Below are 71824 nucleotides of genomic sequence, written 5' to 3'. Positions count from 1 at the left end.
TGTTCTGTCATGCTCAGGCCTTTCAGTTGGTTGGAGGTAGGGCTGCAGACCTCAGTCTGAGGTAGCAGGACCAATGTACCCTCAGCAAGTTTGCTGATGACACTAAGCTGGGAGGAGTGGCTGACACACCAGAAGGCTGTGCTGCCATTCAGAGAGACTTAGACAGGCTGGAGAGTTGGGCAGAGAGAAACATGATGAAATTCAACAAGGGGAAGTGTAGAGTTTTGCATTTGGGGAAGAACAACACAATGTCCCAGTATAGGTTGGGGGCTGACCTGCTGGAGAGCAGTGTAGGTGAAAGAGACCTGGGGGTCCTGGTAGACAAGAGGATGACCATGAGCCAGCAATGTGCCCTTGTGGCCAAGAAGGCCAATGGCATCCTGGGGTGCATTAGAAAGGGTGTGGTTAGTAGGTCAAGAGAGGTTCTCCTCCCCCTCTATTCTGCATTGGTGAGGCCGCACCTGGAGTATTGTGTCCAGTTCTAGTTCAAGAAGGACAGGGAAGTGCTTGAAAGAGTCCAGCGCAGAGCTACTAAGATGATTAAGGGAGTGGAACATCTCCCTTATGAGGAAAGGCTGAGGGAGCTGGGTCTCTTTAGTTTGGAGAAAAGGAGAATGAGGGGTGACCTCATCAATGTTTTCAAATATGTAAGGGGTGAGTGTCAGGGAGATGGAGTTAGGCTTTTCTCAGTGGTGACCAGTGATAGGACAAGGGGTAATGGGTGTAAATTGGAGCATAGGAGTTCAAGTTGAATATTCGAAAAAATTTTTTTACTGTAAGGGTGACAGAGCCCTGGAACAGGCTGCCCAGGGGGGTCGTGGAGTCTCCTTCACTGGAGACATTCAAAACCCGCCTGGACACGTTCCTATGCGAAGTGCTCTAGGTGGCCCTGCTCTGGCAGGGGGGGTTGGACTAGATGATCTTTCAAGGTCCCTTCTAACCCCAAGGATTCTATGATGATTCTATGATGATTCTATGATGATGATTTAAAGGCAATCAGTAAAATGCATACAACTCAGAAGAAACACACTATTTTCTCTTCTTTGTTTTGAGTTAACTGTACAAAAAAGCTTCTAGAAACAGAAGTTGTGCAGTGAAAAATAACTATACCAGGACGTTTTTGAAAGACACTTTTTCTGATAACTGTTATGCTGATGTGTTTCCTGAAAAGCAATTCCATGCTGCAACCTGAAAGGTTTTGGAAGGCACTAGCTTTTTAGTTTCTGAAGAAAATGCAGCATGTGCAATCACCCTATCTATTCCTTTGTCCATCCACCCCTCTTACAATGATGCTGGATCTCACTGCCCAACTTATAGTGGTTTCTGCCTGACTGGAGGAGGCTGAGCTCAGATTTAATTCGTGGTGTTCAGCTGCCACTGGTCACCCATCAGTGCAGACAGCTCTGGGCTGACAGGAGCTGGGGGGGAGAGGAAGAGTGAGTGTGGCAGCTCTACAGAGGGGGAAGATGTGAAGAGGAGGTGGTGGAGGAAAGCTGTGGGAGGACCCTTGGAAGGAGAAAGCTGTGTGTGATGAAGAGGTACTGTGTGGACTCTGGTGCACTGGAGGACTCAAGGCCTGTGTTACACCATGGGTGCTCAATGTAAGGTATAATTCCATAGGAAACCAGGCTCTGTAGTGAAATGAGGCAACCAGGTGCCACTAGTTACCAGGTACTGGGCATGAGCTTGTGCCAAGCCCACCTGTGCCTAATTAGGGTGGGCCCCCACTGCGCATGAGCAGGACCAGGGGACCAATAAAAGGTGAGGCTCAAACTCACAGGCTTAGTTCAGTCCTGAGCATGTCTGCAGAGAGGTCAGTTGCTCTTGGAGCACTATATTACCCTCACCGTTTGTCCCACTGCTCCCAGAGTGACTTACAGAACGGTAAATCTGCTTCTAAATAAGGTTGCATTCTTAGGATGTGAACGAAACTACCATGAGTGATTGCTTTGTTTTGTTCCGAAGATACATTTTTGTTTCCACAGAAAATGGAACTATTGAGGTTCTGCTGTGGATAGAGAGCCTGTAATTTATTGGGGAGCTGCACTTATAGGCCTATCTGAGCTGCCTAATCCATTGGTATTAGCACTGAATAGACAAAGTTGAAAGCATACCTAAGCCTGTTGGTGACACAGAAGTGTCTGCAGCTAAACAGATTTTTTTGTTTGTTTCTTGGGATGTAAAGAAAACCTATGCAAGCTATACAGCAAACTAAATTCAACTGAATAATGTTATTGTAACTTTGTTGAAGCTTTCTTTTGTCAATATAAATAATGAGGGCAGACATATATTGTTTCATGTGTCTCTAGAATACTGATATAAAATATAGCTTCCTGTGTTCATATTTCTTCACAGTAGTTTAAGTGAAAGCACAGGCAGTAGTTTTACTGAAAGGGAACTTTAAAATCAAGACTGGTATGCAGTTGCATTGAAAGAGTATTTAAAGATCAAGCCTGGTATGAAACTGTCAAGAGCCACAGACTCTGAGGAGATGGAGATTGGTCCTTGTAGGCAGCTCTTCTGCTGGTTCTGCTGGTTCACAAAATTAATTCAAAAGGATACTTTTCTCTAGCATTCACAAATGTAGTTGCTGAACAACATTATACTGCACATTGTAATATCGAGAGAGAAAGAAAGGAAGCAAAAAAAATGCAGAAAGAGGGCTGAATGAGGCTTAGTGAGCAAGCTACAATCAGTCTTATAAAAAACAAAGATAGTTTGGTGCACTCTTTGGTGCTCTGGATCTCAAATGCATTATCCCACAAGTTAGCTGTTGGAAACATTCCCTCCTTCAGCAATGTCTATCTGATTTCAGTTAACAAAAATCCTCATGAACCTGTTTAGGGGAGTCTGAAGAGATAATGTGTTAAACCCTGTGATAGCTGGTCCCAATTGCCTATTTTTTCAGTCATTATACCCCTTTTACACAGCAGTGTGTTTTTTTTCAGTCTCCTAATGCCAGACACTATCCAGTTATCACAGCAGCTTTTAATTTGAACTTGCTCTTTAGTGTTTTCTGGTTCTTTACTGTGGTAGTTCTAGCTAGGTAGTCTCCTATTTTATTGACTATTCACCTTTTAAGTTAAGGTAAATATTAAATATAAACAGTGTTTTAAAGTATTCAATATTTATTTTGTTCTTGAAGATCCACTTAATAACTGGCTGGAGCTGGTTTTCATGCTAGCATGTTTAGTTAGCACGTTGCTCAGCAGATTTATGAAAGAGATGGTATACAGGAGACAAAGGCTCTTACAGATTTATGTTGCATGTGATGTTAGGACAAATAATGCAGTTGTGTGATCACAGTACATAGTGTATGTACTTGACTGAAGGTTGCCTAACACTCAAAATGTTTATAATGTACAATGTGTAACCCTTTAGACTTTCAGGCCACACCTTGCTGTCTGCTGTTGCTAGTTTGCCTGTAGTTTTATCTGACATGGGGCAGTTTTCCTGTGAGGATGACTATAAATTTAGGACAGCTTAGAAAAGGCTGGAAAGCTGCATGTAGCACAAAAGGACTGATCCAGGCTTCTGGTAGTGGGTGCCAGATGGTGGGAAGAAACAGGGAAAAAAATATCTAAAGAACAGAATAGTCCTTACAGTTGGGGCTGGCCAGGAAACAGATAATTGTTCTTGCTTGGAAAGAGGAGTTGGAAATGGAGGACAACACTTCTCAAAGGCAAAAAGCTTTCCCAGAATCAGAAAGCATGGTGAGGCAATGCTGATGTGCTGAGCTTCTGGGGAGCAGAGTAGCATCCTGTGCACGTTGGGTTTCAGTTCCTCTGCCAGGAAGTGTTGAGAATCTGCTGCTTGACTGAAGGCAGGCTTGATAAAGGCAGTGCTTGTGGTGATAAAATGTCTCAAATGGACTTCCAAAAGGAGAAACCTGTCTTGATGTAGAGAGGGTAGCTGATACCCTGCTGATTGTAATAGCAGGGTTTGGGACTTTGTTTCTGAGGAAAGGTGGAGCCCTGTGTGACTCTGGAAGGGGCTGAGTCAGGGGGTTGGTAATCCCCTTGCCTGGCCTATGCCAGCCCCAGGGACAGACGGACAGACGGAAGCTTTCTAGAGCCTGGTTTCTGCATTTACAGAAGCTGATCCACATAGAGCTGTTCTTCCAGAATGGCTCATGAAGTAAAGCTTGATTTCATGGCATTTAAACACTGCTCTTTGGTAGCACCTAAATAAGAGTGAATCCCTCCTAGCATATAGTTTCTTCATACAATTTTTCAGGATAGTTACTGCAGCTCCAGTTACATATGTTGTGGAAAGCTCCCCTCAGTTGTGAGTATCAGTAAAATGTCTTATTTTTTTAAGGTGGCTCACATTGTGGAGGAAGGCTACATACACATCAAAATACAAACCCCACCAGAAACACCTCCACAGGTGTGGACAATGTCTGTGTCTCAGTTAAGCAATTGGAGCACCCTAGTGATTACTAAAACAGAGTCTTCACAGCCCTATCTGAAACAGTGAGAATTTTTGAGGGGTAGAGGACAAGTGGGGAAGTGGCTGGTGGCTGAACTGTGAAAAGGTGAGAAGGGGTGAAAAAATGTTGCTCCAGAAATTGTTTTATGTTATTCCATGCAGGAGCCATCAGCTTTGTGGTGAAATAAGGTGACTGAAAAACACTGGAGATGAACTGATGCTGAAGTATTTCATGGGGCTCTTGGGCTTGGAAAAGTATTCTGACGAGTTCATAAAATCTGCTTAAAAAAAGCTTTTTTTTTTTTTTTAAAAAAAATTAGGTTATTTTTATTTTAAGTGACAAAATGAGCAGTTCTGGAAATGGTGAAAGCAAATGTGTGGTTTTGGTTGCTAGTGTTTCTCAGACATTAAGTGTTACCATCAACCACCTTGTGGTGTTGGCTGTGGCTGTTCAGCTGTGGCTGTTCCTCCGCTGCCCTGCAGCCACAGCTGGGAGAATTGCTGCTTCTTCTCCTACTTTTCAGGTCCTCCACAACTCCTTGCTTCTCCCTTGTCTTCAGGCAACAATGTCAGCCTTGATCATGTTGTTATGATCTTTTATGTGACCCCTTCTATAAAAAAAAAAAATAAATTCTTGCCTTATTATTCATAAGGGAAGCATCTTTTCCTTCAGCTTCTTCACTTCCTCTGTGCCTTCTATGTGTGGTTATCCAGTGGTGATGACTAGTTAATATTGGCCAAGAATTGCAGTTATTTATTTTCCTGATGAGTACGAAAAGAGACTGAAGAAGTGTTTACTGTTCTGAATCATTTAATTGTGTACAAAGGCATCTTGTATCTTTTTCCAGTCATGCTTTTCCTGCCTTTTCTTGTTTCATAACTCTTCCTTGTTGATTCTGATTGCAGCTCAGGCTATGAGCTGTTTCTGACAGCACAGGTTACTGCCTGTTTTGGTAACAATTGGCAGAGGGACCCTACTTTGGACCCTAGGGTACAAAAACCCCCATTAAGATAAAATGTAATGATACCAGGCTACTTACTTAATTTACCTTATTGTCTCACAAAATACAGTCACTCATCATTGCTTGCATTTTAATAGTAGAAACATTAGCAATTAGGAATTGTCAAGTAGGTGTTACTTAAAAGAGATACCTTCTGATATTCCTATTAATTAATGACACACATAAAAATAGGATGGTCATGCATATTGCATTTCCAGTCAGACAGGAACTCAGGTGTATATACTAACAGGAAAACACATTTCACAAAGAAATCCTGTAAGGTAAAAACTGAGATCAAACACACAGGAGTGTGGTATATATTTCTACCAATACAAAAATTCATTAACTACTACCATAAGCACAGTGAAATATTTCAGACTTTGCTGAGTAATTGAAATAACTATTCTGAAAAAAAGGTGAAAAGATGTAGATTTTAAAAATAGATTTAGCCAGGTTTCACTCTGGTAGTGCAGGGATGACCAGTCAAGAGGTTTTAGGAACTGCCTGCCAAAGTCATTGTGTGGCATATCTTGAAGAGTCAAAGGGAAGAAGGTGTGAAGATAGAAGGAAGAACTCCAGGAGAGATTCAGAAATGAGAGGTATCTGTGGCCCCTCATGATCCCATGGCTTCTCTGCAGGCATTTAGTACTGGTTTTGTATTAACATCTAGTATTAGAATCATAGAATTGGCTGGGTTGGAAGGGATCTCAGAGATCATGAAGTCCAACCCTTGATCCACTACCGCTGCAGTTCCCAGACCATGGCACTGAGTGCCACATCCAGTCTCTTTTTAAATATCTCCAGGGATGGAGATACTTCCCACTACTTCCCTGGGCAGCCCATTCCAATGCCAGATCACCCTCTCCATAAAGAAATTCTTTCTAATATCCAACCTAAACCTCCCCTGGCACAACCTGAGACCATGCCCTCTTGTCTTGCTGAGAGTTGCCTGGGAAAAGAGACCAACCACCCCCTGCCTACCCCCTCCTTTCAGGGAGTTGTAGAGAGTGATGAGGTCTCCCCTGAGCCTCCTCTTCTCCAGACTGAACACCCCCAGCTCCCTCAGCCCTTCCTCACAGGACTTGTGCTGCAGTCCCTTCACCAGCCTGGTTGCCCTCCTTTGGACCTGCTCCAGGACCTCAATCTCCTTCCTGAACTGAAGGGCCCAGAACTGGACACAGTACTTGAGGTGTGGCCTCACCAGGGCCGAGTACAAGGGCAGAAGCACTTAAGAGTGTGTATGGCATTTATTTTACCAATCTTCTTTAGCTAAGGCAAGATTGAAATAAACCACAAGTAGACACTTGGTTTATTTAAAAGATCAGTTGTATTATCTTCCAAACAAATATAATCCAGTTCATCAGGTCACTGATGCTTACTGGAAAGTTTTTTGTTGCGACTGTCTTTTCATTCCATTAACTCACTTCAGTTTTCTGTGTTGGACATTTATGCTTTTCTGCTTTGCACTTGAATTCATCTAGCCTAGAAATGCAGGGGAATTTACACTATGTAACAAAGTACACAAGACACCTGGAGCACAAGAGAATAAGTTTTTCCATTTTTTGTAGTGTTACAGGTAATAAAATTAGTGCACTTTTCCAAGGTCATGTGCCATTTGTAGCAAAGCCTAGAATAAAATCAACTATTTAATCAGTGCTGCAGGAGGTGGAATGCCTATTGCAGAAGTCCTGAAGTTGGTTCCCCTTGGACAAAACCAGATCATCAACTGAAATCTTATCTCCTTTGCTTTTTACTGGGGAAGGAGAAATATAACCACAAAATGTAGGCATTGTATATAGTCACAAGTCTGAAGAGTACCCTATAGAGTCTACTGACTTATACTGTGTTTTTGTGAAATCATCAGTCTAATCTTTAAAGGTTTGGGCTGAGTTAAGTCTTCTACTTGACCTAATTTCCTAGGGAAACAGAGCTCATGGGTTACACTGTTAGTCTGATGGTAGACTTGACAACTTTTTGAGTCATTGCTGTAAAAAGGTAGGCACTGCTCCACTTTTGTACATTTTCTTGTAGCATCCAGTCAGAAAAGTCACATCATATATGAAGCTTACAAATCAGCATGTATGGGGGTCGTTGCAAGTCATATCTTGCATTACCCCTCATCCAAGGCCCCATTGTAAGTGCTATCAGGGAGCTGAGGTCTATTGTTTTAGTAGTGTTAAGGCACACAAATCCTTTATAACCACACTTCATTAATTTTGCTGCTCACCTGTTTGTTTGCAGACAAATTAGAAGCATAAAATCTACCTAATTAACAAATCTTCACTCCTGAGAAAAACTGTAATTTATAATACATCCTGGATTAGTTTACAATGCCTTTCTTCTTGGCCTTTTTAAGCAACATGCTTGGAGACACTTGTACAATATTCAAACCCCTCACTATTTTAAAACAATCAGAGTTTTGTAATATTCCCATAGAATTTCCAATAGAAAAATAAAATTGTTTGGCAGCTGATGGTAAAGAGACAGCAGAGATCTTGGTCATCAGTTTGGGGATACTGTAAAGTAAGAGAATCTTAAACATTGACACAATGCCAGTAACACACTTTGGGTGGTCTGAACAGAATGATGGATGGGCCTCTTGGCCCAGTTAGAATTTAAACTCAAAATGTCATGGCACATGCAGTGCTAATTGTTTTTGCTATCACTAAATGACAAAAGATTAATTGCATGCTTGGTGCCAGTTGAGGGATGCTTCTGTGTTTCCTGGATAGGCAATCAAAGAGTTAAAGCTGATACTTGGACTTTTTTCTTCACCATCACTATCTCCATTCATGCCTTTTTCAGCTTTGTTTAATGGAAATTAACTGCATCAGGACATCTCATTTCCTGTAAAACACTAATTTTCTTTTTTCTTCCTACATGTTTTTCAGTTCCCTTCTCTCCCTCCTAATCCTATTATCAACAGAAGAAGTTACACAAAAGATCCACTGTTGCCTTTATGTAAAATATTGCACCAAAATAGTGAGTCACCAGAAAAAGATTTCCCATCTTCAACACCCATGAAAATACCCACTCAGGTCACAAAACTAAAAATGTTATCAAAAAGACAGAGGATGTTGTTATTTTAGTTCTTAAATAGTTTAGATTCATGCTTCCTGTCCTTTTGCTTGGAGGGAGAGAAATCACTGTCCTTAAAAAAACACACCACTGCCAGAAACTACAGATCCTTAAACCAATATGATCAGGAATAAACCCATAGTGGAAATAACCTATCTTCTTCTGCTTTCCAAGTTGTTTTCAAGTACAGAATTTCTGTGCTACATATCACATCATGATCTGTTATTTTTTTTAATCCAAAGACAAATGAAGATTCTGTGGCATGTTGTGACGATCACTACATTTCAAATGGTTCTCAGGTGGAACTTCTTGATTCTTACCAAATTGTACCAGATAATTTCTGTGGGATTTGCTCAGTAGGAAGCAGTGTATTTGTTCCAGTTCCACCATCCCAGAGAGGTGCTTCCTGCAGCTTTCACAGCTGAAGCCTGTGGTAACTTGCTGCCTGGGATACCCAGAGGCTGGTGAGGCATTTATGATCAGTAGCAGGGATTTTGGAGATGCTACATGTCTGGAGTCTACCACTGAGTTTGCTCTGTGAAGCTACTGGAAAACAGTGCTTGTCAGCTTTTTGGTTGTGTTGTCCCAAAAGCCATGAAATCATAGAAGGATAAAAGGTTATTTTTAAGAGCTTGTCTTAGAAAGAAAAAATACCCAATTAGCAAAGTTTGTTAAATGGAAGTATCTTTTTTTTTTTTCTTTTTTTTTAATGTTTTTCATGCAATTTTAGACTCTGTGTGTATGATTCCTCCTTGCTTACATTTGTCTTTTTTTTCAGTATGTCAAATGTACTCAATGCATGAAACAAAAGCAGGAAGGGATGGGAGAGAGTTACGGCTCAGCCTTTTTATGCTTTTCATTTTGGATTCAAGGGAGTCAAAAACTTTCCCTGCCTTTGGCCCCTGTTTCTCCTAATTTCATGTTCTCTCATACCTCCTTGGCAGACTTAAGATCCTGGAACTTCCTTACTGTCTCTATCCCACGGATGGGGGCTGACCTTAACAAATTTCTCATAAGGGAAGTGAAAGAGGTGTCAGGATTCTTTACACAGAAGTGGACCAGTTGATTCTACTCTTACCTAGAGCTTCACAGCATCTCCACACCCTGTGATTCTGGGAAATTGTTTTTTCCCTTGGTTTGCAAAATGTAATCATGTAAATTATTATAAGTACAATGTAAAGAGAAATTTAGTTATTCACTAGTAGTCAGAGTTCACTGACCATGTTTTTTTCACCTTGAATTCCTATACCCTGACCACAGAAAGGCAGAACTCACTGAATCTGTACAGATTCAGAGTTCATATTTCAAAGCTTTTGTTAAAAATCTTTGTTCAGTGGCTCAATGTCCAAATGTAGACCAGTGATTAGTGGCATTCCTCAAAGGTTGGTACTGGCACCAGTACTGTTTAACATCTGTGTGGGAGACAGGGACAGTGGAATTGTGTGCAGCCTCAGCAAATTTGCTTCTGACCCCAAGCTGTGTGGTGTGGTCAACACGCTGGAGGGAAGGGATGCCATCCAGAGGGACCTTGACAGGCTTGAGAAGTGGGCCCATACTGCCTCAAGTTCAACTAAGCCAAGTGCAAGGTCCTACATCTGGGTCAGGGCAATCCCAAGCACAATTACAGCCTGGGCAGAGAATGGATAGAGAACAGCCCAGAAAAGGGCTGTATCCCAGAAAGCCAACTGTATCCCAGGCTGCATCAAAAGAAGTGTGGCCAGCAGGTCAAGGGACTTGACCTCTCTTCTCCCCTTCTACTCTGCTCTTGTGAGATCCCACTTCCAGTTCTGTAGCCCCTCAACACAAAAAGGACGCAGAGCTGTTGGTACAGGAGGGCCATGAGGATTATCAGAGGGCTGGAGCACCTCTGGTATGAAGGCAGGCTGAGAGAGCTGGGGTTGTTCAGCCTGGAGAAGAGACCCTGTAGTGGCTTTCCAGTATCTGAAGCCTACAGGAAAGCTGGGGAGGGCCTTTTCACAGGGGCATGTAATGACAGAAGGGGTAATGGCTTTAAACTGGAAGGGGGTAGATTTACATTAAATATTAGGAAGAAATTCTTCACTATAAGGGTGGTGAGATGCTGGAACAGGATGCCGAGGGAAGTTGTGGCTGCCACCTTCCTGGAAGTGTTCCAGGCCAGGTTGGATGGGGCTTTGAACAACCTGGTCTGGTGGGAGATGTCCCTGCCCATGGCAGGGGAGTTGGAACTGGATGATCTTTAAGGTGCCTTCCAACCCAAACCATTCTATGATGCTGTGATACCATACAATGCAAAGTGATTCTCTGTGGGAACAGAGTTATTACTAAATTTTGCCCCTGACTAGTTTGTTTTGTCATACCCCAGGAAATATTTATTTATGTATTAAATGAAAAGTTGAAGGACATACCTAAATCTATTTCAATTTCTTCCTGAGAAGTATAGGAGAGTTAAGCATCCCCAGTGGATTTTCACAGATGAAGTCAGGCTTTAAAAAAGATGAGTTCACTTGTCATTTCTTCAATGACTGCAGACAGCAGTGAAGCAGAAAACACTATTTACTTTGATTTTAGCAGTGTTTGTAAAAGCAAAGGTTTTGGTATGCCTCTTGCCCTTCTGCTCCTGGTCAGTATTGTAAAACTCATGTTTCTTTTCCTATAGATTTTGTCTGTCCAAATGCATGTGCGTTGCTCTATAAGAAACTTAAAAAAAAATCACTAGGTAAAAAGCACATATTTTAAATAAGCTTACCTGGCACTTAATTGCAGCAGATATAAAAATAGCATTCTTTCAGTGCAACTAAACCAATCCATAAGTCATTTGTACCAAGCAAGCAACCTGCTTATTTTTGAGTTCCCACTATGCTAATTTTGAGGTTGTTGAATTTAACAGCTGCATGCTACATTAAAGATGTCCTTTCCAGGAGTTTATTCTACTTGTAGTCTTCTCTGTTCTGAGCAGAAGAGGGGAAAAATGTTTTACCATTATCCTAACGAAAGGACCTGAATGTGGAGCAATCCTTGATTGTGTAACTACAGCTGTGATATGATAACTGCCAGGGAACAATTGTGTGTTTTCTAAAGAAGTTGCTGCTTCTTATCTGGGAAGTGAGGTGTCCCTGTTGGATGCTGCCATGGCAAAGGAGACCAGAACCAAAAAGCTGGCTTAAACAGCCCTACTTTGGCTCACTGAGAAGCTGAAATCCTAAAAAACTCTATTAGTTGAGATTACACCAAAAGACAATTGAATTTCATAGGGAGAAAAGTGGATCTGGACAAACCTTTTGACATTTGTTCTTACCATAAATGGATGAGAAGTAAACTAGGGTAGGAAACTATAAAGATGGCAGAGACAGTGTGGAAAAACTTCCCTAGAAGTCAAGTATGGGGAAGGATTCTGGGAGACAGGGAGAAGTTCTTGATTTTCCCATAAGCATTTCCATGCATAACCAGGCTATTGGAGTAAGTCCTCTCAACTTGAAAACCAGTTCTCACCCTAAATTATCTGAATTATCAAAAGGTAGGTCTGTGTCACACCTAAATACCAGAGAAAAAGCATGAATCAAAGGTATGCTTTCTCTCTACGCCTTGGTCCTGCTTATTGGATGTCTGTGGAAACCTTGTCACTGGCTTTAATACACAAAGAAGTAGGTGCCTAAGCTCTTATCTCTGACCTGCCCATCCCTGTCTCAGAAAGGTATAATTAAAACAACAAGGTCTGTGATGAAATGTATTATTAAGTGCCCCTCACCCCATTCTATCCATCTCTTAAGTCTGTAGATAGAGCATCACATAGAGCATCACCCAGGAGATTGGCTTGGGTTGGAAGGAATAAAGTTGTCTCAATATTTCCAAAAAAGGGCAGTTAAGAGCTTGAGACAAGACAGAAGAAGTAGTAGAAATGGAGAAGTGAAAACAATGTGCACATTTTTTTCTCATGACAAAGACAGGTTGGTGACCTCCTCTGTTACAGAGGAAGCTTCCTGTGTTGGCTGCCAGGATGGTTTTGCCCTCCCATCCTTTAAACTGATGGTGATGCCAATGTCTGGAATCACTGCAGTTCTAGGTACATTATCAAAACACTTGGATGAAAATCAACAGATTGTGTAACTTTGGGCAAGCAGTCAAAAGGAAACAAAGAACTGTGTATAACTGGAAGTCTGTGCCATACTCTGAAGCTAGCTGTGAGCATAATTCATAGAAAATTAATTTAATCAAGCCTTAATTTTTTTCTATGCAGTCTTCAAATGCTCTTGTGAAAATGTTTGGTTATTTTAGGAGAGAGCAGGAGAAGAGAGCAACTTCAGTGTTTTCTCTTTTGCACAAATGTAATAGGATCCTTTTGATGCTACTTCATAAACCACTTTTCACAGCTCGAAATTCTCGCCTTTCTCACCTTATCCTCAGAAAAACTGAGCAGCTCCATATTTGTATGTCTTATACATGAATGTGAAAGCTAGGCAAGCTGTGTAAGCTTTTTTTTTATTATTATTTTTTTTTTTTAATTTTTTTTCTGTGTTTTTCTGGTTTTGGTTTTGTTTTTTAATTTTTGTTTCAAGCAGTTCTTGAAGCAACACTGGTTTGGGGGAAGCTACACATACTGTCCATCTAGAGAACTGGACCTGCTTGCCCAGGATGGCATCTGAGCCCAGATGGTGTCTTGTGTCTTCTGCTGCCGTGCCACTAGAAGTGCCGTCGTGTCACCCATGTGCCAGCTCTTTTTGCCATCCGGATGGTTTCCATCTGCACTTACTGTATGCACAGGGGGGGACACGAGTGCTTTGCGAGTGGATGACTGACATGTCTCGTTACAGAAGAAGGTCAAGGGAAAGAGTGACAGTCACCTGCCTCTTCCCTGCCTGTGAGTGCAAAGAGGTGGCTGAGGACCAGCCCTGGGCTGAGGGTGTTGCATTGGATGCCCCTGGGATGGGCATCTGCTGCTCGGTGTTGGTTCATCAGCATTTTATTTATGGCAGACTCATCCACTCAGCTTGTTTTCTTCTCATAGGCACACTTAATGAACAGGCAGAAGTTAGCAGATGAGAAAAGTATGTTCACTTGCTGGTGGCAAAGTGCCTGCTCCTGGTGGCAAATGCACTTGATGCTTCCAAGCCCTGAAATGACAACTTGCACTGGAACTTCAGTAATGTACTGTCAAAGCAATCAGCTTTCATCTTTCAGTGGGAGTTTCTAAGCACCCCAAACCCAGTTACTCCACTAGGGCAGCAGGCTGCCTTCTCACTGTTTTCTGGTGAGATTGTGCTTTTTTTTTTTCCATCTGACACTGCTCTGTACGGATCAAACACCAGCAACTAGTTTTCAGTTGTAGTGAAATGAGGCAACCAGGTGCCACTAATTACCAGGCAGTGGGCATGAGCTTGTGTTAAGCCCACCTGTGCCTGATTAGGGTGGGCCCCCACTGCACATGAGCAGGATTAGGGGGCCAAGAAAAGGTGAGGCCTGAGACACAGGCTTGGCTCACTTCTGAGCACACCTGCAGAGAGATTAGCTTCTCTCAGCACTGCACTACCTTCGTTGTGCCACTAGAGCTCATCACCATTAAGGTGAGGCTCTGAGTCTCAAATCCACGACCTCAGCATTGCTTGGGGTTGTCTGTATAACTGCATGATAACCAGCTGCGCCACTCAAGCCTAAGAAGAAGCTAATCTCTCTGCTGGCTTGCTCAGGACTGAGCTGTGCTTCAAGCCTCACCTTTTATTGGCCCCCTAATCCTGCTCATGCACAGTGGGGGCCCACCCTAATCAGGCACAGGTGGGCTTGACACAAGCTCATGCCCACTGCCTGGTAATTAGTGGCACCTGGTTGCCTCGTTTCACTACATTCAGTGTTTCAGGAAGTATGTCAAAGCATAAACACAGGAAAAGATACCTATAGAGAAGAAGTACAGAGCTTTATGGAAGCCATATACTTCATGTTTTATTTGGAGATGGTCTGCTGTGCCAACAAAATTTAAGCAATATTGCATTTCACCTTGTACATAGAGGAGGAGGAGTATTAAGTCACTTCGCACTTTTCTTTGTGTCTGAGGTAAAGCCATGTGTTTGGAAATCATAGTGATTATAAATGTTCAGTAGAGAGTGTGCCATCCCACTAGCTTTTTAACTGTAAAATAAAAACCTCTCTCTTTACATTTTTACCTGCTATTCTTTCAAAATAATTTAACTGTACGTGTTTCACTCCAATATAAAACACCATAGAAACAGAGCTTTACTATGTTTTAGCTAAAGAGAATAATTAGGATTTCAAGACTGGTTTGTCACTAAGTGATTTGGATACCAAGTCAGAGTTGTGGAGCATTAGGGATATTTAAACAGAAAAGATGTAATTCTGATTTTCTTGTAGCTATTCTGAGTTAAGCTTGTCTGCATGCAAATATTACATAGCTCTGTATTTTTGCACTGACATCTGATTTACCAGCATTGTATGATTACATACAGACATATATTAGAGATGCCTTTTTAAAACCATTAGGTTTATGAAGGTACCACAAATTACTTTTGGTGATGTAATTCCCTGTTAAAGTAGTTCCTGTGTGAAAAAACTATTCTTAGCCCATGACATCAGGGGTGTCACACTTGCGACTTCAGATAATAAATGTACACTTATTGCAAAAAACATTCCTGTTTTGTTTTCAGTGTTGATTATATTACACATTAGTATCTATTTTTCTTGTGGAATTGTCTCTCTTGCCTATACAAACACTTCTTTTGTATGCATAGGAAAATGGACAGTTTCAACATACAGTAAGTAAGGTGGATAAAGAAACATTTTTCTTACTTAGGCTCTGGTTTAAAAAAGCTTGTTATGAAACCTGGTTTGATTTTGGAGCTATGGATAACATTTTTTCAGGATTTTTGCTTTTTATTAGTTGGAAACTAAATAAGGGTAGTGAAAACTGCTTTATGCAGAATTGTAATGAAAATTTCTGTTAGTTATACACTAACTCATTATTTTCACTTGCTCTTAATAGTGTTCTGCTTGTGGGATGTGAAAGATATTTTTGGTGGTTGTGCTATTACTTTTTTACCCACCTTAGTAAAAAAATTAATTAGTAATTTTAGTTAATGCCAGAGTAGCTTAGTAATTTTGTAAGTATTTAAAGAATCTGCAAGGATGACACAGCAAGGTTAGTAATTAACTATGCTAACCTTTATTCTTGCTAGTAACTCAACTAAAAATTCACGGTGACGTCGCATTTTGGCATTTGTCCACTCAGAGGTGCAGCAATTCCTCCAGCCCGGAGTTATAAAAGTATCAGCTAAGAGTGTCCAAAAAAATTAATCAGACCCTCTCAGCTTTATGCTTCACATCACTGTTATCAAAGAAGAAAGCAAATGAAAAGGGCTCAGCTTGTGCCTTGGCCAGCACTGTATGATGTTCTGAACTTGTATATTTTTTATTTATTTGTTGGCTCAGAAATGAGGAAATCAATCAGTCGGTGTTAAGAGATTCAGGGGTTTGAGCTGGGTAGCAATTTTAGCATGACTCATAACACTTCACAAAATTAGCTTGCCAAAAAGATGTGCTTCTCTGAAACTGTGAAGTACCTGGGCTCGAGGTAGAGCTGGAGGAGAAATCATTTTGACAGAAGAGCTCGTAACAGTTCAGCTTCCACCTTTTGGTGATGGCAAAGGAAAGAATCATCAGTATTGATCATCTCCAGTCTGTTTAGACTTAGCTCTTGCACAGTGCCACGTCACCTTCTCTTCCTCTTTGCTGCAGAGATCCTGGAGCAGTACAGAAGTAGGAGCAAACGCAGAAGTGAAGACACAAGCAGGGGAATAGCCAGCTGGACAGAGAGCATCAGTAAGTGGTTTGTCCTGTGCATAAATCTGGGGTCACTGTTTAGGATTTGATATTCTAGAAGTGGAGTGCTTGGAATGAGCACATCTTAATATTTTCCAGAAAATTAAGTGTCTTGAGAAGCATTCATGATGTTTCTTGCCAATTTTGTGATTTTTTTGGAATGTTGCTGTAAGCAGTTTTGCACATTTGTGCAGTCACATTATAACTTCTATGCATAAAGAGTAGGAAACTGCATAAAAAAATATTATGTGATTTTTGCAGCTAAGTTTCTAAAATTTATCTGTATTTTAATGGAATAATCTAGGTTTTTTAAATTCTAAAGAACAGCCTCTTCTCCTCTGAGATACAACGCAGCCTCACCATTTCTCTGAAGGGAAGATGATTAACCTTTATTTGCATTTGTTTCTCTTGACTGGTGGCTGCTACTGCAGTGAAGCTTGGTTTTGTTTTATTATGCCAGCAAGGAATAAGTACCAAACCAGAAGCTACTCCTGCTATTTTGCTATTGACAGCTGCCCTTCTCTACTTCTGGACCTACACCCCTGCCATTTTCCCTAGACCTACATGAATGAGGTTCCTGCTGAGAGCAGGAAGCTTTTTCTTGCTAAGATATGGCTTAACAAGTAGTTGTGTAATGGAGGCACAGTAGCAAAGGTAACTGAAGAATATATAGGAAGTGGGAAGTATATGTAGGAGGTGGAACAGAGGGGGGAAGAAGAGTTGGTAAAAAGACTGTGGTAGAGACTTAAGATATTTCATACAACAACAAAAGATGGAGGATAAAAATGTAACCACTGCAAGTGACTATATTTCTAGTTGTGAAGTATGACACAGAATTCCACATTTTCACTATTGCTTTGTAGCCTGAAAAATAGCTCTGAGCCCCAGGTGTTTCTTGAGTACTGTCTCAGATTGGTCACTATTGAGGGTAAAAGCCTGTTGCTGCTGGGAAATGCTTTACTTGCTCAAGTGGCAGTATCTGTGACCTGGCTCTAGGTTGCCCAATCCTACTGTAATACCTATGAATTAATACTGTAGGGATCAACATGATTCCACATGTTGGATCAGCTATGTTTTTTTCTGGTGACTATTCCCTCCCTCCCCAGATACAAAGTTGTATGTAATATCCAATGTCAAATAGATTGCTAAAGTTTGTACTTATTCCAAGGGCAAAAGAATATGTCATGGTAATTCAAGCAAAGCTGCAAAGCATAGGTGCAAGCATTTGAAGTTGCATGAGCTTTCTTCCTTCTCTTAAATTAATCTGATGCAGCATAATTGCCTGAATGTAACTAAAGACTCAGATGTGAGCTTCTGAACACTCCATGAGAAATGCCTATACATCTGTCTTCACAGCGAATTCCTGAAGGCAAAATGTCAGCAATAATTGCATGAAGTACAAAGTAAACTTATTTCATCATAAAAAGAAAATTATAGATTAGCCTCTGTACTTGTTTCTCCCTCTGTTTTTCCACACCCCCTGCACTTTGATGAATCTGTACTTCTTATCTGTGGGCGTGGTACGTTTCCTACAGCAAGAAAAGTTCTTCAGGGGTTGATGTCAGGTGCCACAATGCCTTCTCCTGTTGCTTGGCTAGCGTGAATCTCAGCCCTAGGTCTGGAGTGCAGAACTGCAGGATTTCCAGCCCCTCCTGCCCTCAAGCCCATCTTGAAAGGTCAAAATCTCATATGGGCAGAATGAGCTGAGCACTATCATCAGGAAGCAGTCAGGTCTGAAATGACAGTGATACTTGTGAGTTTAGATTTTTTGCTCCCTCGCCCTCCAGCGTGAAGAAACCTCTTTTCTTTCAGATGACATTTTTTTTTACACGTGGAGTTAGGCAGAAGCCAGCAGTGTTTCAGACATCAGTGGGGCAGCTGCTATACAAACTGCTATCCTGAAGCAGGTTAAGTGGCAACTGGGAGGCTTTTTATGAGTGTCACATTTAATGCCTTGCCTCGTTCATCTTCTCAGAGCTCAGATTAAAAGCAGCACAGATACCCAAATAATCAGAACGTGGGTTATGCATTGGCTGGAAGCTGACGGGGTTGAAGTAATCACCTGCAGTTGAACTGAGGCTCGGATGGGAAGTAGGAAGTGCTGTACTCAAGCTTCCTGTATAAATAAATGCAGCTTTCCCACAGCTACTGCATACAAGCTGTGACGTGCTGTTAAGATATAATGGCAGCGTGCTCTTAATAGCAGGGAGGGGATGGTTTAGCAGAGTGGCAAAGGGGCTGGGAGACAAGTCCTGCTGCAGTCCTCAAAAAGTGTACAGCTGTCAGATACCTGGAGAAGAGGAAGGGCGTGCGAGAGCAAGCTGCCTCTGCTCCTGGTTGCCAGCTTCAGGGGTTTGTGACATCGTGGCTCTTCAGAACGCCGGAGTCTGAGTGCAGCTACTGAAAAGTCACCCAGCTGTCTGTCTGGCAGGGAACGCTCGTCTCCTTTCAAGGTATGTCAGAATATAGCTTTCTCTTTATTTTTTTTTCTTTAAAAAACCAAAGGCTACTCTGGAAACAACAGAAAGCCAGCGTTTGGTTGGAATGAAAATAAGTAGAAAAGCTTTAGTTTAAAAAAAAAAAAAAAAAAAAAAGGTAAGAACTAGCATGATTAAGGGGCTGAAATAAATGTTATTTGTGGTTTGGGTAAAATCAAACTGTGTGGCTCTCAGACCTGAGGCATTCTTGGAGTTCTGACTATTAAAGGCACAGAAAATTAAATAGGCATCAAGTACTTCCCAAATGGGTGAAATTACTGTTGCCAGTGTAACTTTGAAATAAATATCTGTGTGAACTGTTTGAAAATGCTGCAGTCTTATAACGTATCTGTGTGGAGAGCAGTTGCTAAGATGGCATACTGTCAGTCACATATCTGGTTTAGTTTAAATACAAGAACTCCCTTCATGCTGAAAACACATCTGATTAAGCTGGAAGGAGCCTGAGTTTAAAATGCAGAGATTTCCTTCTGGTTTAAAGGCATCTCCTCTGCCAGAGACTTGTACAGCTGGTATCAGGAAGTAAAAATAAACCAATCTGCATTATAACTGTTAATGTACACTTCTAGTCTGTTTAGGGTTATGTGGTTTATATGTATGGTTATGTGGTGTGTCTGTAAACATACATTTGTTTTCTAGTTTGCATTTAAAAAAAATTTACAGCATGAGAAGGAAATTGCATTTACTCTTACGTTTGCCCTGCTTTCTTATAACAAGGGCTTTCTCAGCAGAAAGCTGCTTCAGTAATGAAGATGTTTCAATCTAGTTTATTATAAAGCTCTGAATTTTCTGTAATACAAAGGCACCCTGCTTCCTAATTGTATGCAGCAATATAAAATATCTTCATTCAGAGAGCACTGAAAGTAGTAAAATATTTAGGATGACTATGGTTAAGGAAGAATTGCAAGGGGACTTCTCATCCTCCAGGAGGAGTCACTGAAGTGAAGTAAATTTTAGCAGAGATTCAGGCTGTGACTAAAAACCCCCATACAACTTTGCAACTGACTGTGAGCAGGAAGAGCAAGATAAGATCTTTGAGTACCCTCAGCCTGAAGGGCAAGTGCTCTTGGATAAGGGCAAGCACTGGGTTTGGATATCAATATTTCTGGAAACAGAAGTTTCAAATCCTGTCCTTATATATTTTCCAAAACAAATATATTGACCTGATTTCTTGTCCTGTGTAGGTCTTGTCTGTGCCTGAATGTGAGTGGGTGTATGGGTGGCTGTCATAGCATGCCAGGGGCAGAAACCCTTCTCTCAATGAAACATAAGCTATGTTGGCAAAAATACAGTACATTGATAAGGGGATGGCTGCAGTTATGTTGCCAAAATGAATGCTTTATATTATGGATTGAGAATTGTGTGTTTGCAGAGTATCTTAAGGTATGGTAAAGTGGGAGGTATTCCTTCAGAAGAAACAAGAGCAGTTTCAGAGCCAAGCCAATATGATGAGAATCAGACTCCTTTTCTCCCATGTATCTTACTGTCCTATGGGGAGCTTTACATGAAGTGTAGAACCCTTTCAACATAAAGTGCTGCCTGCTTATGCAAGGACACAGAAACATCCCTATGCTGCATGTGGGAATAGCATTTGGCAACCTGTTATAATGTCTGTTTCCTCTGTGGAGCTATATCCTGCATGCCCCTTGCTGCTAGTCGTGGTCTTCTTTCCCACAGATGGTGACATTTTGGTGATTTTGTTTGTATGATTGTGTACTTTAGAGCAAGAGTTAATAATATAAATAGCAAACAACATGGAGTTGTTTCTCTCTAGCTAGGTTCTTGGATTACGCTACATTCTCTAAATGCTTCATAAGAAAGCTTTGTGGAAAAGAATGCTCTGTGGAAATTAATTATCAGCGTGGAAGTGGGTATCTGGCCTTTCCCTTCTAGTGGAGGAAGAAAGTATGTCCTTGTCCTTATTATCATCTTAAATTTAAAGTGCAGCTGTGAAAAGCAGCAAGTCACTTCACAGGAAAACAAGCAGTGCTAAAACTTAATCCAGTTCCCAGTTCATTAGTATACCTCTGACAGTGTCTATGGTAGGAGCCTGAGCCCTGTGCCTGCAATCCACCCTGTCCAGACATTTCAGTCACTTTTAGTGGTGAGACCCAGTGGAGGGTTTTATTTCAATATGTAGCTCAAAAAAACTTCCAGAGACCTTCTGTCCCTCTTCTTTAGCGAGATGGGTTTCTTGAATGTGCCTGAAACTACACAGTGTTTATAGATTGTACGTATCAGATCCACAAATATCTCCTGGACTGGTAGTACTGTGACATCTGAGACCATAATTACAGCACTGGGCCTATGGGTGTCACAAGCACATGTGAACAAAATACTGTGGCAGGCTGCCAGCATTGCTCTGAACTCAGTCTGTGGGACCACCTTGCACATGCCAAAACAAACATTGCCTTCAGCTTCATGAGGCTGAAAATGGTTCTGAATCTCTCCTCTTCCTGTGCATATTCACCAGGAGGTGGGTGCTGTTCCCTCTTCTCTTTCCAGCTTCTGCATGCCAAAGCCCAGACCCTTGCGATGCCCTTCACCAATTCTCTCTGTTTCCCAACAGCCAGAAATAACCTTACATTCATTCCATCTCTGAATTAATCTTCTTTTTGTTTGTAAAGGGGAACACTGAATGAAACAAAAAAGAACAAATGCAAAGAGAAAGGCAGCAATGATACTAAGTTCAGCCTCCAGCATTTTGTATTTCTGCTGAAGCACAGCTGAGCCCCAGTGCTACACTATGAGCCTTCTCATTTGATAGAGAGAAGTACAGGTCTGAGGGCAGTTGCACACTGCAAATTTACCCAGTCTTGGTCAAATATTTACGGGGAGGTTTGTGCTGGATAAATTTTTGCTGATCAGTAAGAAAAATAGGGTTTGGTAATCTGTGTGTTGGATAAATGGTTCAAGCTTAGTGGGAACTGAGTGGGCATTACATTCATAAAGTAGGTAATTGCTAGCAGATACTAAAACACTTATAAAAAAAAGATAATATCACAGATTACACAGGACCTTATCTTCCTACTGGAGCAGGGCTTTTCCAACTCCTAGTCTTCCAGGGTGGAGCAGAGGTGCTGATTGGGAGCTGCTAGGTGTGAGCACAACTAGGTTTAACTGCATTACAAACACATTTTCAAATAAAGAAATGGCTGTAGAAAGTATATTTTTGATTCAGTTACCTAAATCTCTTTGTATGTATTGACACTTGCAATGCAATTATATGTGTTCACTATTTATGATTCCTATTATTAAGATAGAATATTGCAGGTTGCTCAAGACCTGGATGTATTTTTACAGTATTTCTAGGGGAGTCTGCTCAGCCTCCAAGGGAAAGTCCATAATCCACAATTATAAATGTCATTAGTTTACTTGATTCTTTGAATATACTTGGTGAAGTACAGTTTTGACTTCAGTGGAGTTTGGACTACTCAACTTTGGAACTTACAAGCATCCTTGTGTTTTGTGTTTCCAAGAGAGTCAGTATCTCTGGAGTCCCAAAGCCAGCCAGCATCAGGTACAGTGATCTGGGACATTTGCATCTACCTTCTGCTACAGAATGGTTACCTCTGAAAAAAGGCAGTCCTAGATGTGCTGTAGTGAAGGGACTGTTTGTTTAGATTATGTTTATATAAATCATAATGAGACATTCTGTACTTGTCTGACAGATTTCAAAGACTGTAAATAAGGGCAATTGGGTGAGTCAGAGTGGGACTTCTGTATGGCTGCAGAGCTTGGGCTTGATAAGATGTAATTTTTGGTGTTGATCTGAAGCTGTTAACAGTCATGATGATGAAGTGCAGTTGTGCTGTTTGTGAAAAACATATCCAGCGTGTTACTGTAGAAGAGTCCAGTGTTTGTGCACATTAAACACCCCCCAACCCCCTTGTGTTTTAAAACACCCAGAAGAAGCTGAATGGAGGCTCTTCTGTGTGGCAGAGCTTGTTGTAGACACAAATGTCATGCGGAGTTGTTCTACATGCTTCTTGTCTGAGGGAGAGATAAGAGATGCTGATTGGGAGACAGTACAGAATTACTTTTTAATAGAAGGGAAAAAACCAAACCATTTTACTGACATGCTCCTGTTTCTCCCCTTTAATTGAGAATGAATTGTGTCTGTTGCAGGTTCTTCTGCTTTACATTTTACGGTAATAATGAGGAGAGAAGGGAAAGTGTAAGATATGAGTCATTATGCAAAGAGTGGACACTGGATGTCTGACAGAAGTTTTGATATTCATATTTGGTTATAAAAATATTGTATCTTCAGACTGCCAAGGAGTACATGCATATCACTGGAAACCTTTACGCACTCCATATGTTTGCAAAGAGGAAAAATTGCAACAGAAGAGTTGTAGGTATCTCTGTGTTCAAGGGCTGAAATGGCTCCTTCAAGGCTGCCTCTCCTGACACTTCAATGTAATTTATGCTGCTGTGGCTTAGGGGTGAATTCCTTGCTCATTTATATAGAGCCACAAATCATTCAAAAATGCATGGTCTAAACCCCTATCTACATAGAAGTTAAAACATAAGTCCTAACAGCTAGGATATAGGCTAATCATTCACATACATAGAAAATTCCAGGATTAAGTAGCTGTGATGCTCAGGCTGACACTGGTTATTTGTGAGCAGTAGATGGGAAAGTTCATTCGTTCTGCCTGTGCTTAATTTTGGAAGCATTCTGGTGGGTACAGCGGGGGAGATGATGGAGGGAAGCAGTCTGGTCTTCGCAACCTTTTTTTGAAGGGGAAAAGATGTAGTCAGTGGGGAAAACTGGCTGATTGTGTGGCCTATTTAGCATTACACTCACATGAAGATTTTTCACAGCAGCGGACCCTCAGCTAACCACTGATCCTGGAACCCTTCCCACAGGGCTAAGATAACATCCATGGGGCCAGCAATAACTTACTTGATGAAGTTCTGCATAAAGGAGAAGATGCAGTCTTGCACCCTTCTGACCTCCTCACAGCTGCACTGATGGTTCAGTCATGGAGAATCTCCATCACAGTCTCTGGGGAGGATTTTTAGGAACAGCTATTTACCCTTTGCCTGGAGTGGAGTGAAAGCCATGTATGTATAATTCAGCTGATACTACTTCAAGGACATGTGTTTTTTGAATTGGTCAATGTTTTTATTGCAAATACCCAAACAGTGTACATGCCTTGGCCAGTTTCAAACCCCTTGTTGATTTAGCTTTCCACATTTTGGTAGGATGGGCCAATAAATGAAGGAAACATGCATGAATTCTTGCTGTAGCTCCTTTTCACAATTTCTTAACAGTGAGGACAAAATGCCTATTAGATGGGCATTAGTTGAATTGGTCATAACTGAAAAAACAGCTAGCAGAAAGATATCCTTAAAAGGTTTCTGTAAGATTGTCCCCTATAACATATTAAATCTGAGTTCCTTCAGTGCTGTGTTCTAGATATTAATTTTTCTGCGTGTTTGGGAGGTTGGGCAGCTTCCTTCAGCTGCTTGGAGTTAAATTTGTCAGCAGGTCCATTGGAGGCAGTGGGAGCAGGGCAGTGCATGGCTAAGATTCACTTGTTAAGCTGGCTGTTAACAGACTAAGGCTCCTGAGGCTGATGACTTCTGTAACAAAAGTTGATATTTGGAATTGGAGTGAAGGAATGATGACTACAAACCTGCAGCTGCATTTGATGCACTCTTCTGCTTTATCATGCGTCTTGTAATAGACTCTGGATTTCTAAGTAATTGGATACAGCCCCCGAGAAACTGAGTTCCCTGTGCATATACTAGTGATAGTGACTTCCCCAAGGTCTGGCTTCAGATTTAACTCCAAGTCTTTGATTCAGTGAATGTCAATGTAGCTAAGAATTGAAAGTTACTAGTGGGTAGTGCCCCTTAGCTTTCTAAGTCATCGAGACATACTCAGATCAAGGGCAGTATTCAGTGTTTTACCTGTTTTATCTTGGTTACCTTCAACAGTGTGTTTCCTCTATAATAATGGCCAGCATATTTGACTGTAAGGTTAGACAGGGGCAAATAAAAACATTATACTTGTTAATTTTATTAACTGAGCAGTCACACAGATTTTTTACAAAATGAAAATTAATTTGTACTTTGATACATAAACATTTGTTTATGTAATTCAAATGTGTGAAAGTGCTTTCTGATGCTTGTAGTAGACAAGACTATAGGACCTTATTCTTGCAAGTTGACAGTTTTCTTGGACTGACAGAATGACATCGCAGACATGTCAAGCATATAATTTTATTGTAAATGCTGGGAAAAATGTTCCTCAGATCATCACACCAAAAAAGAAATAGCTAAATATGTGTTATATTTTTCAACACATGGTATTCATTATTATTAGTAGTCTTAGTATTATATGGTTATTTTTTCAAAACTCAGTAGTGGATCAATTTTTTTGTCCACTGAGTTGTTGTTTGGTTTCTGGCAAACTCTGCATGCTTCCCTTGGCTCTAAGAAGTTTCTTGTTGTCACTTTCAAGGCCTGGCACTGGGTTATGTCTCCACTTGCCTTGACCTGCTTGCCTTGCAGTCAGGACACTGCTTGCTCCAGACACAGCTTTGGCTGCTCTGAAAAAGGAGCCAGAGGACCCCGACAGCTGTGTCAGTTGTTTCTTAGAAGAAGAGTACATGCTATGAACAAATAAAGTTGGTCTCCCTCTTAGATAAAGTTCCATAGCTTTCACTTTAATAATGTGTGTTTACCAATATCTTGTAAAGATCCTTGATGTTAGAACAGGTCAATGTCACAAATATCTTCTGAAAATGCCCTGTTTAGACTGTAAACATTCCAGCTGAAGGAGCTAACCTATCCCAAGGTTTTGTTATGTGATTAATGAAAATAAACATTTTTTTTTATGTGTCAAAGGCAAATTGTTACGTCTGACTTCCTATTCCTGTTTCTTCAGCTGAGGCAGTTAGCCAAGTTATCAACTATTCGACCTCCCAAGTGAATGGAAGTAAAATTCCATTTTACTTAGCAAATGCTACAGTTACCAAAAGCCTTCATGTGGCAGAAAGGAAGACCTATCCTTTGCTTTTGTCATTAACTTCATGAAGACCATGTTTTTGTTTAATAATGGTATGTATATTACCTCTTGTCAACAGGAAGTTAAAAGTAAAGTGGACCAAACTAGTTTGGATGGAAATTCCTTGTAGCTTCATAGGTGTTGCATAGTGTTATTATTAAGCGTAGTGGGTGTTATTTAGATAAGCTTGGGAGTCTAATCTTAGGCCTGGTAACCAATCCTTGGAATCTCACTTGCTATAATTTTGATTTTTCAACGTGTTTTGGAAATACTTGGAAATGTTTGATGCCAAAACATACATGTTCTGTTGTCTGGCTGCAGTTCGTCTGTTTCACTGCATTTTGTGCTGGTCGACTTTGTTTAGCCCTGTGACTGTCAGGGTGAACATAAAACTTTCAGGGAATACTGCTTCTGGCTGCTTGGCCCAGATGTATCTCCATAGGCTGCTGCCTGTTGCTGGCACTGTCATCCTGCTCAGTCACAGTAGGTTTGATGCCTCTGTGCCATCCCAGACTTGATGCCTGTCCATGGGCCTGCCTAGGACTCGTATCCAGTAGGTCTGGTGCAGGAGCTGTGGCTTTCCAGCCTGGCAGTGTTGACAGATGATCTGTATTCTGAACTTTGGTGTGTCCTAGTTCAAGCACAGCTCCAGAAAAACTGCATGAAGGTGGTAGCTTCATGATCTGACCTCAGTCCACACAGGAGGGCTTATTTCTGTCCTCGAGGGTTCAAGTAATGTTGCCTTTGTGTTGGTCCCCTCAGTACTGAGAAGGTGTGAAGACCATGTTCTGATTATGCATTTCAGTTTGCTACCAGGCTGTGATATTTCTTTTTTGCTCGTTTCTAAGTGATTAAAAAGTGCTTTTCCTAGCTGCCTGTCAGGTGGTAGTAGCATAATTAATTTTACAATTAGCTTTTAGATTCCCTTAGTTTGGATTCCCCAGATTTTAAGATCAGAAGAGGGAAAAGTCCACTTTTTTCTTGTTCCTTATTCCAAAGCAGTATTGCAAGGAAACTTATAGGATTCCCACAGGTCCAAGGAGTTGCATCTATTTGGGGAAAAAAAAAAAAAAAGTGTTTTGCTGTAGTCTGTTAATATCCATGGTCTTCTTGCAAAAAAATCTCCCTGAGGACATATTGACATAGGCTTGCTAGAAGTTACCTTAAAGAGCTGGTGTTTTAAAATCTGAAAGTTATTCATACCTCACAGTATTACAGTACAGTAGAGCTGTTACCCAACAATTGTAATCTTAGAGACTTGTGGAGACTAATGTACATGTGCTTTAATGACATTCTGATTAATTAGAATGATTTGAAATTATGGGGTGCTTGTGAGCTTTGGGAAGTTGTTCAGTGTGTGCTGGAGGCATCCTGAAGTGCTGGTAAAAATGCCTGGCAGGAAGCTGGTTGATATTCTTAATTGGTGCAAGAGACTTCCCACTCACTACATTCCTTTCAGACTATTTGATATATTTATTTTTTGATGGCTAGCATGATATCAAAATACAGCCAGTGCTTCTTGAACAGCAGCTCAAGGGCTCTTTTTTTTTTCCAGGCATTCCAAGGAAAACAAGTGAGAAAAATTGCCTCTGGTGTGTTCTCATGTACCAGACAGCATGTTTACTTAGGCTACTTGTTCTTTAAACAAGTTTTATTAAGATAAAAATTTTACAGTGCAGAAATTTGTCATGAAATATTATACATCTGACTTTTCTCAAGCCCAGCTCAATGAGAACAGATAGGGCAATACTTTCATTCTCTCTAATACTTTGATTTGGTAGCACATTACGGAAATCTAGAAACAGATTTTCCTTGTACATGCTTGCAATCAAGTGCTTGCTCTATAGGAGCACATATGTAATGCAGCAATTCTGAATAGACTGAAAACATATTTAAAATCAGACCTCCTATTTGTAAACCTGGGTGCTTGTTGTCGACGCAGCAGTTTCACAAATCTAAGTACTTGTTTAACTTGTTAGTGATCCTTTTGCAATAAAACAAAATATTCAGACTGTGATACACAGGAGCACTTAAACATATGATTAAATGTCCTTCTTGAAGATAAAGGCATTCCTGAATTGGAGCTTCAGTCATATGTTTTACAGCCTTACTAAACTGCTGTTTGGCAAGTAATGCTGCATGGACTAGACAGGTAGCTCTGTGCAGGCAGAGTATATCAAAAGAAGGATAAATTAATGCATTGTGGTTTATTGGTCAGTCTATTACACCACAGCATTTGGATGCTTGATTCAGACTAATGGTTTGTGTAGAGTTGTTTGGTTTAAAAAAAGCTGCCTTAGAAGTGAATTTTGAGTAATGTTGTCTTGAGAGGGTTGGTTATGCATGTGGACTTGTAACTGAAACTGGTAATGATGAGGGTTTGCTGAACTTCATAGAAATGTGGTTTTCTAGCAGCTGTCATCATATGTCCTACTTTGATAGCTCAGCTTATATCTTCTGTGATCTAAGTCTGTTATTTTAATATTACTCTATTTAAAAAAAATATGTAATTATCCATTTCCCCCAAAAGCCTGATTTTAGCATTGGTTTTGTATTTTTCAGGTAATTTTCTTTTTCTGCTTTATTTCTGTGGTGAGAGCCTTAGTTACAGGAAACAACAGAATACTGAGCAGAACAATGTCAAAATAGGTCTTTGTATGGCATTGATGGAATTTTGTAATGAATAGAGTTAAAAAAAAAAAATCTCTAGGGTAGGAGAAACAATTACAGTGCTTGCAAGTCTTTCTTCAAGAAAGTTCAACAAATACCTGGTGCACTAAAAAGGAGCTTAGCACAGGTGCTGTGAGTACTTTTGTTTTGATACTACAGTGCTCTTTGTAAAACGTGGAAGGGCTATGTTATGTGTTAGACCTTAAACTGAAGGACAACCTCTTTAAGATCCCACTATGCAAGTCCATGCCTGAGTGCTGGTTTATGGCAAGCCTGAGGGGATCCTGGGCTAGAGGGCACCATCAGGGCTCACCATGCCCCACAGATGGGCTCAGGCACATGCCAGCCCCCAGGGAAAAACATGTAAAGGACCCTTTTTATTCCATAAATGTTTCCCGAAGCAACTTGTGTTTGTACATTTCTTGACTTCCTTTAAACTCAGAATTGGGAAAAAAGGCATGCAGCTCTGCTAACTTCAGCAGAATTGTTTGTAAATGCAAGGCTTTTAAGTAGCTTCTTCGAGACCTCTGTTGTTGCTATTGGATGCAGCATATGGAAAATGAAAGGATGACTTATGGTGCTGATTATAATCCATTCGTTCTTCTCCAGCTTTAGTGCAGAAGGCTTTCATGATTTTATGTGGTGTTTCTAAATGGTGAAAGTCACATTCAGACACATTTTTAAGCTAAAAGCAGTGACTTGATTGCAAGCACACAGACAAGGTCCTTCTTATGTTGCAGCTTAGGGGACTGCCCGGCTTGTTTGCTGTATTGCATATAGAGAGTAATTTTTGTCCTTTGAGCCTGGTGATCCTGCTTTGGGACACTTAGGCAGACTCAAGTGAGTTCTGTCTTAGCTTAAGAAGGATGTTACCTTACAGTGCATCGTCACAGAGAAAGTTTCAGCCCTAGGCTGCAGCAGTTTTTAACATGTCCCTGAAGCTGTGTTGGTTTGACCATGGCTGGCTGCCAGGCAACCCACCCAGCTGCTCTCTCACTCCCACTTAAGAGAGTTGATAGTTTCTGCTTCAGGATGCTGATACCAATATTTGCAAAGGGTACCTGTATAGAGGCAGGCAGGAACAGCAGGTATTTGCTGTTAGGAAGTCTTTTTCAGATGCCAGACATCAGACACTGCAGTGTCAGGGGGCCCTGAGGGCAGACAAGTTCTGTACTCCTTCTTCCAGTGCTTTTGTTGTGTTTTTCATATTTTGCTCAAAATCTCCACTGCTTTCATGTTATTGTTTCTGCTTGTACTTATTTCCCTCTCCCCTCTGAACCCATTCTCTTTCTGCTTTAAGCATGTTCTAATGTTTTCTTGCTTATGGATGGTGTTGAGACATTTCAGTGGCGCATGAAAGCACAAAGCTTTGTCACCTCCTGGAGACAAAGGCAAATTGTCCACAGGCAGATGGATGCAACACAGATGTTGACAGGGCTGAGTGCTCAGCAAGCTATGGTCCTGGTGACTGTGCAGTTTATGGCCTCTTAGGACTGACCCCATGTAGCTCTCTCACATTTATTCAGGCAGCTTGGTCATGCCTTACCCTACAGCATTGACGCTGTTAAGTGTCAGAGCCAGGAAGGGATGAGTCCTCCCAACAGTTCTTTTTCCTTACAAGCTGAGCAGCATACAATTTGAGGAAATACTTGCAATTTCCTGGCAATTCTGAGCAATGTAAAAGGAGTATGATGCATGTCTGTCTTCTGCATGTATGTAGCTGATAGAAGTACATAAAAAACACTTGGATTTTACAGTTCATGAGTGTTTACGCACACTGGGGCCAGTTTAACCCTTCTTGGTCACCAGTTTACACTGGTGCACAATTTAATTTCTGTGGGTTACAGTGTCCCTGAGATGTGTTTGTCCTTATTCCACAGCATCTTATGGAACCTTTGTTACTGTTCAGAGGAGGTTTTTGTGAGGAGTTACTTGCTGTATTCCATTTTCAGAGGTACATTTCTTGCTTTATTTGGGATTCTATCCTAAGTGGATCATTTGTGTTTGTGAGCATGAAAGGAAAGATCTTAGTGCTTAGAAATGTATTTTATTTATAAGAGGATCCATTTTTTCCAGGGACTTGCCCTTTCCAGGTCACTTTTATTAATACAGGCAAGTATGTAGTGGTCTTTTCCTCGTTGTCCCAAACTCATTCTTCAGTGGCTACCTCTTCCCTTGCACCACACTTACGTCCTAGGTGTTTTCTTTTCAACCTAAGGTGTTGGCTATTCACTTGTAATTACAGTAGGAATTTTAAGCCTCTGTAAAGACAGCTGATGGATGTATAATTAACTAATGACAATCTGAGGAACTAAGCCTAGCAAAGTGAAAGCCATAAAAATTCAGAGCAACTGAGGTGGAATTTTGTGTCTTTTCTGCAGTGTATGAAAAAGTCAGTTATACCACGGTAGTAAAGTTGGGGAGCTGGTCTGAGAACTTGAGAGAGAACATTGCATCTTTGAATGCTGGGAAGGAATAAGAGAAGAAGCAAAGAGTGAGAGCAGGAGGAAGACATGTCTTTCTCTCCCCATCATTACCACCAGCTCATCTGATAATGTACATGAACCTCCTCCATAGGCCTGATTCCTCTTCAGAGCCCACTGGACGGAACTACCCTTTTGCATAACCATTATCTTCTCCACCTGCATGCTTTGCTTGGCAGCAGTAGCAGAAGTCACAGTTCTGACGAGCTGATTGGGTTGCTCTGGGAAAAGGAATAAGCCTTGTAGTCCATCCATCCATTCTCTCTTTGCTGGGCAGGTTTTCATGTGCTAACATGATGGCTTTGGCTGTGCTAGACTGACCTGGAAGACCACTTATGGACAGGCTGGCCACTTGGGGACCATGGAAGGAGTGCTGCTGGTAGCCACTGTGCCTCCTCTGGGTGTTTTGCAGGCAGGACCCTTTGTTGGCTGGATGCTGCTGGGGTGAATGAGGCTGAGGTGGGATGAACCAAACTGAGCTGTGTGTGGCCTGGATCCTCTGGTCCACCAGGTTTGCTTGCTGTTGACTGCTGGAGATTTCCACAGGTTGCTCTGCTTGGTTTAGGGAGAACCTCAGTCCCACTCTGGTATCCTGGTGTGATGAGGGATGGAGGAGTGCAGGGGTCAGGGCACAATAAGGAGCAGAATTAAACTTACCTATGAGAAGTCTTCAGGGACAGGGGTGCCCGGGGTATCATAAGGAGCCCACAGGGGTCACTGAGTGGCACCTGTTTGCTAGCGAGGCAGAGCAGTGCATCAGGAGCCTTCTCTCCATTGTGGCAAACTCTCCTGCTGTCACACCGAGTGCCAGAGTTAGGCCATCTAAAGTTACCCCATAGCCCTAAACCTCAGTCATGCACCTGAATCTTTCTACTGCTGCGTTAATAAAAGCATGCAGGGTTATAACCGTTTTGGTTAAAAAAAGAATACTGACTTCAAAACCAGCTGTATTTGGTTTATATCTGTTCCTACATCCTGAAATGTTACTATCTGCTCTTTTGTACATTCCTGCCCAACACATTACTATGTTTTTCCCTGTAAATGAAGAGATGTCAGATCTGAGCAGCATGCAGGTGAGTAGGTTACCTGTACAGATGCAGCTGCTGTTGAAAAGCATTTGTGAGTAAATGTATTACAGTCCTCCTAAATAATGAGATAAGGTTTAGCATGTGATTTAAGTAACAGGTAGTTCTTGATCTGCAGTAGTGTTTCCAGTGATTCACTGTACTGCCCCCCTCACCCCCCCTCCCCTCCATTGCAGTAATTAGAGAAAAGTATTGCAATTCCTGACTCAGAGGGAGGTTTCCTTCCCAGGCTCTGGCCACGCTGGAGCTCCAACTCTGTGGCTGTATGGAGCAAATTGCAGGGAGCATCACGGTAGTGGGCAGGGACTGCACCAATAATACTGTGGGCATGTCCTATGTTTTGAACTAGTGATAGCAAGGCACTGAAAAGAGGAGGGAGTGTTTGCTTTGGATTTGTGGCCAGGAATTTGGTTGTCAGGATCTTGGCTGTGACTCTTATCTCACTGGAACTGGGTTCTTACAGGAAGGACATCCCAAGGGACTCTTCTCATCTCATCTCATCTCATCTCATCTCATCTCATCTCATCTCATCTCATCTCATCTCATCTCATCTCTGTCAGGCTAGACTAGGAAACTGTAACGTGTAAAAAAATTAAAAGGGCTAGATGTCCTCCCACACAGATTTGTTGTGGTTTTGTGGCTTTTGACAAGACAGTGTCTTCCAGCAAGCCTGTGGGAGCCACAGGGCAGGTGGCTCACAGGGCAGGCGTGGGGATGGGGCTTGGCTGGGCATTAAGTTGTGAGGTGGGAGCTGTGGGCTGAGGTTTCGCTTGCATTGACCCCTCGAGATCCACCAGCACCACTGTTGCTCCCTCTGGGGAGGAATTCAGGAGGTTCAGCAAGCCAGCACACAGAGTACACACTGTCTTAAGCTGTCCTGGCTGCTCTGGGAGCCACAGAATGGCGGCAGTGAGGTGCTGCCAAATGTGACCTGACAGCCCTGCCACCAGGATGCTTGGGACTGCGGGGGAGGCAAGCAGGAGCAGACCAAAGGGCTTGAGTCTCCTGTTTGCCTCATGAGATGTCAGACCTGACAGGCACACAGACGGATCTTGGTCCTCTGCTGTTTTCATGTTAATGCAGCCTCCATTCGTGATGCAAATTTTTAGACTCGGTAGAGTCGTGCTCTTACTTGGCAGTGCTGCAAGCAGCTGTGTGCAGCCAGACACCAGGTCTCTGCTTGTTAGAAATGTGCTTGGAGGTCATCTTGCCATCAGCTCAATGTATTCAGAAGCAAGTCTGTGGAAGTTGAGCCAGGTTTATTGAAGATGGGAATAGATCTTCCTGTGCCTCAAAGGCTGCACTGAACCCCATCATCTATTTTGAGGCTAATAAAATCTCCGAATTTACTTTTGGTTGTTTCAGCTTAAGCATGAGGATATTCTCTTTAATGTCTCTTTCAGTATCACTGCCTCAGAATTAGGATATTGAAATTTTTTGTTTATGGTGTAGTGATTTCAAGTGCTGAGGTCAGAAGACATTGCAGGTGAATGTGATGTTTTCATTTGTTGCTTCTCAAAGGATAGAAATTTCTTCCCCAAGCACTGCTGTGACATAATGTGTGCTGGAAACATGGCTGCACTGAGAATCTCCCTGTCAAAGCGCTACTGGATCTAGTTCATGGTTCACAAACCTCAGTTAGATGACTAAGAGCCCTATAAAATAGAAGAGCTGGATGCCAGGGGGTGGGAAGCACAGCAGCTACAGATCTGAGCAGGCAGTTGTCTGTCATAGTTAAGGGAACTCAGCAAAGAGGACAGTACGTGAAATGCTCTTACTTGCTTGCAAAAAGCTTCAGCCTTTTGTGAAGTAGGACATGTAATACCTTCTCCAGCCCTCCTGAGATAGACTGCCAGCTCCTCTGTATCAGTGATAGCTCACAGAGAAAGTGGACTTCATGGTACCCACTCCTTACAGGCTAAAGGTTTGAAGTGCTTGTCTAGGAAGGGGAAATCTGTGCTTGCAGTTGCCTTTGCTTTTCCCAGGCCAGCTCCCGAGAGACCAGCCGGAATGGAAAATGGGAGTGGAGATACCCATTGAAATGCTGTGACTGAAATGAAGGCTGAAAGATTTGTAGGAATGGGAGGGCTATTACTGAAACTCATTTGAAAGGGTAGAGTTATATATGTGTGTATATATAAATGCAGCTTATTTTTCTAATTAAGAATTTATTGTTCCAAGTCACATCCCTGCTCCTAGAACTTCAGACACTATTGTTGCATATTATATATGTAATGCCTCGTCTGTGTGGGTATTGGATTATTTTTTTTAATATGATTGGAACTGGCCTAACTGATGTACTTTTTGGGGAGGTGGGCTCCCAGGCACCTTCTTGGTAAATGGAGAATGTCTTGAAGTGTGAGACTGGCAGAAAGAGACCAAAATAGTGCGTTTGGGCATGCAGGTGGTTTTATGGATCTGAGTTGAAAATTCTCAGTTACTACATGGCCTGTGGGATGTTTCAGCTGTTGATTTCTTTTTTCAGGCTGAGTAGACCATTAATGAGTGAATGGGATCTGCTGGGAAGGCTTGTCCTCACACCATGACAACTGACGAGTCAGAAGCTGGAGAGTTAGCTCTGGAGCCCCTGCTCACTTGTAAGCTATGTCTCTGTGAATATTCCCTGGATAAGATGACAACTCTTCAGGAATGCAGCTGCATCTTTTGTACATCGGTAAGACATAGCAGCAGACCTTTATATTACAGGAGCAGGGTAAAGGGAGATAGACAGAACTGTGAGATGGAGTTACTTGTCCTATCCAAGAAGCACGTGTTACCCACACAAAGAGAAGATGCTTTTGTAAAAAATGTTTTATGTTAGTCTTGCCATATTTAAAATACTTCTTTTGATAATTTGTAATTCTGACAGACAAATAATAATGAATGCTAGTAGTAAATGGGGGAAAAGGGTGCATTTTAGACTGTCAGAGAAGATAAACCGTTTATATGCAATCTCACTGTTTATTTTTTCTGAAGCAAGATCTTGAAGCATTATAGTATAACTGTGAAATTTTGTTTCCCTGTTATCATTTTCTGGGTACTCAGAGGCCTTTTAAGTCTTGTACGTAATTTTTAAGGGCAATCAGAAAACCTAAACAAAAATGAACCTTGGCCTATTGAACCTTTGCATCTGCAGTCTACGCTGCAGGGATATTGGCCAAGGTCACACATTGTCTGTGGTTGTCAGTGGTGAATTTCTGTCCTGTAAATTCAGATCAAATAAAGCTGGTGGAAGTGATAAAGGCGTAGGTTGAGTGGGCTGATAAAAGCCCTACAGATATTAGTATTCTTCTGGTCTCTTTGTCAGCATGGGAGAATGGACTGAGTTTCTCTGTTGATAGTGATTTTGATGTACGTGACTAATGGATTTTGGAAATGGGTCAGAAGCAATTGGAGGGATTTTATTTTTTTCTTTAACTCCATTTAAACACAGTAAATGGTTTTATTTTTTAACAACAAATTCTGAATAAGCATCAAGCAAGTATGTTTAAGTTTTGCTCTTGATTTTTTTGAACTCATGGAAGAAACTTGCTACTTTTGAAGCCAGGTTGAGAGTATCTTACTATAAATTCAGAATATCTTAAATGGGATTAAGACTCTGGTTGCGTGTTTCAAGAAACTGGGATAAGATTGATTAATCTGCATTTTACAGCCTGAACTTGTTTTCCATACCAACTTCTACAAAAGGTTTTCTTATTCTAGTTTGCAATAAAATGGTTCAGAGGCCATACCTAACAGGTAGGTATGAAGATATTGCGAAGATACTGCATTAAATTAAAAATAAATGAGAAGTTGATAACTTTACAGTAGTCCCACTCTTCTCCAAGAATTCAGTGACTATTATTTAGTATATTTAGTGCCTTAACTTCAGTGTTAGTGGGCAGTGTTAGCTGGGCTCCTTTTGCCCTGGGGAAGGGAGGACTGCTGAGGTCTGTGCCAGGCAGAGCTGGACTCTCTGCTCCCCTGGGGCACTGGCTAAAGGGAGAGCTTAGTGATCATAGAATCATAGAATTGGCTGGGTTGGAAGGGACCTCAGAGATCATGGAGTCCAACCCTTGATCCACTCCCTCTGCAGTTACCAGACCATGGCACTGAGTGCCACATCCAGTCTCTTTTTAAATATCTCCAGGGAAGGAGAATCCACCACTTCCCTGGGCAGCCCATTCCAATGCCTGATCACCCTCTCCACAAAGAAATTCTTTCTAATGTCCAACCTAAACCTCCCCTGGCACAACTTGAGACCATGCCCTCTTGTCTTGCTGAGAGTTGCCTGGGAAAAGAGACCAACCCCCCCCTGGCTACACCCTCCTTTCAGGGAGTTGTAGAGAGTGATGAGGTTTCCCCTGAGCCTCCTCTTCTCCAGGAAGTGATGGTTGGGGATGTTGCTGTCCGCACCTCTCCCCCCCTTGGTGCTGCAGCTCTGGCCCCATACATATGCCCCTTACCTCAGAGCACCTACTCTAAGCTTGGCTCTCCAGTGCCATGGCAGTGAAGTGGAAAGTACAGTCACAGTTGTTTGGCATCTGTGCAAACTTTGCTGACTTTGTCTAAACCAAGAACTAGCCATGAGTGAATGCTGAGTGCAGCTGGGAGAAGCCTTTAGACATGCTCTATTTATTTCAGTGGGCGTAATATGTCTCGATTGTGCTTATGCTCCATGTCTACCCTTTGTCTGGCTCTTGTTGTTTGTCTCTGAACATTCTTCCAATGGACATGTCTGGGCTGACACAACAGAGACATGCAGATATTGCATCCTATAACAAAGGGGACTCTGGAAGATTTTAACCTACCTGTGTGACCTTCTGTCTGGAATCCAGAGCAGTTTGAGTTGCTCCTTTGGGAAGCCTCTAAGGAGCAGTGTAGGAAGCATCTTGCCACAGAGTGCCTTGGTACCAGGGCTTGCATGGGGGATAAATTTCCTGCCACCCATGCCAGGGCTTCTAGATACCTTAACACTGCTCTTTAGAGGAATATTGGGTAAGAATGTCGACTGTGAGCTATGGGATTGAGCCCATATCAGTTTTTTTGGTGAGCAACACTTTCATCATATATAGTTTATTCTTATTTTCTATCACTAAGCTTAATTGTATAGATTCAAGAGTAGTATTAAATTTGAAATAGAGCAGAGTTTGACAAGGACATAATAAGTTCTGCTCTACTAAGGTGAAACCATTAGTTTTGTTATTTTTTTTGTTCTATTAAACATGTGAGGTTGGGTTTTTTTGCTAACTAATGATGATTCTGCATCTATGATTGTTTTTCCTTACAGCATTTTTGACTGTGGAAATAACAGGGAGTTGTTACTATTTAGGCATCCATGGGGGAGAGCTTGACTGATTTTTCACTTGTGGTCTGTAAAACCAAATAATTTAAATGAGTTAGAATTGTGTAAAGCTATCCTTCCAGCTTAGAAACTCTTGTAAAAACAATTACATTTTGTAAAAGCTGTGTTCTAGCCAAAGTAAGTAAGCTGTGTTTAAGAAAGTGTATGTTTGCATTTTGGTAGAATGTTGCTAGTAAGGCATGAATTTTTCAAATAGCTAAAAACATTTTTACTCCCTGTTTGGTGAAGAAAAAGCAGATGGCTTGCAGAATGCACTTGCCACCTTCCTTGGTAGCTCGGTCATGTCTGAAGAGGTGTTAGCCTTGTATTTCTCAAAGTTTGCTGCAGTTGGCATAAGACTCCAGTGAAATGTGAGCTGAAGCACACATTTACGAATCCCAAGAATTTGGAGATGTCTATAGTGTACCTCATGGCTTGGTTTTGTTGTGCATGGGCTACATTTGTTTGAATGAAAGATGGATCTCTGAAGAGGGTTGGGCAGGGATGTGAGGTGTATTTTACCTGGAAAATTTTTAGAGGACTGGACTTTACATTATTCAGGTCATTTCCTATACCTCTAAAACCTTTGCGGAGTGCCATGCATGTTTTTACATATATATTCAGCATTATATGTATTGCTCAAGCTGCATGGTTGTGCAATTACACATGGTTTTGGCCCTGTGGTGATCACATCACTCACATATGTCTGGCTGTACCATCACAGTTTTACAAAATATAGTATTTTTGTGCACTTGTACCTGGGTCCAAAGCAAACTAATATTAATTACCTCCTGACCGATACACTTACATGATTGTATTTTGAATATTGCACTTATTTTTAGTTAGTTTTCTTACATGTTAGTATCCTTTGCTTTCCTCCTTTGTCCCTCAGATAGCTCTGGTGGTGCCTCACTCAGGCAAGACTCAGGAGTGCTGTGGCAGGGTAGTGCCAGGAATAGACAGGCTGACCTCCTTGCTTTGTCTTTGGAGGGGGCTCTGGCTTTGGCTTTGGCTCATTAAGAAGTATACATCTAGCAGACTCCTGCCTTTTCAAAACTTGTCTAAAGCTGAGAAAGTGTCAGTGAGTGGTAATGGGTGGTATGAGCACATGCACTTCTCTTCCTCTTGCTAGAAATGCCCTAGTAACTGGCACAGCAAAAATTACCCTTTGGAAACAGTCTTGAGGAGTGCAGGACTAGAAGTATCCTGCAAATATTAAGAGCCCTATGGAAGACTTGGTGCCAGTCTGCAGTCTGAGAGCAGTCACAGAGTTTTACCAGGTGTGGAAAGATTTCCCTGGTGGCAATGATGGAAAAGGAAGTGGTGGCAGAAGCACCGGTGGTGGTGCTGTTACAGGAAACAGGGTTTTGGGGGGTCAGTAAAAAAGGCTTCTCCCCCTCAACACCATTTCTGTTTGTCTTTTCTCCTCTTTTCTCCCTCCTCCTATGCATTTCAGAGTCCTGACAAGAGCCTGATGAGCAACAGAATCATAGAATGGTTTGGGTTGGAAGGGACCTTAAGGATCGTCCAGTTCCAACCCCCCTTCTCTGGGCAGGGACACCTCCCACCAGACCAGGTTGCTCCAAGCCCCATCCAACCTGGCCTTGAGCACTTCTGGGGATGGGGTATCAATAGCTTTTCTGGTCAACCTGTGCCAGTGTCTCACCACCTTCTCACTAAAGAATTTTTTCCTAATATCCAAAATGGCATTGCTGCTATTCAAATCAAGCAGCATCTTATATCTTATTTGTATGTTATTTACTGGAACTGTCTTCAAGATGCCTAAGACAACAAGTAATAAACTCTGAAAACAGAAAGTACCTTCCTGTGTTGCTTGTGTGTTGTCAGCACATGTTTATGCAGAACTGGCATGATTCACCCTTCTTTTTTTCCAAGCAAATTCTTTGTTGGGTCTTGTACTTCTGAGACGTGTCTGAGGTAACTGAGTTACAAAACGTGCAAAACAAACATCACGATGATCCACCTGTTTGTTATTCTAGTGCACACAATGTGGTCTAAATGAGATTAGTCTTCATGCAGCCTTAAAAGGAGACACCAGTTTGCAATGTTGAATAGAAGCACAGCTAGCTTCTCTGCAGTCTTGGCTATTGTACAAGTAGAAGATGATCCAAAGGCATTTGAGAGGACAAAATTTTCCACTGTAGCTACATGTGACAGTGAGGCTAGGGCTAGACATGGGTGAAAAGGGCTCTTTTGCTGCTGTTGACAGTCTGGCACCCTGGGCAGCTCCCTGCCTGGCAAGTTAGGGTCTTGGGAGGCTGCAGCCTCCAAAAAGAGGGGCTTACATACTGCCAGACACTGTTCTTAGAGGGGAACAAAAGAACCTTCCATAAATAGGAATTTATTGCATTCACCAGCAGGACACTTTAAGGCCCCTCTGCTTCCTTTCATCTTTTTAAGAGCCTTGCCCTGCCTCTTTCACATGGCTAGACACTGATATCTTGTCCTTAGTGCTGTGAAGCTTCAGGCTGCATGTATTGGGGAGCACTGGAGAACTGGAGGCAAGCTGATGGGAAGGATCAGCCTCATCAGCAAAAAGCAAGGGCAGAAAAGCCTGGGAGCAGAGAAGAACGAGTAGATCAAAGACAAGGAGGAGGCAGATGACAAAGTGCGTGGGATGCCTGCTAAATGGAGCAAACCTACATGAATACACCAGTGAAAGACTACTTAGTAATACTTATGAGTAAGGGAAAATTCAGATTTACCTTCATCTAGTCAGCACTGGGTTTTAGTATCTCTTCTTTCTTTGTGACAATTTTCAAGGTCTTTGGTTGCCTTTTCTTCCTCCTCTTTCTCCCACCCTAGGAAACACCTGCATTTGCTTACAACTGCACTAACTTGTAACTTCTCCTCTAACTAAACAGACCTTGTTCTGTGGTGCCCCACTTACTTTATGTACAGCCAACCTCAGGTTGTTTTGCACTTCCACCCACAGGTAGCAAGCCTGTCAAGTTTTGACATTTTGGATCCTTTTCTCCCATGTCAACGTTTGAAATGCTTCAGAACAGCTTTGTTTGGAAGTTGCCAAATTTTCCCCACCTGCTAACACAGGCACTGAAGACATAGCATTATTATAGTAAATTAGATTAAGAACTTCTTGCATGCATGTCTATGCAGTTGCACCCAAGGCAGAGTTGGTAGGGTTACTAAAAGACCACAAATGTACACGCTGCCTTTTAATGGATTCTGCTATTCAAGGAGAGGGGCTATGTGTTTATGAAGTCAATAGAGACCTGGAGATGGGTGAGGAAGTGAGAACTCACATGCTTAATGGCATCACCACGTTGGTGAAGTTGGGAAGTTGGTGTTATCACCATTAAACAAATGAAGAAAGGATGTGAAGTTGTCAGTGCCTCAGATTGCCACAGTAAGTGAGCTGGCTGGTTGCATGAGCATCGTCGTCATGTCTGCTTTGTACCTCTTGGTAAGGCCACATTTGGCCTGACATGGATTTGTTTGTAAGAGAAATAGTATTTGCAGCTGGCTTGGTTTTGGGATGGGTGAGTTTCTTGGTCCTGTTCTCTGTTCATTTTCTGTTTGGTGGTACTACTTTATGCCAACTATTACCAGGACTTATGCTGACTTTTATGAAAGGGTGACAGGATGTAGCAGACCATATGTAAATTGGTTGTATACTATTTAGATGAGCAGAATCTAGCACCACTCTTGGCAAATCTTTTGAAGCAAAGCTGATAACAAAATATTTTCAGGCATCCTTCAAAGATCCCCTGGAAAAGGCTCATGGAGCAGTGTCAGGCCCTTAACATGATGGTCCATTGTCATGTTTGCTTGGTGTTTTCAGTTGATCATGACAAAATAAAATGCTTGTCTGTGATGTTATTCCCCCTCTTCTATTGAGTCACAGAATGGCTGTTATATCATTGGAGGCTGAACAGGCATTTTTACACTTTCTTTCAAGTCTATTTGTCAGTAAGGCTCTTACGTGGCCTGATTTTGAAGGCAACTTTGTTCATCACAGCATCTAGTCCTTAGCAGTTAAGCATGGATTGGGCAATACAAATGAATGTTTCATTTGACTTTTGTTTTTAACTTTAAACTGTGCCTACTGTAAGTCTATGTCTAACAAATTAATAAATGGCTATTTCTGTGGTGTACTTTAAAAAAGCTTTCTTTCACTGGAAGTGTGTCCATTTTTTTTCAAGTGAAGTGCATCTGCTGCCAAGCTATTTAACAATAGGCTTGATTACTCCAAATTTAATACTTATTGAGAAATGCTTGAGAAAATCCAGGAATTCGATTACCACACATTGAAAGTGAGTGGCCCATTTTAGAGACTGAACATATAGAAGGGCAGATGTTATGAGAATGATGAACAACACATTACTAAATGTTATTTAGATCTCTTGTAAACAGTGTGAGTACTGCTCAGTGTTTTGGGGAGAATATAGTTAATAGATTATGCAACTGATAAAATGGGGAGTGCATCAGGTGGCTAAATTTAGTGTTCTAGCAGGAACTGTCTCATTGAAGTAAATCATACTGTTTATTCCATATAATACTACATCACTACAAGACTACTCTTTCTTGTATATACCCTGAAGAACAAGTAACACTTGAAAATTTTAATAAATGAAAGCTATGCCTTAATGAATAAAAAGTACATCAACTGAAACAAAAAGCTGAATGCCTACCTGTTGATCTGTTCTCATCATAAGACACTTCAGAATGCCAGCTGAAAAGTTGTTTTCTTATCATTTACAGCCTTTTAAAATTTTTTTCACCCTCCTGAATTTTGAGATTGTAAAAAGGTTAGGGCTAAGAAAACCCCAAACCAATACAGTTCTTGGGGAAAAATCTGGAAGAGAGATTTAATATTTTGAGTCAGTCTTGAGTATTCTAAGATGGAAACCTGAAATTCTTGATTTTTCTGGAAACGAAGTTGTCTTCAAGTTAGCATTTGTAGGAAAGGCCTTGTTCTTTTGTCAGAATGCCTTCAATTAATTCTTGCTTTTTCACATTTAATGTAGGTCATGAAGTAGTAGTGTCTAAAAAAACTGTAGATCTTTTGGGTTTTCTTCTTTCTGTTTTTGCAATTCAGTTGAAGACAAATATGCTTACTTATAGCAGCAATATCAGTAGCACTTAAGGCAGCCCTTTCCATTTCTTTCTTCCTCCTAGGCAACCCACCATCCTTCTTAATAAAACTACCTGTTCAGTTTTGTCACATCACATATGTGGTCTCCTTTTATACCTTTGCATGCAAACCAATGAGGCTGCATTTAGGGAGCTGAGGAGCTGCATGCAGATGAGAGATGAGCAGGTTAATGGAACAAGTCAAGGTACTTGAAAAAGCAGTATATAGAAATGGTTCAGATTCTTCTTTTGTCTCTGGTACAGAAATTATCTGAAAATGGTTTTGAATAGAAACATAAGGTTTATCAGTGAGAGGAATATAGTGCCTTTGTCACATCATTACCTAGCAACATAATGCTGAAATGAGGCTTTGAACTCATTCTTACATTAAAATGCAGTACCGTTATGGTCCCTTTGCAGATTAAATACATTGCCAAACAGATTTTTTTTTGGTCAATACATTAAAAATGCCCTCTCTACAATTTGCTAGGGGAAAAAAGAAAAAAAAGTTGATGTTAGAGCAGCACATAGAAGAAATGTTGAAATGAAGAATTCATGGATAGCCTGAACAGAATTTTTCATTCCTGGAGCTCTGATCTCACCATATAAAACACTTTAGAAAATTACAGAAAGTATTTATTAATGAAGAAGGAATTTTTTTTTGTCGTTAGTTTGTGCATTTATTATTTGGGATTTTCAGTGCTTTTTCAAAGATTCTTTCCCCATGTTACAGCACACACTTTCAGCAAAGCCTTAGCTCTATCAGAGGAATGTGTGTTTGGAACATACATAAATATTTGCCTAAATCATAATCTTTCTTACAAGTCATGCAAGATAAAACATAAATTCATATATGTAGAATGTACTATAATAATTTGTTCCAGGTACTTTACGGGCCTTGACTTTTCAGAAGCTCATGAGTAGCATTTTATGTAGTAGGTAAATGGATATTGACCTAATTTTGTTAAATAGAAGATGATGACCTATAAGACAAAAATGGCATAAGAGGAAAAAAAATTCTTGCCCCAAAATGCTTAGACAACAAATTACTTGAAAAAGGTCTCATTATACATTATGACTCTTAGGCATAGAAAAAATTACTTTTAGTGCCCCTTCCACTGAAGATGACAGTAGCTCAGCAGGAGCAAAACATGCTTGGCAAGGTTAGGTCATCACCAAAACCTTCTGTTAGGTGTACTGAGTTCTGTTAGTGGAATTATCACATTTAAATTGATCCCTCTTGCTTGATTGCATCATGACTTTAATATGTATCTGAATACACAGACACATACATATAGTTGCTCAGGGGATAAAATCTGAGTAAACTGAACATAACTGATCAGGGTACATTTGCAGTATGGAAGTTAAAATTGTTTGGGTTGGTATCAGCTAGTTATTTGAACATAACAGAGCCAAATCTAATTTCAGCTGTAGTCAGCAGGATTCAAGCTCATTCAGCAGGGCCTCAGTAGGTTTTTAGTCTGCTGCCTCAACCATTCTGCCTTGACCATGCGATGCATTCATGGAAACCTCGCTGTGCTGGTAGGAAGGTCACTGGGGATGACTTGCTTGGGCCATGGAGAGTAAGATGATGGTGTGACTTATTGTAAGCCAAAGGTCTTGTGGTGTCACCTCTCCAGCCACTGACTGCTCACTGTGCTTGCAAGCCACCTCACTGCAGGAGGATGTTGAGACCTAGTGACTTCAAGGATGTCAAGATTAAGATCCTTTCAGGAAGCTTGGATACCACAGAAGATGGAGTATCTTGATCTTACCTTCACGTTGGAGGGCAACTAAGTGGCATGCATAGTGCCTGCAGTTTTCCTAGCTGAGATATTGCTGATTTTTGTAGTTCTATAGGTCTTAAGCATTTTATGTCTGTAAAACGTATTCTCCATAGCGTGGGAGGACATACAGCTGAGGTCAGTCATGATTCATTATATTGACTTTGAATCCTATCACATTTGCAGCTTTGACATCTTTTCAGATACTTTTATTTGCCACTTTTCAAGTAGCCAGCTAAATTAGTAGCTGAGCTGTAAATGATAATAAAACTCCTCTAAACATTTAACTCCTCTAATGTTAAAGTGAAGGCATATTTTTTTAGTGATTTTCCACTTTGCTGCTGTGACCTCTTCTTTGCTGCTAGTTTGTGAAAGAGGGAGGAAGTAGTTCATACCTTCATTTGTGTACAGACTTAAGTAAAAAACTTAATCCTTCAGCAGCAAATGTTTTCTTTGAGTTTCCCAGCACTTTTAAGTCCTTCCATCAAGTTCTTGATTTACCTTCTCCAAGCACAGAGGCTAAAGGCAAAAGATTTAATACCTTTAAAAACTATTTAACAAAGAGATTTTCTGTCACACATTTGAAGCTCCATGACACTGCATAGGCCTATTTTAATAGAATCCAGATGCATTAGAAGTCCTCAGAAATCTCTCTTCTCCTGGCTTGGTACCCCTAATGAGTTAGATGCTGCATATTGAAACTGATTGCAGAATCTATACTGTGGATCGAAGCTCCTTAAGAGCCTCATGCCCATCCTTGCATGGAAGGGTAATTGTCAGTGCTCTGAGCTTCTGTCCTGGAAGTCTAAATTAAGAACAAGCCTCTGGGCTGCTGCTAGGCCTGCAGTAACTTCTGAGGCTTCGTCCTCCCTCTGTACCTGACCTGAGCTGCCCCCAGACTACAAATCTACTGTAGCATGCTGTCAAAACAAATTACTAAGTATCAGGCAGCACCAGAGAGTATAGGGTAGCCAGGACCTTAGCAAAAGTAAATGGTTGCTCTCCCATGCTTTCTGAGGAATTAAGGTAACCTAAATGCTTTGGCTGGAGAGAAACACTCCTCCTTCAAATGATCTCCTAAGACCTGATCCAGAAAGTAATCAGGTCTCCTGTGAGGAGAGGAAGTGAGATGTAAGGAGGCTCTCCTGGAGCGTCACCCATGTACCTAAGAAGTGCACTGAACACCCTGCAGTGTGTGCAGGCTTTGGAGAAGGGACTCAGTGGGCAGATTTTGCTGTTTGCATCATTCGTGATGGAGGCTGGGTACGGGCACAAACCAGGGAGCTGGATTTGTGCAGGGAGTGAGCACTTGATACCCTATTTCTTCTAGGATACCTCCTGAACCATGTGGGCAGCACCAGGTGCTTAATGAATGTGGGGATGCAGGAGCAGGTCATCCGGAGTCTCCATCCACATCAGTAATGGCACTGGCACCTGGGCTCTGGGGTCACATTTTTGGCATCATTCCCCGTGCCACCTGCTGCCAATGCCCAGACAGTGGGCACTGATGCCTGTGATGCTGACTTTTTATCCAGTGGTTAAACTGTGCCTTGATGCCTTTGAGAAAGGTGGGTGAGGAATGGGACATGACACTGAGACTGCTTGAATAATAAAATAATAGCTCTGGGTTAAATCTGGGTTGGTAATCTCTAATTTTTGCCTTCAGTTACTGACATGATTTCCTTTTTGCTCTTTACTTCATAGTATCTCCCTCACTACATATGTACTACTTGCACTATCAGTTCTTTACATCCATCCTGCTGCTTTCTTATAGGGGTACATGCTGGATAAAAATCCATTAATGCTTAATGAGCTAGTTATTTAAAGCTTACCATTCAGGTTATACCCCCTCCATTCCTCTAAATGAATACACTTCAAATATTTACAAATGAAATGCAATCTCAGTTAAGTTAAGCTGCTTCTGCTTGCTTTAACTTGCTCTGTGTAGTTCATCAGAATTAACCAAAACATGTGAATGTGGATATTTCAGTAGAGAGACAGACAGAATAATAAAGAAACCTCATTTCCATTTGTACAAGTCCTAATTATCCTGACATTTGGGAGGTACCAGCTTTCCAGTAAAAGTACAAATGAGGAAATTTCTTTATACAGAGCACAATATGCAAGGCCTTCTCAGAACAGTCGAGGCTAATGCAGACTTGAATGTTAAATGCCTAAAAATACTGGAAAAACAGATTGTGAAGAGTCTCAGGGCTTTACCAGAGCTCAGGCTCTAAAAGGCTGTGATTTCCTCACAACCCACCTGGTAGCTTTTGAACTTGGTGCGTGTTCTGAGACAGAGGACTCAAAGACCTTGCACTCTGCCGTATATCTTGAAAACTGGCATTAAGACAAGAAGCCAGGAGTACTGAGACAGAGGAGGAGTTTATCATCTGGGCATAAAATACAAATCTATAGGGAACAAAGCTGCATCTGTCTTGCTGCCTGTAAAATAACTGCATTGTCATATACAATTAACTATGCAAGCCAATACCAAACCTGCCAGAAATCCACATTTTGTTATTTTTTCAACATTGAATTGCAATTTACTGTATATTTTGTCACTATTTTGAGGAGACACTCTGACTTAGGAGTGAGCTGACTTACTTACATGTGCAGTTTGGAAATACAATTCAAGCACTGTTCTTTGATCCACTGCACCAGTTTTATGCCATGATTTTATTAAAGACTCTATTATTATAGAGTGTTAAAAAGACAAGTTCAGTATATTTGAAACTGGCCTGCCAAGTAAAATGTGGGGAGAACAGAGGGCTTTTTGTTCTTGGAGAGGGGAGGACTGCCATATTTTGTGTGATGAAACAATTAGGAAATGTTCATAAGAAGGCCTCCATAGTGGAAACAGACTTTGAATTCCTGCTCAGTAGACTAGAGGCTGATGATAAATCATGGTAAGCCATGGAAATTACCTGATCTCTGTGGGGAAGTTGGGGGAGGAGGGAAAGAACTGATAGCTGCACATCTTCTAGAGTAGATTATAAAGTCCTGACCAGGTTTATGCCCCCCCCCTTCCCTTTTCATGCAGCTGACAACAGTAGTTTCTTTCTTGTAAATGAGGTTTCCCACAATGGAAACTGCTGGCTGAATGTCTGAAGTAAGAGCACAGGAGGAAAGACAAAAGAGTGAAGCCTGTTTAATAGGGATGAAAGACACTCCCCTCCCTAAATCCTTCAGTCCCTGTTTTGTAGAGCACTGGGGTTGTTAGCACTGAAAGGTCTGACTTGCTGACTTGGGTAAATGCAATGCTCAGCAGATGAAGTAATGTGTAATTAATTGTTCCTTGTTACATTCTTTCCAATGTAATGATCTGTAGCATTTACACTTACAGTAATTGATGTTTTCTCTGTGCAGGAGCTTTAGGATAGCCAATTAAGGCAGTGAAGGTGGTAACAGTGCAGCATGTCTAGCATTAGTTTGCTACCAACCTGTGGTCTATAACTTTTTTTTCCTCTTTTCTCTCCTTGTTTCTAGTGCCTGAAACAGTACATGCAGCTGGCAATCCAAGAAGGTTGTGGTTCTCCTATCACTTGTCCAGACATGGTATGCTTGAACCATGGGACCCTACAAGAAGCAGAGGTATCAAGAAGCCTTTTTTTTTTTTTTTTTTTTTAAACATAACCCCCACCCAAACTTCTTTATCTACATAATAAGTACGTTCATACACTTTTTCATTTCTCTGATTACCTTTAATGAGCTTTTGGCAAGAAGCCTGACTGGCAAGAGGAACTAGAAACAGACATTTTTCAAGAGTTTTGCTCCTTCTCCCCTCCCTCTGCGCCTTGAGGAAAGGGTTACTTTGCATCCAGACAACCTTAGAATTACCTAAGCAGGTGACTTAACCAGCATACCTTGTATACCAGAATTTCTGAGCCTTCATTATAACTGCCAGTTAAATAAGATTTGATTTGACTGCAAACACTGAAATTCCTGTGCCTCTCTGAATTCAAGAAAAAGAACTCCAGCTTATGGTATGTAAGGCCTGAATTTCTTCGTGCATGTTTATATTGGGCTGCAACAGCCAATTTGCAGCCCAATATAAACATACAAGACTCTGTATGTTACCTGGGCAGGGAGGTATCTACACAGCACTGTTGGAATTAGGTCTTAAAGAGCTTTGAGGAGTGCCTTCTTTCCCAAAGCAGAGATGGGAGAGGTTGGGAGCTCAGAAGCTAAATGAGATTTGGGCAGAGCTGATTGCACGTCTCACATGTACGCAATCTCCCAGAGTAACTGGAAGGTTCAGTTTGAAAGTTGGAGGTGGAGGAACTGGAGGAAAAATGTGCTCCTCTGATGTTCTTGCACTGCTTGGGACAATGAAGCTCGAGGGGGCTATAAATATCCCCTTCCAGACTGCCTGGTGGTCTCCCAGCAATGCTGAAGCAGCCTCCTGCCTGACTTAGGGCTGCTGTAAAGTTTCTGAATTGGGCTGAGTGCCAAAGGTATGACATGGGGAGAAGCTGTTGACAGCGTGGCTGGAAACTTCAGATGTGCCAGCTGTTCTGTGCCTCTAGAAGTTTGCCATGGAAAACTGCGGGCAAATCCGATGTTGCCCTGAGGCTATTCTTGCTTGTAAGCCAGGAAGGGCCTTGCTGGGCCTGGGAAGACAAGCAGGGGAAAAAAAAATACACAACAAAACAAACAATCCAGGAAAGAAAGTTGAGTAAAGGATTTTGGCTGGTTCTGTGCATTCTCTCTACATTTGTTTGCAGGGACAAAATTCAGGAGAATCAGATCTTCACGCCCAGAAGTTTAGCTTCTGGGTTCCCTTATACCCTGTGTATAAAGATGAGATAGGTGTGGTACAAGTATGTAGTTGTATTCAAGTGCCATCAGTGGCAAAGCACTTCCCGGTATCAAAAATGCCATTTTCTCCAGAAAAATTCAGCAGGTCTTCTACAGCATGCGTTTGAAATGCTGTGCCTAGGGGCTGGGACTCACAGCTATGTTCATTAAGGCAAGCAGGCATTGTAATGGAGCTTTTCTTTGGCCAAATCCAGCTACTGTGAAAAGCAGACAGCTGTCCCCCTTCCTTCAGTCTTCTGCATACATGCAGAGGAGGTGTAGCAGTGTCCCTCCCACCCACTGCAGCAGACTGAAGGCAATTAGGCTTTATTGAAAACGTGTTTTTTAAATTAACAAATGGTTTGAAGAATTATGCTCTTGTAAGCTAGGGTTATGATTCTATAGGAACTATAGAGATATATTTCCCCTTAGTAAAGCAGGAGGATGCTCCAGGGCATGTATTAATGGACCATTAGCTTAATCCTTGGGTGCTTTTTGGGCTGAAGGCAGAATGACTGAACAGCCCAAATGTGCATTAGTGTCCTGTGGATGAATGAACATTCTGACACTCCCTTTTGGCAATGTGCTTGAAACACAGACCTTCAGCTTAAAAAGCAAACGGGCCCCCAACTTGGTTAAAATTAACTGCTTGTGTATTTTACCAAATACCTGTTTACTTAAGGAAAAACCACCCCCAGACCCCGGAAACAATAGAAGGAATAGTCTCCATGAATAATCTGAAAGATTAGTATGCAAGGTAGAGATTATGTATGAGCACTTTGTATTCTTTTTTTCTTCTCTAAAAGCTGTTACATGTGAAAATGTGGCCTTTAAAAGCTACTATTTAAAAACCAGAACTTATTGGCTTACTTTAAAAACTTACTGGTATGATAGAGAATGTGTTTAAGTTTGCCTATAGTTTGGTATGGAAATACTATTTAGAATTATAGTTTATTCCTTACACACTTGGAAACTGCAGGTGTAAAAGGATGAACTCACACACCTCTGGAGGGCCTGGGTCTGGTTTCTGGTTTCTGGCTTCTGGCAGGAAAAGTTTCCTCACCAGTACAATGCCACGAGGAATGACATGTTGCCTGTACTGGGCGAGAAAGAAGGGTTGTTTTCTCCCCTGCATTAGCATCAGAATTTTGAAAAAAATGTATTTATCATGTCATGTCCATTTCAGACTGCTGTGACTAACATTTACCAGGTACCATTGCAGTTTGGAAAAATAACAGCTATTCAGACTGTCTTAGTCATGGACAAGGTGTTAATTAGGGCTAAAACGTGTCTAACTCTGTTAGCTAACATGGGGGTTTTGGTTTGCTTTTTGAATGCCTTTTGCCCTAGCCTGTGCAAGAGAGGCAAGGTGAACTTAGTCATAATTTGAAGGAAAGTCTTTCCATGGACTTCAGTGCATTTTGTGTTGAATTCAGTTCCTTATTGCATTCAGTAAGGAAACTGAACGATTAATAACAATACTTATAAGCAATTTATAACACGTGATAGCAATGAGAGTTTCTCTGCTATCCTCTCTCAAGGTCCTTATCGAGGTGTGTAACATTTCTTCAGTGCTTTCCAATGACCCTTTTGTCTTCACTGTGAGTTAAGTCTAGTTTATCTTGTTGATAAAATTCTTCAGTTTATCTTGTATGCTACTGAATTATGAGAGCCTTTTCACAGCTCTTGACTTTATTCCAAGACGTGCTTCTTGTGTTGCTTTTTGGGGGGGTGGCAGGGGGTGAACATTTTAAACATTAAGCTGTCTAAAAAAGTGGAATTTTTCCTCAGTATCTGGAGAGTAAACTGCTTCTTCATAGCATATAGAAGAATGTGGGAGTTAAGGCTTTACTTTTGGTGAGCTAGAACACCGTGTCTCACTCAATCACAGAAGAAAATGTTCCAGGTTTTTTTTTTCCTAAAAACTTAATATGGCAAGTCATTTGAACTTGGAAAATTGTGCTGTTTAGTACTTTAAAAATATGCTTTCTGAAACCCCTCTGTTTGCATGGGTTTTATTTTTACTTCAACAAAATCCAGTTGAAACTGGTGTGTTTCCCAGCAGTTTCTTTGTTTAGCAAATAGTGTATTCAAACAGAAGGAGCTGTTCCCCTGGAGTGCTTGAAATCAAGTGCAGTCCTAGGTAGTATCTTGACGTGTTACATCAAGATAGCAGCTGCCTGTAGCTGGTTTAAGGTAGAAATAGATGTGTGTTTGTGGTGCAAAGGTGATGGTTTTGGCTACAGACTCTGTTTCAAATAGCTGGTTGCATACAGAAAAGGAAAGTTTAAAAGCAGTCTCTAAGCAAGATGTTTGTCCTTTCAGGCTCTAATAGTACAATAAACAAAGATGATTTGGATTCCTTCCTGGAAGCAAAAGGTAGAAGGAACATCTTACGTTAATGCAGTTCTCTTTAACCATGCAGACTTCTTCTGTCTTGAATATTCCTGTCTCTCTTGGGAATTTGCTTCATTGATTTCATTGTACCAGTTAATACCTCTAATCTAAATAAGGGGTAATTTACATTGGTTTGAAATGCTTTTACTTGTTGCAAATTCAGTCTCCAGTGTAAACTGAATCAGAGTAACTGCACACAGGGATTTCTAATGCACTACTTGTTTGGATAATGTCTAGGGCATTTTGCCTTGTTCTTTCTGATTCTTGTATTCTTTTGAAGCCTGTAAAGTTGATGACAATGATATATTTATACATAATCTGATTTGGATTAAAAAGATGTGCAGAAGGCAGTGAAGGGGATACTGATTTGGGTTCTCCTTTTGCTCAAAGTTCAACAAGGAGAATTGCCCCTTTACATGCAGTGCAGGTTCTATATGTTGTTTCTCTGTGTAAATCCATGATAGATGCCACTGTTAACCTGACAGAGGGTTGTCAGTGCTTTGAAAAACGATTATGAAATGGGACAGTGACCCAAATCTTAGAATCCTTAACTGTGCTATATTCCATACATAGCTGAAACAAAAATCCTGTTGGGAGTCATTTAAAATACCAGTTTTATTTTTAGTTTGAAAATTGGTGTACATTTTGCTAGGGGTGATTGAAATGGTAAAGTGAGGATGAAGGTGAGAAACATGCTGCAGGCTGACCTATCTTTGCTTTTCAGGGTCAAGATTAAAGTTTTTATTCTTACTTACTAAGGGGAACAAATGAGAGAGTATTAATTTTGGTTTTATTTTTCACTAAATAAGAGCTCCTTAATGGAGAAAATTATTAATTTAATGTTCCATGATGACACTAGTGAGCATGGTGCCTGATGAAGAAATGAGTGGGTGTACTTTCTAACAGTACAGAGATCAAACTCCCATACCCTTTCAACAACAAACCACAGCCCAAGTTAATACTATTTTGGAGTCCTTGAAAAACTAGAGAGTGAGTGGGACCTAGGCAGAGGTGGGCAATACAAACCTCTGCAAGCTGTCATTGCTCCTGCCAATTCAGGATCTGCCCTTGCTGTCTATCTGCTCAAGCAAGAGAGGGAGAAGCACTTGTCCTGGTGAACTTTCCTCCCCCAGTGTTGTCGAGGTTTGATTCATACGGGTGTGAAAGGAAATCAGATCTATTAGGTTTTCTTGATTGCCTCCTTGCATCTCCCTTGAAAGCCTGAGAGTGGGTGGAGCAGTGATTTTCACTTTCCACCATGGCAGCCAGTGTTTGAAAGCAGGCTGGTTGAGCTTTCTTGGCTCCTGGTTACTGCACTGCCCAGGTTACAAGGAAGTCTGCTCCAGTGTAAACTGAACCCAGTGATTTTCTACCCTTTGCTTTTCCTTCCTTTGCTCTTTTATCTCACCTAGTAATAGCAACCCTGGTTATTGTACCACGTTGGGCAATCTTTCAGGTCTCTTGTAAGGGGTCCAGCTGGAGCTTTTTGTGGTGGTGAGCCTTCAAAACTTTGCCTTTTTTCCATGAGTATTTTTACTTCAGGTGAAAGCTGTTCTTAGTGAGAGCTCTTAAGTGTTCTTTTGCTCTATGACAAGAGTACTTTAACTGCAGACATTGCTTACAGACTAGAGAAAACCAGAAAACTTATTTCAACTCCCAACAGTCTGGCAAGTCCCAAATCAACATCTTTTCATTTAGGAGAGGAGATGTCTTGCCTCTCATTTTCTTTGCAGATTTTTATTGTAATGTTAACCCAACAACAAAAAACCCACCACCACCACCACCATCAAAAAAACCCCAAAACTTGTCCTGTAGCATTTCTTGCTGCAATAGAATAATTTAATAGAATAAGAAATATCTGCTTTCTGATGTGCTCATCTCATGGTCTTTCTCTTCTGGCCTTCTGCCATCAGCTGTCTTGCTGGTTTGCTTCCTGCCCAGATCTCCATCCTCTACCCAGCCCAGGGCCTGTGTGCTTGTGCAGGACAGGAGGTGTTTGGGATGGGCTCCCTGGTGGGGCTGGAGAATTTGTATGAAGATGATGCCAAGTGGAAAGAGAGAAAACATCTAATCCCCTTACTGTGCTTATAGCTGCCCTCCTCGATTAAGCATAAATGAGATAAAAAGTTTGCTGAGGAAAAAATGTGCTGTTTTTTGGGGGGGACTCGCAGGTAATTTTTTTCAATTGAGTTTGTACATGTGGCTTTGTGTCACTGCATTCAGGTGCCAGCAGGTTGTGCATTCCTTTCCTCGTGCCTAAAGATACTAAATCTGTGAGGGGCTTCAGCTCAGCACTTCTCAGGTTGACCTCCATGCGAGTGCAAGCAGGAGCTGTTTTGTCAGAGCCTGGGGGAGTCAGTGGCAAAGGTGATGGGATGCATGTGTCAGTGCCAGAGCTGCATGCAGGGAGGTGGAATCTGGGCTGTGAAGAGGCTGTGGGAGGAGGAGTGGGGCTGGGTGACACCAGTGACATGGTAAGATCACATTTACAGTAGGAGAAAGGGAAGCTTCCAGCACTGACTCTGCTTCCTGTTGAAATCCGCAATAAAACCCCTAAAAAAAGGTCAAGTTTTAATATATGGGAACTTCTGGGCTCAATAGAACTGCTCTTGAAAAACTGTTGGTGGAAAGCAAGAGCAAGTATGGAAAGACCACGGACGAGTTCACTCAAGTGGCTCTTACAGCCATTGAGACTCACTGTTTTAATTTAGTTGGAATGAAGAAAAATTTAAAGTAGTTGCCAATTTCACCCAGCTACAGAAAAGCAGATGACTCTGTTTTTCAAATCTGTTTAGATTTGAAGCAGCCCTGGGGAGGACTGGGAAATACTGAAATGTATCTCGTGGGTTTTACATAACTTTGTTGGTTGGCTTCATTCTTTGCTGAAGGTGCTGAACTTCACTCTTTGTTTCTTTGTTTGATTAAGTTATTATTAATTTTTCAAGAGCATTCCAGCTGAGTTCTGATGAATAGGTGGAGAATTTCCCAGGAAGCTTTCTGTCTTGCAGACATTTTAACATAATGTTGTTTAGCTTCATACTTTCAGTACTTCCATATTAAAAGTAGTTACACCCAGAATTCAGAAACTGAATGAGGACTTGGACCACAGGACTGGCTTACTAAACTAAGGATATGTTTTGTAAAGATTTTTTGGTGTTTCCCATTTTTATATTAAATCATTTGATTTCTTCAACCAGAAGTCTTTCAAGCATCATTGAACAAACATTTAAATCTGGACATTGATTTGATTATTTTTTGTATGACATTGGTTTGGGTAAAGTGAAAGTCCCAAACACCTGTTTAAAAATGCAGTTTTAAGTCCAATATATTTGAGAACTTAAAGCATATAAAAATGGATGTATTATTTTCTTTTTCCCCCATCAATGAAAATAAATGTATTCACAGCATGATCTCGATCAAATACTGATTTTTTCTTTTTTTGTCTCTGTATTTCTTCTCAGTTGAATGCCATGTCACACAACCCAGAAGGATAATATGGGCCAGTGTCCACTTCACTGAGAGCAAATTTTTGCCTTTTACAGTTATCTGAAGGATTCTGATGGGATACTGAATTTGACCATTGAGAGACTTGCAGTTTCAAGCTTGCCATTCTGTACTGTTCCACAGTGCTTCAAATGGTCAGGTCTTGTGTTAGTGTCAGTATTAGGACAGGTTTATTTTCAGTAAAGGGGAAAAAACATTTTCAGTGCTAGTACAATATTACAAAGGCATCAAGTAAAGATAATGACCTCACATTTTGAATCCAACAAACATGTGGCTCCTGCAGTGTCCAGGAAGTTTCTTTTAAACACATTTTTACCATGAGTAGATTTGCTTGTTAGTTTTAAATAGAATATTTGGTTTTCCTTAGGTAGCCTGGTAATTGGAGATTAAAGCATTTAGGCTTTTAGGCTGTGAGGTTAATTATGGTAATATGTAAAGTTTGTCTATGCCAACAAAATTTATTAACTTCAGTCCTCTTCCCGGTGGGCTGATACAAGTCTTAAGGCAAATTCCAACAGCAGTGGCATTACCTGTCTTAACCAAAACCCCATGAAATGAATAAAAAATGGAAATAAGATTAGCTTTTAAGTTTCTGAAACCTAACTGACCCCTGCCATGAAGACTGGGAAATGTAAAGGAGGAGCTGTTCATCTGGGCTGTGTTCTTGTGCCTGAACAACAGGCTGCAGTCTCTAAGGCTGGCAAGCTGTCACCCTTTGTTACATTAAAACAATACAAAATAAAACTGAGAAGGCTGAAGTCAACACAGGATCCAGAAAGAAGGCTTTCCTGTGTGTTGTAAGAAAGATGGGAGCTGAACTACTGGGCTGTGTGGCTGAAATAGGAGAAATCAAGAACTACTTTACGTTTTGGAGAAGGAAGTCAAGATAGCGAGGAAATCTGTTAAGCAGGAAAAAGAGGTGGATTTGAGAGCAGCTCAAGAGAGCAAGCATGGAGAACAAGGTGTTTATTAATTTTTTTCAAGTCTCTGTGTTCCTAATGCTTTTCCTATGTGTTTGTTTCTCATTTCAGATTGCCTGTTTGGTGTCTGTTGATCAGTTTCAGTTATACAAGAGGCTGAAGTTTGAACGAGGTGCGAACCTTTTGATTTCTATTACCTGCATTTTTAAAGTGTGAGTGGAAGCAGCAGTGTTATATACTGCAAAGGCAGAGGCTGCTGGATGAGTTGAGGAAGAGAGAAGAAGATGTCTTAGTTTTGAAATAGTTTAAGAGCAATCACTAGGTCTGTTTGTGGTCCACAGATAAATTTGAAATTATTTCAATACAACAGAATGAACAAAGTAGCATCTTACTGAAATACCATACAGTTACTCAAGCTTGTGGGCAGCATGTTCAGATTGTGTGCCTGAGGCTCCTTTGCCCTTCCCTTGCTTATTCTGGGTCCTTGAGGTGGTGGTTGTACTGGTAGACAAGGTGCTAGAGGCTGGGGTAGGGTGCACACAGTCCTTTCACATATCCATAGGGATCTTCAAAACTTATGGGGGAGACAGAATCTGCAGACTCATAGGGATTGTTGCAAACCACCCTGCAAGAGAGCTTTTCTCATGTGTGTTTATTTAGTATATTTGATTTTTTTTAATTTTTTTTTTTTTTTTGAGTAATACTTCAGCCTCTCATTGCTGAGTAAGGGCTACTAGTAAAGAATTTTGGAACAGAAGGTCTTATTGGGGCCAAGCTTTCCTATGCCAGAGGCCATCCTTCTGCTTCAGGGGATGGTTCCTTGCCAAGGCTGAAGAAGAAACCAGTCAGAAAAATGAGGTCTCATTCTGGCTTTAAAGTCTGGCACCAACCTGAAAGTCTCATCTGGAAGTTGCAATGTTTTTCAAAGAACTCACTCCATGATAGAAGTGTATCTGGGACTGATCTGCCCTGACTGTGTGTTGTCCTTGAAAGTCAGTCTTTGTTTTCTTGCTTTACATGCATAATTAGATGGTGGATTGGGAATATGTATGGAAATTCCAGAATCACAGAATTATCATTGTCAGAAAAGACCTCTTAAGATCACTGTATAGAACTGTCAACAGCCCCCCCCCCCAGTAAAACAAACAAGCAAAATTTATATATATATATTTATCAATATTTATCACCGTGCCCACTACAGCATGTCCTGGAATGACACACCTACACGCTTTTTAAATACTTTCAGGGAAGGTGATTGCACTCAACATGAACCTCTCCATAATTTTTCCAGGCAATGAGATCAGGCTGAGAGGCCAATAGTTTTCTGGATCTTCCTTTCAGCCCTTCTTGCGGATGGGCATCTCATTGGCAAGCCTTCAATCATCTGGGACTTCCCCTGTCAACCAAGGCTGTTGGTAAATGATTGGGGAAGGCTTGGTGAGCTCCTCTGCCAGGTTCCTCAGTACTTTTGGGTGGATCTCATTTGACCCTATAGGCTTTTGAGGGTCCAGGTGCTGTAGCAGGTTAACTGCTTCCTCCTGGATTATGGAGGGGGTTGTGCTGCTCTCCATCCCTGTCTGCTAGTTCAAATGCAGAGCTTAATCAAAGTTCATAGAAGTAATGCACTTGAAAAGATGGCCAGATAGAAGAATATATGGGTTTTTACAGAATCTCTCTCATCTGGCATGAGTCACAGTGAATGACCACAAAGTACAAAAACTGCAAAATCAGTTTACCCAGGTATGCCCGAGTTCATGGACAGATGCATATTGTAACTATGATTTGCTAGCACTCAGGACAAAAAAAAAAGAAAAAAAATGCCAAACCCTCATTTCATTTATTTCTCTTTCTATTTTGGCTTCTCATTTACCCTTAATTCCTTAGGAAGTCCCTCCAGTTCATAAGGCAAGCAGTGGTTTGTCTACAGCCCTAGACAGTGGAAATCAAAATTTGTTAGAGCACCATTTTAAAGGGCTAAGAAAGAGAGACATTATTGCAATGCAGTAATATGTTTTATGTAAAACTTTTTTTAAGTGAAGACTGTGAAATCAATGATTTCCTGGTACCTTCTCCTCTGTAGCTAGCCAAAGATGAACTCATGATCTTTTGTCCAAATCCCTAATACAGGTATTTTGTTTTGGTTTCATTTGTTTTTTTTCTATTTTACTGCCTCCCACATGGAAGACTGAAACTTCTGTACTTTTTAAATCCTCCTTCCCTTTTCTTTTCTTTTTTTTCTTTTGCCTGGGTCTGACAAATCCTTCACCTCCACTACCTCTCTTCACGTTTCTAAGATCTATCATTTATCCTTTATGATGAAGAAAACTGGCATCCAAGTGGCAGGCTTATATCCTAGCCTTTTTGTCTTGCCAGCAATTGGTCCCAGCGATAAATATAAATCCAATTTTCTGATGCCTGGCAACAACACTTCCTGCTATCTCACCAGCACTAATCCCAGTCCCTGCCAACAGCTTTTGCCTATCCCCTTTTTAGAACTGCCTCCAGTACTGACCTTTTTGGACCTCATCAGCTGGACCTGGCTTATTAGCTGCAGCTCTGTTCTCAGACCTGACCCTAGCCTGGTAACACCTGCCAAGTGTTGCCTCTTCTGAGGGCCACGAATTCCTTTGCTTTGCTTAATGACAGAGAACATTTTGAAGGACTGAAATAGGGTTGCGTGGCTCTTAGCAGCTTTTCAGTATTCATGTAAAAGTGAAGGAAACCTTTATATGTGAAATATTTTGAGTCTCCCTTAGAGTTTTCAGGTATTTTGTTGAGACCAGGTCGTGGGGAAGAGCTAACTTGGGTTTGCTGGGGTTTGTTGCTGGGGAGAAGGAGTCAGCACAGTAAGGGGAATAAATAGAAAGCGGTGAGTTTTCCAGAAACTGCTGTACCATGTTCTTTTCCATGGTTGCAAATGTAAAAGTCCAAATTCTTATTCTTAAAATAGGCAGGTAATAAGGTGCCTTTCATGGCTTGTTCTCTGATCAACAAAGTTTTTTATTCAAACCCTTCAGCTTCATATATTCAGACCCTTTTTCTCTTGGCTATGTTCTGTTCACATATGGGCTCTTTGCTTCAGCACCCCCGTTGCTTTACTAGAAATAAATAACAAGCTTCTCTAAGTCAAAAGACTTCATTTTGCACTGTAGGCTTTGCTTACTAATCTTTGAGCAAGTGGTAAAGCCAGTGCTTCTCATCCTTCCATTTTGCATCATCCAGTGAATTTTTAGAAAAATTTTGAAGACCTGAAGAACTTATACATCCCAAAGCTATTTTCTCCATTCTCTATCTGTGCAAGCTACTTTAATAACGTAGATTTGCTCTGCATGTCTGTATTTTTTTAAAAACTGGACAAATAATATTGGGTGAAAAGGTAGAAAGAAGTAATTGGCATGCAATTTTATATCTATAGACACTTGCTTGGTTTTATAAGGAATGCAGTGGAAATAATTTATCCTCTTGTGGTTTTTTTTTTTGTGTTCTCAGAATGCAAATGACTTGAACTCAAGCTTTCTTACAAATCTGTAGCTTCTTTGAATCCAGTCTGGACCTAGCCACACAGCTTCTGTGCAGCATATTTTAATAGAAGAAACAGAAGTCCAACAGAAGTAACACAAATGAGGAATAGGATGTGGTTAGGACAAATGCATTATAATTCTATTACTGTGACAATTGCCCAATAGACCAAGTGAGATTATGACCATTTTATGCCTGAGAGAAAAATAGTCTATTTCAAAAAAAATAGTCTATTTCTAAATCAGTCTGTCCCTGATAATCTGTGAAAATCACAGGCTCATTTTTTCAGGGCACTGTGTTTCCCCCATCTGTCTCCTACATCTCACCTGAGAGTTTGTGCATTTTGTGAAAAATGGCCAGACCCCTGCCTGGCACTGATGCTGTTTGGTTAGGCTTTCCTCCTGATAGGGGAGCAAATACGTTGAAGTGGCTGTGGGGAAGCAGAGGAAAGACCTGGGAGAGAAATGCCCCTAACTAAATGATGGAGCAGCTTCTCAGAGCAATACAATAGCCTGTTTTCTTTTTTTTTTTTTTTTTTGGCTGCTCCTTCTGATTTTTTTCTGGTTTCATTTGTACTCCATGATAAACTGAACAGCATGAGACAGCATGGGTTGCAAAACATCATCTATATGTTCTTTGTAAAATGAAGGAAGTGGAAGAGAAGGGAATTTCATATCATGCTTTACATCTTGCTGCAACTAATTTGTAAAAATGAGTAAGATTTACAATCCACATCCCCTCCTCCAAGTGCTGTCAAAACCAGACATCCTGCCTTTATCCAAAGACACGACAGGAGAATTTAGGTTCCCAAAGCTGAATATGTTCAGCAGCTATCTGCAGGAACAGCACTTTACTACTGTCAGCAGAAAGCACACTGCACCGATGGTGTGAAGACTTAAATGCAATAGCCTGTACTAGGCCGTGGTGTTGCCCAAGTTTCAGAGTTTCTCTTAAGAGACACTGAGGGAAGCTGCAGAAATGTAGAAATAAGGCCATGGGGATGATCAGAGGACTTGAGCACCTGCCATGTGAGGAGAGACTGAGAAAACTGGGTTTGGTTTGTTCAACCTTGAGAAGAGAAGGCTTAGGAGAGACCTTGCTACAATGTTCCAGTACTTAAAGGGCAGCTACAAAGATGGAGACACTGTATTTACAAGGAGACAGATGGATAGGAACAAAGGGCAATGGATACAAGTTTCTCCTGGAGAGATTCCAATTGGACACAAGAAGAAAATTTTTCACTATGAGGACAGTCAGACATTGGAATGGTCTCCCAGGGGAAGTGGTGGATTCCCCCACTTTGGAATGTTTTAAGTCTCAGCTTGATGGGGTGCTGAGACATCTCATATAAACAATATTAGAAGGGTTAGACCAGGTGATCCTTGAGGTCCCTTCCATGCTAACATTCTATGATTCTGTGATTCTCTATGAAATAATGATTTCTAGGGCATTACTGTAAATGGCTTGTACTACCCATCCATGTCTCTCTCTTCTCAGTGTATGAAGCTGCATTTTATTCTGAGTTTTGTTCATTAGAAAGTAAAACGTTTGTTTTGGGGTGCTAAGGAGGTATGTGTAAGAGAACTAGAGGAAAGAAGGCAATTAGATTAATGAAGTGGCTGGAGAGAGATGCTACAGGTAGCACTGCCCAAATTCTATATGATAGCCTTTGCCATGGATCATCCTTAAGTGGTGCCTTACTGTAAATATCCCAGACAAACAGGTAGGAGGGATGTCTTTAAAGAAACTGGAAATTTTCAAGGTGAACAAAGAAATCAAGAATACTGTAAGAGAGCTGATTTTCTAGTGTGTGTTAGGTTATGAAGCTTGTCTTTCTCAGCAGGCGTTCATATGTGTGTATCCAGATGCTTGGGAGCTGGGGGGAAATTTTTACTTCTTCGAGTACATTTCTAGTTATACAGTCTCTAGTTTTTGGGTATATGGACAGTGAACTGATATTGCTGTTTTCCATGCTAATTGGAGCATCTGCTAGATATCCATCCACCACCCCCTTCACTACAGACTACCAGCAGCCTCCTGCAGAGCATTGCAGCCAGGGGTGTGTGCAAAGGAGAAACCTTCAACTGTTTCTACAAAAGTTGCCAGGGAATGCGTTTCAGGAGTCTTTGTGCAGCCTTTTGTTGCAAGTGGGATAGTATTTTATCTGCTGGAGGTCCAGAAGAACACGGTAATGACTTTTGACATCTCACAGGGATTTCCACCTGTTCCTGAGACATCCTCTCCATCTATTTCTTTGCAGTGGTGGTACTAGAGACCTCCCAGGGAAGATGTAGGTAGCTCCTGCAAGTATGACAGCCCTTTTCTAGGGAGGCTTTGCAGGGTGGGAGTGTTTGGCTGCACCTTATGGACTTGAGGCAGTATAAAGTGCAAAGAAAATGGGCATCTCTAGTAGTGAGCATCTTTTAGTTGCGTTTCTGTTGCAAGCCCAGATTTCCTTGAATAAAGTTTGGGGAGCAAGAAAAAAAAAGAACATCAATCATTCACTGCCATGCAGTGATGTCTGTAACTCAAGGTATCCAACTTGAATCTTGCTTTGAGTGTTGTTATAATCTGATACCTGACAAATAGTGATCATGTTATTGACTATTAGTTGAAATTTGTAGGTAGAGAGAAGGATATAAGGCACAGAAAATGATTTGGCACATGGGTGTTATGTTTGTCTTTTGAACTTCACCATAAAGTCAAAGAATACATCACATGCCCTGTATTGTCACTCTTGTGATGCTTCCAGTGCAGCTGCCTTTGCAGAGTACAGTTGCAGACCCAGCTAAAGAAGAGGAGTAGGCTCAAATGCCCATGGGCATGGGTGCAGATGGCTTCAACTTTCCCACCCGTGAGCAGAACCAGGTCTTGCATCCCTGAACACTTGTCACTGGGATGAGACAGAAACTATATGAACCTTTTTATTTTTTTTATTTTTTTTTCTCTGTTACATTTCAGAAGTCCACTTGGACCCCCAAAGAACATGGTGTCCTGCAGCTGACTGCCAAACAGTTTGCCAGATTGCACCAAGTGAGTCAGGAGCTCCAGTGCCCGTGGCATGCCCTGTTTGCCACCTGATGTTCTGCTCCGCCTGCAAGGACGCGTGGCACCCGCAGCGCTCATGCCAGGAAAACCAAATCGTTTCATTACCAACTGAGCAGGGGTAAGAAGGGAACCCACAGAGACCACACGGTCTTTTGGTTCTTTTTTGGCATGGGGTGCTACCTCTGTGCCTTGCAAATGTTAATATTTTTTTGTTACGTACCAAACATGAGGCGCCACTGATGCTTCAAAAGGTGAAGCCCCTCCAGGGCTTTGGATCTGCCTAAAGGCGTGCTAGAACTGTGACTTGGCACTCATGCAAAAAATGCAGTACACTAGTATTTTAGGATCAAAACTTATACTGTGATTAAGAAACCACCCCTGGTTAATATTTATAGAATCTTTGCATAGAGGAATCTTGAGTTTTATGCACAGTGCTTGTAAAATGTTCCATTAGGTGTGAGAAATCTGATTTATGCTCATTGTGCACAGGTCTAAACAGACTACAGATAAGGTTATATAAGTTATTAATCTACAGAAAGAAAATACTCCATTATTTAAATTATATAATGTTTGTAGCCATTGTTTGTTTTCAGAATCAGATTATATTTCATAATGTGCATTCAAAATTTTCTAAATTTGGGAAATTCTTTACAGAGATGGTAATCAGGCATTGGAATAGTCTGCCCAGGGAGGTGGTGGACTCTTCATCCCTGGAGTATTTTAAGAAGAGAATGAATGTGGCACTCAGTGCCATGGTCTGGTAACCATAGTGGTAATGGATCAAGGGTTGGACTTGATGGTCTCAGAGGTCCTTTCCAACCCGGATGATTAGATGATTCTGTAATTTTTTGCAAGAAATGAAAGTTTACGTAAAATCTAAGCCTTCTACTTGCTCAAGACTTCATAGAATACAAGTTACCAAAGAACTCACCATAAATTTTTCCAGGTTATTTTTCAGCATAATTTTTCTCCGAAATCTTCTGCAGGATTGATCTTTGGCTTTGGTGGAGTTTCAGGCTAATTTTTTCACCCAGGGACAGTGTTATGAATTGCATAATATGGTCCTGTTAAATAAATTGTGCAAGCAGTCTTAAAAATTGCTCTTTTTTAATGCTGTTGGTGATATGCTTGTGGGTATAGTGAGTGATGGTTTCAGACCATAAAACACCAAGGAACACCTGTTTCACTTTTGCATAATAGTAATAATTATCTTGCACCTTGTAGTGAGTGTACTTCAGTGTATTGTACTGATTATGACAAACTTCACACGTTAAGTGCACTAGGGCAACAGCATTAGGAGCTCTGAAAAATAATCTCAGTACACATTAGGCAGTGGAGCTGAGCAGTAATTACAGTCACATTTCACTTTAATGTTTTCTTACTCTTTTAGGTCACTTATTGGAACGGAGACAGAGGCACCAATAAAGCAGTGCCCAGTTTGTAGAATCTATATTGAACGAAATGAGGGCTGTGCTCAGATGATGTGCAAGAACTGCAAGCACACATTTTGCTGGTACTGTCTACAGAACTTGGATGTAAGTGCTCCAGAAGAAAACCACCTAGATAAAGAGAAGCTGGGCTGGGGTTAGTCCGAGTACAAGCTTTTACCAACTCGTTGATATTCTAGGGAAAGTGTTGGCTCAGTTTAGCTTCTTGCTTGCTTTCTTCTTCATTTGGTGCTTTTTTTTTTTTTTTTAATCAAAATACTATTTTCCATGAAGGATTAAAACCATGTCTCTAGTTTTTGACTTAATTCTTTGAGGGAAATGGGACAGAGTAGTTGCTTTCTGTAAGTCTATTTCAGCACTGCATTTCTCTGATTCCTGCTTTCAGTGCAGTAGCTAAGAAATGATTGAGAGCTAGTGAATCTATCAATCTGTCTATCACCTGCTGCAACTGTAAGGGTCAAAGCCTGTCCAAAAAATGGTATGGTACTGGGTGAAGGGGGTTTTTTCATGGGCAGGTACATTAAGAGTGCATATGGACTAGATCTCATTAGTAGTCTACTCTAGCTCCGTGTTTGCTGAAGTGAAGGATTAGTAGGCTTGAGGATAAAAATGGTGGATTATGAAGTACAGTTTGCTAGTTATTGCTCAAGTGATACCAACTAGTCTCAACTTCTGTTGAGGACTTCAAGGAAGTATTGTGCTCGTGTGTACAGGAGTTTCCCTTTTTGGCACAGTCATGGGTAACAACCGTGGGAGTGTGAAAAGAACTTCACCACCACTTCCAATAAAATGTTAGATACTGAATGGCTTTTCTTTTTTTTTTTTTTTTTTTTTTTTTTTTTTTTCACTCTACATCAGGCAAGCAATGGAACTTCCTCATTCTTTATCCTTTCTCTTAGCATGCTAAACAGGTTTGCTTAGCATTATGTCCCATTTCTCTGTGTGTGTGTGCTTTCTCAACATGAGTCTCCTGGCTTCCCTCAGAGTACATGCAGTACACGATTGCTTAACACTGTGCTGAACTGGAAGACTCTCAGATTCTCACCGACTCTGCAGACATGCCTTTGCCAGGATTTCATCAGTTGAGAGGAGAAAGAAAAAAAGTAACTGTAGTTGTGTGATTCAAAAGCAGTTTTTCTAAATCTGCAGGGCTACAGGAGCCCTAGGTATAGATGAAGGTAATACCTGTAGAGCCTAAGAGTAAGGCTGAAAAACGAATGAGGAAGCAGCTCTAAGGTTACAGCACAGGGGAGGGTAATGCAGGGCATTAGTCACTTTCTGAAGATAAAATGGGTAATTTAATAAGTATTACTGAGAAAAGAAAAAGGAAACGGGGATTTTCTACTTTTTAAATTTTCCAGTTAAGCCTAGGAAGAAAATGACTCTTAAAGTGCAGGGACAGCAGGAGAACAGAAGGTAGAATTAGCTCAGGAATATGATCCCTCAGATTTCAGAAATACCTTTTGTCTACAGGCTTCTTTACCATCACCAAATTACAGACTAGGTACTCAGGCAGTAGGTGCAATGCATATGCTTATGCTTTTTATAAGTGGGGGAGGAAAGATGCTCAGGTCCCAAGCACACCCACTTTTAAACTGCTAGAATTTTTTCTGGGTAATTATTTGGAAGGCAGGTGAATGCTGGATAGTAATTCTAAAGCAGTGTCAGGAAAGTTGCATTTCCAGTTCAGTCTTGAATCTTCTCCTGCAGTACTGTAACCTGTTCTTACGTCTTCTCCTTTTGTTTTTCAGAATGATATCTTCTTAAGACATTATGACAGAGGCCCTTGCAGAAACAAGCTGGGCCACTCGAGGGCTTCGGTGATGTGGAACAGAACGCAGGTGTGTTTCTAGTCAGCTGAGTAGAGCTCTCACACATAAATAAAGCAAAGAGATTTTCACCACCAGTGAAGGACCAAGATTATGGCTCATTATGTTCATGTTTGAATCATTTTTTTGTCATGTATCCTGCACGAATGTATTTTATTTTCCATGTCAGATAAACGTGCATTTTTCCCCACCATGTCTTTCAGGTTGTGGGGATCCTCGTTGGACTGGGTATCATAGCATTAGTGACATCTCCCTTGCTGCTTGTGGCATCTCCATGCATCATCTGCTGCATTTGCAAATCTTACCGAAGCAAGAAGAAAAAACACAGCCCACCAACAACTTAAAATCTGTCTGAGCCTCCATCTGTAGAGCATATGTTTGTGAGATAGCACAATGGTTGTCTTTCAGTGCCATACCTACCAAATAGTATGCCCTTTTTTTCCAGTTCTTGGGATAAGTGCCCATTCCTCACAGGCTACTCTGTCACTAACAAGTCCCAGTGTGCTAAAAGTCTGGATTATTTTGCAATACATGTGGCTATAAGTTTTTGCTCTTTAAGAGGAAAATGAGACACCATTCAGTAGTTCATACCCTTAAATATGAAACTGCTGGAACTTTACAATCCTCTGCACATGACTTGATCTTGCAGTATTGTCCTACCTTTGCAGACCCGGTTGTTATTGTCATGCTTTCTGTTGGCTCTTGGTAAGACTTTCTCATAAAGTTTTGGGTATTTTATAAAAGGAGGAGAGGGAAACACCTGATGAAGTTCTGTCTGCTAGCTTGTGTCCCCTTCAAGGTAACAAACTGTTAAGAAAATATATTTGACAGTTTCCTGTCAACTGGTTGCCATGGCATTTCTTTCAGCAATGAAATCAATTTTATTTGTCTATTGATCTCAATTATGGAATTGAAATGCAACAAAAATATTTCTAAGATAAGGCTCTCTTGAGAGACTGGACTACCTTGAGAAAGGCATTTAATTTTTTTTTTAGATCAAACATGACATGTCTGCCTTGAAATATTTAGAGTATGCGTATTCATGCCATTGGGCATGCCTTTTGTCAGGAACATGGGTGTAGTAAACACATCATGAAGCTGCATTTTAAGAAAGGCCTGATGCTGCTTGTATTTTGTGCTCAGTGTTGGGATCTTTGTTGTGCATCCATAGAGTGCCCATGGATACAGAGTACCTAACGCACAGTTTATTTTCTAGGCAGTCAGTATATGTATTTTCAACTGTTTACATGGTGTGAAGGCAAGAACCCTTCTCAAAACAGACTCACACCAGGATAAGCCAAACCCAAACCCTTTTTTAAACCATAGGGACCTGCTGAAGTGAATACTTGAGAAATGCTGTGTAAGTGTAAGCTCTGCCCATTGGTGGGTGTTTCTTCTCTCCCGCTCACGGTTAACATGGTTACTGATAGTTTTTCATTACTCTAAATCTGAAAGGCTGTAATTTAATGAACCCTTCAGTTTAATTTAGTGTCTCACTACCAAACTGATTCAGATTCTGATATCAGCTACACCTGTGCAAGTTCACTGAAACCTCCCTGAAGAGCTGGAGTTACTCCAGGCTCACCCAGGAGTAAGTGAGATTGGACTCTGCTCCCTGGAGTTTATTTCCTTAATGGCTGGTGCTTCTCACAACCCTGGCCAGTGGTGGCTTTTGTTCTGGACTCCCATCTGTGCATTTTATATCTGTGGGAACTGATACGAGTTTGCACTATGTAATCCTCTGTATTTCCATTCCCCTTTTTGACAAGGGCTGCTCACCCTGAGCATTGTGTCGAGCTCCCCCTCTGCCCTCCTCCCTGTGCACAGTGTGGGGCACCCCGGGGGTGCTGCAGAGAGCAGAGAGCATCTTTGCTGTTGCATTTGGCCGAGCCTCAGGAACTTTGCCTTCTTGGCAGTCGTAAATGTGACCTTTCTTTTGTGTGTGTGTTTAACTTCACTCTCTTGATTACTGTAACAGAAGTGGTAGATGTTTCTTATTTTAAGGAGGTGTAGTCTGTTGAACAGACGAGCAGGGACAAAGGCCTTAAATGATACTGTCTGTTTTACTTTTTAATTGATTTCTTTTATAAATACTGTCTGACTTTGCTACCAGTCATGGCTGGAAGGCAGGCAGTGCTAGCCAGTGTGAAAGGCTATATTTATTCTCCATCCACAGCTTTGAAGGGAAGCAGAAAAGATAGTACATTTTAAATACAGAGTGCAATGCAGGCAACTGCCATTTATAATAAATAATGTTTTCTGTATGTGCTTTCTTTAAGAGCAGTAATGGTAGTGCTTGGGGGTACTTGTGACAGATTAAAGTGTCCAGACCTTAGCTTTGCACTATTTTTCTACCTATGCTTTTACGGCACTAGTGTCATTTCTATTTTATTTATGAACTTGCAGTTGAGAGTCTTACTTTAGCGAAGCCTCAAGGACGAAGATATTGGAGCTGCACAGTCTTTTTAACAATAACCAGCATTGCAATGTACCTTTGCATGTTAAAATTAATTTTTGATGTTTTGTGGTCTTTTCTATGTCCAATACACCCTCTGCTAGTCTGCTTTCTTTCCTTGTCTTCTCCCTTTTTTCCCCTTGGCCTTTTTTTTGCTAAAATGCCAAATGGAATGAAGGTGTCTCATGTTTTTTTCATTAATACTGCTGTGTTAATGAAACTGCTAAGATCTTCTCTGTTCAAGACATGCTGAAGGCATTTCTGAAGGCACTTGTCTTGCCCAGAATACACTAAATGAACACAGTGTCACCTTTTGTCTTGTAATACAAATCTGAACTTGTTTTGGCTCTTTAGATATCTGAAATTAAAGAAAATCTCTTCATAGAGTGGGAATTTGTTTAAATGGTTGAAGACTAATACTTTACAAAAGCATTGCATAGCTGTAAAGTCTGGGAGAACAATACCATTTAGTTTATCTTTGAGTGCAGGATAGCCTCTTCCAGAGTCTGGTGCCTCAAGAGCAGAAGGAAGACGTGCCTTTTCTGTGTGCACATGGCATTGCTGATGCCAGTTTAGGTGCCTGCTGCGTGTACCAAAAGTGCACTGAAAAAAATTCAGTATGCAGGTGTTAGCTCAACCTGACAACTGTAATGCCAGTCCAAGCATCTAAGGAGCCTGTATGGAGATTGGCAGCAGTGACCCAGGCTTTAGCTGGAGGTCTTTACATAAAAGCTGGATAGCAAGTGCATGGGGTACAGACACACATCCATTTGGCTGCATAGATGCAGCAATTGACTAAGAAGTAAGTTCTAGAAACACTTGAGAGCTTAAAATAGAAGTCTTACAAAGGCTAATGATTATTTTCTTTAAAAGTCCAGTGCATCATGTGTCCTGGGGATACCTGAGCATGTGCAGTAAATAGATCTGAAGCTGGCCAGCACATAAGGTTGCACTAATTCTGCTGAGTGGGGCTGTAGCTGTGCTGGGAGATGTAGGGCCCTGCTGCCATGTTTTTCAGAAGGCACCTGTTTTGGACCAAGTGGTCCTGCTCCCAGAGTTTCCAGAGAACAACTTAACCATTCTAGCTAGAGCTTATTTACAGTGGGTTTTTAAAAAATTTATTTTTGTTTGCTTGTTTGTTTTGTTTGGTTTTGCTTTGTTTGGTTTGTTGGTTTTTGGTTGGTTTTTTTTAAAATTAATCAGAAAAGTTAAAGTCACTTTATGAGAGATTTATGGCAGGCGTGACAAAAAATATTAACAGAAATTAGGGAGAAAGACATAAAAACAGGACTCCAGCTACTCTTCTAAATCTATGTAGCTGTAAATCCACCCTCTTGACCTCCATCTGTGTGATGTGGTGCATGTTAGTAAGAGGCTTTACTGCTCTTGCCATCTCTCTTCTTTCCCCTGGTGTAGATGGATGGTTGTAGGCAGCACCCAAGGGGAAACTCAGGGCTATGGCAGGACAAGGAGCTGGGATCTAGGCACACTACCCACCCTGGCACCAACACCTATGTACTCTGGGGCCTTTAACCATGGAGAGAGAGAGACCTTGGGGGTTTTAGTCTGGTAACCTTATAGTGATGGTGTCCATAGACATTCTCCCTTGGAGATCAAAAGTGGCAACTACTCTGTTTCCTCTGAACCCAAGGGCATTCAGTCCTGAAGTTGGGCTTTAGATGTATAAAGATTAGATCCTAAAATTAGACACCACTGCTAGAAATCTGGATTTTTACTGCAACTGTCCGCACATCTCCATGGCCATATATCTCACCGTTATTTCATGCTAGTCAGTGGAGCTGCGTCAAATACAGCTGAGGAACCCACTCAGCATCTCATATCCTTATGTTAAAATGAGGGTGATGATACCTGCTCCCAAACCTACTTGATAATAAAAAGAAAATACTTGTCATTCTATAGCAAAAGTAATTCCCTGCAATATTTATTCTAGAACTATAGGAAATGGTAAATGCTGTCTTTCAGTAAGTGATGATTTATCATTGGTTCATGGGGTTACTTACCCCAAAGAAGTGCACGAGGGGTAACAGTAATTAATGTTTCTACAGTGTTTTCATGATGCTAAATGCTACATACTGTTGTCTGTCCAGTAGCATAGCTTGAAGTCTAAAGATAAGTTTAAGGTGTACATAATTTTTACTTGAATGAACTAAGAGAAATTGGATATTACCTTCGTATGTGCTTGAAGATATACAAGTGGACAGAGATCAACTGCATTTCTACAGTGGAAAAATGAAAGTCAACTTTTGGTTACTCTGTTCTCTGGTACCATAGTGGGTTGTTGTGCTGAGTGTCTGTCACTTTAAAAATCTTAAATCTGTTTCACACTGTGATCTCCTTCTCCCAGTCACACTCATCTTTCTTGAACAAATTACTTTTATAATCTTATTTCTCATTCTCTGTCTTAGGCCAAAGATTCTTGGAGTGAAATCAGGTGATTTCTTTGTACGAGGACACAAAAACCTTCCAGCAATTTTCTTCCAGGTTTTAATAAGGAACTTGATGCTGACATGAATGACCAAAGATAGAAGTTTGAGATTTGGCTTGTTTAGAAAAACTCATTCAGATTAAGCTCTCTTGGATGACCTAAATAAGGACTGTTTTGTTAGAGCTTGAAGGTAAAGGAGCCCTACAGCTTTTTAGTTTCCCAGGAGATACACTTCTATTGTTGAGCAGACTTTTTTTTTTAACGTACTGGGAGAAAAAAGAAAATTTACTTCCCATATACGTATTTTTATTGTATAAATCCAAAAATGGTTCTTCTTTATACCTTCATATTCTATCCATAGACCCCTGTAGGCTTTCTGGAGTATACTTATGCAGTAAGATAACTTTTAGAATATATTAAAACAGTTGAACAGGGTGGGCTAGTTATAAGACAGTAGGAAGACATTCTCACACACAAATGTGTAGGATCAGACCCTAATTTATGTGGTTGGCATTAATGTGAAAGATGGGAAAATTTATGTCTCCTGAAATAATGTCAGTTGATTATTCTGTGGTCTACTGGAAAGTGAACTTACTGCTAAGATTCTGGAAAACTTCAGTCTAATTTTTGTCTCCTTTAGTTAGTAAAGTGATGAAGGGAGAACTAAATGATTTTGTTGAACAGAAAGCCCAAAGGTCTGCTTTGTGTCACCACAGTCGAGTTACTCAGAACCAATGTGGTTTTATAATTATAATTTATACAACAAATACATAATTTATAATTAGTAATTATAATATATTAAATTTTAAGCATAATTGCCTTTTATCATGTGCTAAATTTGCTTTAGTTGCATTCATACTGGAAGCCTTTCTCCTCCTTCATAGGGAGAAGGTCATGGTGTTCCTGGCAAGGTAAATTTCTATAATTTGGTGCAGTGCAGTACAGTGCTGTGCACAATAAACACTCACTGCTTTTTTTTTTTTTTTTAAACTCTATCAGAGGTTTTGTTATGATCCCTCAAGTTAGGTGTTTGAATTAAGCAATTTTCTTTTGTTAGGAAAGGTAGTTTACTAGCAATGAATTTTATTGACCATTACAATTTGGTCAAGACAAGGTGATGCAGGTTGAGAAGGTCCGCCAGCTTTTTAGAGTATGTGACCTCATTCTTT

The 71824-nt window shown here is 41.0% G+C and overlaps 1 protein-coding gene across 4 annotated transcripts; it reads left to right on the top strand.

Annotated features, from left to right (window-relative positions):
• The first annotated feature begins 15790 nt into the window (after window positions 1-15790).
• On the top strand, window positions 15791-66741 carry RNF144B (ring finger protein 144B). 4 transcript variants are annotated; one of them, XM_030445924.1, is made up of 10 exons: window positions 15791-15876; window positions 16230-16313; window positions 23681-23878; window positions 34553-34741; window positions 47779-47883; window positions 56022-56082; window positions 62391-62595; window positions 63868-64012; window positions 65677-65766; window positions 65958-66741. In XM_030445924.1, the coding sequence occupies exons 4-10, from the start codon at window positions 34577-34579 to the stop codon at window positions 66096-66098; spliced, it is 912 nt and encodes a 303-aa protein (XP_030301784.1). In that variant the 5' UTR covers window positions 15791-15876; window positions 16230-16313; window positions 23681-23878; window positions 34553-34576; the 3' UTR covers window positions 66099-66741. The 4 variants fall into 4 exon arrangements, with proteins under 4 accessions (XP_030301784.1, XP_030301783.1, XP_030301785.1 ...); XM_030445923.1 differs by lacking the exon at window positions 23681-23878; XM_030445925.1 differs by lacking the exons at window positions 15791-15876; window positions 16230-16313 and adding an exon at window positions 18475-18766.
• The last annotated feature ends 5083 nt before the right edge of the window (window positions 66742-71824 follow it).

The sequence above is a fragment of the Calypte anna genome, chromosome 2 (genome assembly GCF_003957555.1).
Source record: "Calypte anna isolate BGI_N300 chromosome 2, bCalAnn1_v1.p, whole genome shotgun sequence".
NCBI lineage: Eukaryota > Metazoa > Chordata > Aves > Apodiformes > Trochilidae > Calypte > Calypte anna.
Note: the sequence above shows the minus strand (reverse complement) of the source record. Positions and strands in the feature narration are given on the sequence as shown.

Coding starts and splice junctions, on each gene's coding strand:
- RNF144B (XM_030445923.1), top strand. CDS start 34,577: ATGGGATCTGCTGGGAAGGCTTGTCCTCACACCATGACAACTGACGAG. Junction 47,884..56,021: donor GGACCCTACAAGAAGCAGAG/GTATCAAGAAGC, acceptor TTCTCATTTCAG/ATTGCCTGTTTGGTGTCTGT. Junction 64,013..65,676: donor ACTGTCTACAGAACTTGGAT/GTAAGTGCTCCA, acceptor TTTGTTTTTCAG/AATGATATCTTCTTAAGACA.